The sequence below is a fragment of the Artemia sp. Qi Xiang Cuo genome, chromosome 19 (assembly GCF_049724085.1).
Source record: "Artemia sp. Qi Xiang Cuo chromosome 19, ASM4972408v1, whole genome shotgun sequence".
Taxonomy (NCBI): Eukaryota; Metazoa; Arthropoda; class Branchiopoda; order Anostraca; family Artemiidae; genus Artemia; species Artemia sp. Qi Xiang Cuo.
In genome coordinates, this window is record NC_142812.1 from 32,044,597 (window position 1) to 32,116,685 (window position 72,089).

A 72,089-nucleotide genomic window follows, 5' to 3' on the forward strand; every position below is an offset into this window, starting at 1 on the left:
AAATAGCCTGACCGCAAAAAGCAAGGGTGATACAAGAAAAAAATCTTCAGCTTCAATGCTCAGCTTAAACCCGCCTTACTTCCCAGGTAGTTTCCCCTCGTGGTTTCTTTGGATTCCAAAATTGACTAGAATTACATATGTCTCTAGGCAGAATAATGATTTTGAAATTTGTAAAACCCATGTCCCTTTGAGAAGAATACTCTCAATGTTTCAGATGTCAGTAGATACTGTATTTTTTATTTGTGAGAGTGTGTTTTTCTCTTTTTCTTTAATATACTCCTCTCGTGAGCGTTTTTTTTTCTTTTTTTTGCATGTACAGAGGAAATAAATAAATTATCATAATAATTATTATTATTTTCTGTCTCTTACAAAACTTTTTCAAGGGAAAAGTTTAATTCTTAAAAGCAAGTTAGTAAGACTGTCAATAATCTTCAAGTTCCAAACCAACCTTTGCAAGAAAAAAAACTTTGTGGGCCTGCAACCTAGATTAGCAACCTGAACGAAGAGAGAGGATATGATATTTGTAAATGCATAATTGTTTAACATAACTTTATTGTAAACGAGGGTAAAATAACTGTCCAATAAAAATGGATATTACTCAGGACTTGACCTTACACCTCAAACACAATGAATCTTAGAAAGTAGAAAAACTAACTTAAAATTTCACCAAAACAAGATTACTAAAACCACATGTTTATTTTGTCAGTTCTCTCTTCTTTTTGTTTCAAGAAGTAAATCAAACTAGCAAGGTACTAAGGCTTTATTCGTGAGCTAACTAGCAAAGCCATCTTAGCTTTCCATATGATTTTTGGCACTAGCGGAAAGAGGCCAGACAAATATTAGTGAGAATAAAAGAATTGGCTAGACTAGGAAAGGTCTAGCCTTTCTGAAGAGACCCGTTTATTTATAGAAAATCAATAACTTCTTTAAAATTTTAGTATTTGACAAGCCTTGCAAAATCTACTGAGACCCAATTACTAATTCTAGTTTATAGAGATAAGTTGATTAAAACATTAGAACCGTGGTCAATTTTCCAATAGCTTTCTTTTCCAGCTGGTATTGGCGATAATTTTCACTAGTAGGTTTTATAGGTCCGCTTTACATCCCATTGGATTATGGCGACTAGCACCTTTTTGCCGACACGACTTGACGTGAATTATAGGCCAGTGCTCGGTTATCCAACATTCCAGTATGATAACCAGGAATATACTATTTTGAAATTAACTACACCAAAATCAGGCCATTTTGAGCACCAAACCAGATATTTTGACCGAAAAAAAAATTAGGAATAAGTATTCTTAGCATGGTTTTAACCCAGGTCTATGATCCGAGAGGAAGAAGCGAAACCCTTCTTTATGGCAGGGTTCAAGCCTTTTGGATAAAGACAGGGAGAAAGGCAACAGCAGAAAAAGTGTTTTAAGTCTTGTTTTGCTATTACAAGAGCATGTTTTATGAAGATGTTACAAGTTGGGGGGGGGGGGGGGCTGAGCCTCCTTCCCACGTAAATCCTTGAATCTCATCTAGCAGATACGTGATTTTCACATCTAAGGTCTGATCTTCAATGTATACAAAGCTGTTTTTAAGCACAAAATTACCCACAGGCTTAAGATGACGCGAACGATCAGATCTGCCCATTTCTCGGTTTATAGAATGGCTCCTTTTATTGGGTCATTATTCATTTACTTTTTCAACAGAAAGATATCCATTTAGATGTTGAAAGTGTGTACTTACTTATGTGTAATTGGTTTCATCGAACTCGACATATCTTTTTTTTCAGACTTGAGTTCATGCTGATGATTCAACAGAAGAAAAAGGCGAAGGGATTAAGATAGTTCATATCAAATTTCAAGTAATTGCATAAACATAAAAACTTCGTTTCTGGTTGAAAAGGATGGCGACGAATGTCGATTTCGATAGTTTGGTCTTAACTTTTTTGCTTACGGAGTTAGTGATAGTAATATTTAAATTTGTATTTGATTGTAAGGAGTCGCACGTTTTGTGATATAAATATGGAAGGTTGTCACGGAGTTCATTTTATCGAAACCTTTTCGTTGACGCGTCATATTCATTACTTCTTCTCTTTGATGTTCTACGTAGCCAATTTAAATAATCCAAAAATACATTTACATCTGAAGCATTTGAAGCTTTAGATTTTTCAGTCCCACTCTCGATGACTATATTCCTCCGCGGTACAGCGGACTGTCTTAACAGTTGAATTGTAGAGTAAGGTATTTTAGTTCACTGAAGCCACTTAGAAGCCGAATTTATCAACTCTTAGTTTCCTATATTTACAAAGAAATTCCTTAAAACAAGAATAAACATTCCAAAATGACAAGCAACATATTGGTAATTAGCAATTTAGTGCATTTTTTGAAGCCAATTTCACTAATTCTACACTACATAGCAGCTTATAATTTATGCTCCCTTGAAACATACGATTTTACGACAAGTATGCAGCTGTAACCGGCACTAAAAGTACAAGATAAATAAGTTATTTAATACATTAACTTCAGATCTATCTATAAATGGAGTAAGAATTATGATATTGGCGAGACTTTTTCCTAGAGTTTTCCTAAACTCGCCAGCAAGAAAACTTTCCTTTTTGCATGTTTCTGACGTACTTACAACGTGCTTTTTAATTAAAAAAAACAAAAAACAATACAAACTTGAAAAACATGCCAACTCGATAGATGCACATAGCTGTATTTCAACTATTGAATACTAGCAAAATCATCATTTTGCGTTACAACATTAAAACCGTAAAGCTACAGACAAATAATGTACCAAAACCTTGCACAGGGAAGGTAATCCTTAAATCGTTTCTTACATTCCGATACATAAAATATACAAACAAGATTCTGAACATCTTTCGATTAGAAGATTGATCAATAGAACACAGGCTTCCTCACTCTTCTTCGGTATTTCTTTTTATGTCGATTTGGCTACTAGGTCACTCGTTTATGACATACACCTTTAATTTTGCATAATTAAGACTGAAAAGGTGAATTAATCTACGACGAAATCAAATAGAAGAAAAACTTCAAATATATTTTAATTTGGAAAGAACGCCTTTTCTTCTTCAATTGTATTTAAAGCACTTAATTTTGTATTAAGAAACTCTGAAAAGTTTATTTACGCCACTCACAAAGTTACCGGCAATTCTGTGCCAATAAGTTGATTAATTGCAACCGGCTTGTGTTTATCAAGTTTCGTCCATTTTTGAAGTGTAAATGAATTGAATAAAATAAGGTAAGCAAAGACAATCTTTACAGTGTTTAGTTATTCATCTAAGACAAGATTCCCAACTTTCCCCAATCCCGTATCCCCTTTGAATATTGTCGTATGATCTTACGCTTCTTCTACAATGATCACGCACCTCTGTCTGCAATATTTTGTTAATGTATTACATTACGTACGACTACTCAAACGTACCATATATTGAATGTGCCTTTGTACAGAAATCATTTACAAGATCACCCTACTGAATCCTTCCGAGCATCCTCGAGGCGTGCGCCCCTTCTGGTTACAAATCCTTCATCTAAGGAGCAGTATCCAGCAAAGATAGTTTCCTCAACTTTCCCTTTTTGGTCTGATTTTGAATTAATGCTTACGTAATATGTCTATCCGCCACTTATAGGCCATATAAATGTTAGAGGCCTTAATGTTTTGTGTTTCATTTTCTTATTTGCGAATAAAAAAAATAGTCTCATCATCAAAACAGCAGATAAGCAAAAACGTTATGAGCTGACGCTGAAAAGCATTCTCGTATACATTTTTAGATTGTATTTCAATAAATTTTAGATTGCTGTAAGTGCAAATGTGATCCTAAACCAAAAAAGGGTGTTTTTTTCAATGACTTTGTAGTTTTTGGGAATAACCATACTCCCTTACAACTGAAATCACCCGTGTTATTCATAATTGTAAATAAATCTTAAAGAAGGCATAGCTTTCAAGACGAAAATAATACCAAAGGACTCCCTGGCACTTACGAAAGGGAGAGAAACATACTTGTTTCTACCTTACAGAATATGTAAAAAATGTTGACTTTTATTGTACAATGTCAAATTTAGATTAAAGCATCACTTTTTTATTGTAACAAACAAAAATTAAGGAGCCTGAGCCAAATAGCCACTTTTTGGGTATTGTCCAATACCAGGAAATCAGGGACTTCCTAATGACTTAATAACAGTGTAATTGAAAAGTAATTTACTTTAGAAAAATTAGAGATGCATAATACTAAAAGATACGTTCAGTATTAATCCAAGGGTAGTTTGAGCTTCATGTTTTACTCAGTAAATCTATGGCAGCAGTTGACATTAGTGCACACGTAGTAAAGCCTCATTTCGTCTTCAGCTCTCCTTGAAATTGCCTAAAAGAAATATAATAAGACAGAAATATTGATAATAAAATTTTATAAGCGACCCTTGAAAAGTTGTTGGAGAAGTATATTCGTGTTCTACGCCCAAGGATGAATTGCACAGATCAAATCATTCGTCTTTGTTATCTTTTAAAGCTGTGGACTCTTAAAGCCTATTTTCATGTGTGTTTGGACATCCATTTCCTCGGATCATCGTTTCGGACCAATCAGTGCAGCTTATAAACATTCCCTCTTCAATTCTGATTATTAGATAATTATTATACCTAGACATTGATGTCTAGCTAAGCATGCACATGAATTAAACCTTACGCACCTAAACAATTAATTATAAATCTAGTTTTACCAGAGAATGATTTCTCTTTCTTTCTTTTATATTTTTCATTGGTTTTAGATGGAACTGGTAATCATTTTAAAACTGTGTTGCTAAATTATTACTAAATGGTTCACATTTACTAAAACAGAGTAATTTATAATAACTGTGTTACAAATTTCGTTGTTGCAAAGTAGATTCCCAACAGTAAAACTGGGAGAGAAAGAGGGGCCTTCTTTTTATAGAACAAATGAATATATGTCTTGAATTGTATACTGTTTAAAACATATTGGCTTCAAAAGATAAATATTTGAATAACCCATTACCGGTCAAGTATTTATTACCAACAGAATAGCAAATATACATGCACTTTAATTCTACTCAATTACGAATATACGAACTTCTGTCTTTATTAAGAAATATGTTTTGTCAAGTAATCAATCCCATATGTCTCCTCCTGAGGGTAGTCAGCTTGTCCCCTTGACAAACTGTGACACACAAATAGAAAACTCCTCAGGAGGAAGTGATTGGATGTACTTTATGGAAACTAGTCCGTGGTGCCTGGCCAAACTTATAGATTTTACCAGAGATATAAGGACAGGCCCTACCGTTATAGAAGATTAAATGAAATCATCAGGACTTGTAAGTTAAGCTCGTTTCACAACGTCGTCAACTTTCACTTTCACTTGGTTATGATGCTGCCCCTGACCAATACACTAGTTTAATAGCCTCGTGTTCAATATAGCTTACTGCAATCGATTGTTAACTAATTTTCGTCAACATATACTGAAGGATGTAACTGATACTGACAGCCAACGGAAACAATTCCCTTTGGAAGAGAATGGTTTGATTGGCTGTCAGTGACGAAGGTCAGTAGAAATCGGTCGCAATGAGCTATAGGCTGCTGAAAACGGAACAAGTCAAGATATGTTAAAAACTTTGATGGTAAGGTTACAAACAAAAGGAAGAAAAGTCTCACCTCCCACAAATTATTCAATCAATTACCTTTTACATACCTTTAACCCAAAATATTATCTAATTCCAAAACTTACAAAATGTTGGATTCTCGGTTATTGGCAATAAAAATTTCATAGATCATGATGACTTTATTTCTGGCGTTGTTTATAATTTTTGCATTTAGAAATATCTTTGTTGAATAAAAATTATTAATTTTCTATCTTCATACTAATGGCAATCATTGAGCTTAGTAAACCTTTATCCTTAAGTATGCAGCTTTCTTGAAGTAGCATCTTTACTTCAGTACTCTCATGTATAAACCCAGGCTAATCTTGTTGGCTAAGAAACGGGGAAGGTAAGTTTAATTCACCGCTATATTGTTTGTGCCTCTTCCGCTCTTGAATCATCCAACTACAGTTGAATACACATTTTTCAGGGTTTCCCCAGCTGCCGGTGCCGAATTCGTTAAAAAAAACGACCAAAGTTCAATTTTTTAAATTTTACGTTAAGCAGTAACTCTTGGATCAGGATTGAGTAGCGTCTGAAAGGTGCCTTTGAGACTTGAAATTATTTTGCTATTTATTAATTGCTCGAAAGCGATTTTTACTATACAATTGACTTTTGTTAACTTTTCAGATTTGAAAAATGACCTCAGATTATGGGATCGAAATTTCTATTCAAGTTTCAGCTGTATTTTTTTTTTTTTTTTTAGCAAAAAGGAGCCTCATTACGCCAATCAAAACGCAGGCAAATTTTAGACAACCTAACTTTCGATAAAAAATATTACTTAGCTGATTATTGCCTTACTAGGGTATATAACAGTGCCTCAATATATCGCCGCTGTTACACCTAAAGGTCGTATCTGACATTTTATCACGTCTGAGGCAATTACCATAAACCATTTGCCAAGCTGTTCTCACAGAGGGGATCAGCATGATAATGCAAAAGAGGAGGATCGAAGTGTTATTGAATTTGCGTCGCCCTACCGATTCTCAATTTAAATGCACCTGAGCAAGCGAATCTTGGCTATTATTTCAGAAGTTAGAGAAAGAAAGATATGACCTTTAGGCATAACAGCGACGATATCATCCACGCGAACCAATTGACTCAGAATTCCAACCCCAACCAACGAGATCAGCATTACTTGCGACAGGTTTTGAACCCCCCCCCCCCCACTTCATCGTTCTACATAAATCAGAGCCATCTCTACGTGTATCTGTTTCAAACCCAGAAGAGTTTAGGTTTTGTCTAATTGACAATTTTCACAACATCCAAAAAAAGCTCCCAATTCAACAAGAAATACGACAAACTAAACTGCGTATTAAGTAAACTCTGAAACGAGGGGCTAATAACTGACCGTCGCAGGTGTCCCTTCGTGCCTCCGGCACACCTGAAACAGCGTGTTAATGGAAGCGAAGGAACACAGTTTTATCTTTGGCTTATCGATAGCGTAGAGCACGTTTTTTACGACGGCAAACTTTCGCCTCTTGAGAGGTTATCTTTACTTGGTCGTGTTGTTTACTGCGTTCGACATTGGAGATCCTGGGTCCTAAAAAGTGGACATTATACTTTGAACGAAAATTTTAGTACCACAAACCTTTACCATTGCCTAGAGATAAATATGCATTCCCTAGTGCTTCTCATTCGTCGATTCAAACGGCTTGGGCTCGAACGTCTTTTCAAACTCTCCGACATGAATAGCCAACCGTGTGAAGATTTTTTTAGGAAGATGCGGTCTCAAACCAGCACTTATAGTACTGTAATAAACTTTTCGTTCCTCCAACTTCTACATCGAATTCGTCGATATGAAAGTATAACGGATTTTGAAGCTCAATATTCTAATGAAGAGTTGGCCTTGCCCAAGGCCAAGCGAGTTAGATCCATTGGTGTTGTGTCCGTCAGTTCCGAGTTTTTTGGCCGGGGACGACGAAATCAACCTCGAGCTAGGGTGAGCTCGTATTGAAAGCCAGCGACTAATGAAAGCCTTGATACCCGACAACGTACTTTCTGCTTTCGGTCATCAAGTACCGAATTTCGTCTTTCTGTACTTCACGACAGTGACTCAGACGATGACACAGAGGAAAATACTCTGTCCGATAAGCAGGAAAAGGCTTCCGCGACTGACACTGAATCGGGCTCGGAAAGTGACGGCATCTTCGAAGATTTGCCAGTGATTGCTCACTGTGTGAAACACCAAGTTGAGAAAAATTGGGTTAGTGAGCCAGTGACGAACATGAAGAATTCTAGGTTTTGTCCTGTCAAGACTTCTGACGGCTCCATAACACCAATAAAAAATCCACGCTGTTGTGGCTTCTGAAGGAAATCTCTGAGAAGCTGAGTAGTGACCGATTGAAACGGGTGATGTTCCAGGACTGACGAGTAGGACTACGTGAGTCGCCATAAACCAATGCAGAGGTCAGTGTGAAATCGGAATGGCGTATCGGTGAATGTTACGTTTACAGAGCGGTTGGCAAGGGAAAGAGAGTATTAGTTGGGTGGGTCATACAGTTTGGCTACTTGTATGAGCTATGAGCTACTCTGTTGACACGCAGAATATGGCGATGCCGTTCCCTGACGACATAGGAATTCTGTGCCAGGGGTTCCGGTTGAATGCTGATCTCACATTAACTGCCACATTGGTAGACCGGGGTTACTGTGACTCCAGCCTGCATATCATGCATTCAGCAGAACCCGTTTCTATGGAAATCGGCACCAACATTGTCTTTGGCTTTGACTCAGACGTCTTCACAAAGCTGAATTCATTTATCCAGAAGAAAGGGTTCCACCTTTTTTTATCTCTCGTTAGTATCGCAATCATCATGTTAAAAATGGCACCTAAACCCAAAACTGACCTCAAAACCATAACCACCACCATCGCCATGTTCTGTGTGTCAACAGAAGGAGTTTTGTTTAACATTTTTCACAGGTAGTTATTTATTTTCCCTCCCCTCCTCCTCTCCACTCGGTGATATTTTAATACAAAAACATGTAAATCTTACAACTTTATACATTATCATATCACCTAAACTTCAAAAAAAAAAAAATTATTATTATATACCAGTCAATGTATTAGTGGATATGAAGGCACACTACCATTTAACTTTTTTCTTGCCAAATATCTATCGCTCCCCCCGTTCCAGGGTGTCCTTCCCCCTCTAGGAGACGCTTTTCCGGTGGCATTTTTACTTCAATTTCTTAAAATTCATATCCTTCAATTTTCACTAGTACGAATTCGAATTTTAAAGGTGGTCTTCCAAAAGGCTTACTCTTATAACTTTAAAATTCTTTAACACAAAAAAAAACTATTTGCTCTCCCGTAGTCTGGGCGTCCACCTTACAAAAGAATCGCATGCTTGCGTTGGCACTTTTTTCCTTCTTTTTTTTCAGCTCTTTTTATTGATAACCTTAATCAACAAAAAAAAAACAAAATACAACAGACCCATCAACAAAACCAAACATGACCTTAATACCGACGTGCATGAGGGCACAGAACTGAACAGAATCTTGAACCAGGTCTCCTACGGAGGAGGAGGCCACCCACGGCGGGGATGATCCTTCCAGCTCAAGTGCGTGTGCCCCTCGTCCCCCATTCGCTTGAGTTCTTGATATAATTTTATGAGTCTCGAATGCATTCCGAGATCTAGAGCAGCGGAAGCGATGAATACCATCGGAAAACTTATTATGCTCAGTAGAAGACTTAGTGTTTATACTTGTGCTAACTGAGCTTAGTTTGATTTACTGAAGCTCATTTGTCCAGTTTCTTAGGGTTGTCATTTGAGCTGTGATTATCGAGATGATTACTGAAACGTACCAAAAAATATCTGAGAAACTAGTTATTTTTTTTAGTTGGTTGCTTTACTTAGTGCCTTTTACTAATAACTCGGTAGTAACAGTTTTTCTGACTGTTGCTTTACAGTTTTCTCTTCAAATACCCAAAGGCCTGGGTTTAATACCAAGAAAGTTGGATTCTAAGAACATTCGGGAAAAAGGGATCTGTGTTTCTTCCGGATTCTTTCGTGTCAAAGTAGCAGATTCCTTTTTTTTTTTAGTACAATTAAGAATCCGAGATCCAAGCGTGCGTCTTGGCACAGCCACTAAACAGAAAAGCAGATATGATAAAAGGGAAAGGGACGTGTGAAGACGGGATAAAAGGCAACTTTTATCGCTGGCCAAGCCATATTGAATAGGGCTGCGAAGCGTGACGTCAATTCTTGGCCGGGAAATTCAAATAACGATGAAACGTGGATGCGTAGACACGTTTTTTCGGAACTTTGGCGAATTGTTTTGGCCTAAAATATTTGTCGTAGATCCTACTAATCCACCAGAACGTTTTCACGTCGAAATAATACTAGGAATATTGACAATCAGTTGTTAGTTACAACTAGAAACCACGTTTCACGGTACTTTGAATTTCGCACCTTGCTTTTTATGTCATCACCACGCAGCCCTACGTTGTATAACTTAAAAACCGTGTTCCGGGATTTTTTTTTTGAAATTTCGGGATTTTTTTTTAAAGAAAAATCGGAATTTTATTTTTGAGCTGGTGGCAACGCTGTGAAATAGAAGAAGAAGAAGAAGGCAACGCTGCATGTGTAATAGGAAAAAGTGACACCATCAGTGCCATCGTAGGGTTACTTAGTTTTTGCATGGATATCAACAACTTGCAGTCCTCCGTTCTTCTTCTTTAGGTACATATCAGTTGTTTTCAGTCTTGGGGGTTCTTTTCCTTGCCAAATAAACCCTTAAATGATTTTTTTCAAGTTTTAAAAGATCGCTTTTGAAGGTGCTGAAATATTCGACAGATACCGAATAACAGGCAAGCTGTATATATTTACATATTGCGCCCTTTGGAATATGCCTCCGGAGGCATGCCTCCGGCGTGCCTCATGCCTCCAGGTGTCCCTCAAAATGCCCAGTATTAACCCCTCGCTCTGAAACTGAAAAAAATATGAACTAAACTCCATTAGATCCTTCAATTACAATAACCAGAGCAGATAAGAACAATTCATTAGTTGCCATGGATAAGACAGATTATTAAAACAAATTCAATCACTGAGGTGGTCAATGATTGAGGTGGAAAAAATGTAAAAGTTCACTTCTCAGGTTGGTCAGAAACAATTTACGATTCTACCCAATACCCGGTAAGGTGATGGTGTTTCAACCTAGGGTAAAACATGGGGAATCCAGCCTTCGAAGGACCCACTAATTGCATATGATATGCATTTATAATCATCGCCTTCTACTCACAAATGGCAATACAAACAGAATTCGAGAAACAAGCTATTTAAAAAAATAGTTCTACAAGGAACAATACAATTTCATTTGTACAATTCAAAATTTGCCCTTTGACACTTTCATTTAAAGATCCACAGTCTCATTTCCGTTTCCCTGCTTTCCACCATCCGGAATAGAAGTGACATGTTTTCATTTACTGTACTTATTAATCACATTAGCCATAAGAGGCACTCAAGTCAGCTCAGTTTAGCATTACATTTTCGGAAAAAAAATTGTCTTCCCTTTAATTAGAACTTTGACCAAAAAAGACGTTTTTATTTATTCGTTTATTAATCGAATCACCTCGCTTTTTTGTTTTAGTTCTGTCATAATTCTGTAATAAAGAATGAAAAATCTGTTGGAAGTTGCTTTTTGATAAGGCCGACAAGAACATTTGAATTTTTTTTTTTGCGCTCAGTCTTTGGAAAAGCTTGGCACAGGAATTTGCACTTTGAAACTTTCATTTAAAGATCCACAGTCTCATTTGATATACCAGCTTAAAAATGATAAGTCTAGGCTTAAAATTATCGAATTTTATATATAAGATGAATATAAGTCAAGAATTAGGGTAATGTAACCAAAGCTCGACATGTACTTTTGTATTTCATTTTACTAACTATTTAAAAGATATTCTCCAGATTATTACGTCAATTTAAAGATTACATAAAATTTAAATAATTTATTATTTGGCCTTTTTAATCTTTCGAGAATAATTCACTTGTAGGCTATAAAAAAATTGGATAAAGGAGAGAAATGAATTCCAAACATGAACCAAAACTTACTACAAGTGAAAATAATATCTGAACTCACAAATGTATGTAGTGTGGCAATTTATGCTCATATTTAAATCACTGACGGATATATACCTAACATTATGTTTCTATTGGCATTACTTTATTTGTATCCTACTTATGTTATACCAGGTAAATACATTGAAGTGATTAGTTCTATGTACAAGAACAGCATTGCTGCGGTTAGGATAGCAAAAGAGGTTGGTAGCTGGTTTTGTATTGAATCAGGAGTTAAGCAGGGTTGCGTTCTATCCCTGTTTATTTGTATCATTTTGATGGAATTTCTTCTAAGGAACAGGTCAAATGTTATGGGAGGGCATGGAATCAAATAGGAAGATAAAATTATCTTAACTTAGATTATGCAAATGATTTGAGTGTCCTCTAGATGAGAGTCAGCAAAATGAATGATATTTCAGAGGTTTTACGAGTTCGGGGGTGCAATAATAGATTTGAAAGTTAATGCTAAGAAGAAAAGTTGTTTAGACTAGGAATAACTGTAACTGAAGAGATGACATTAAGTAAACAGAAGATCGATCAAGTGAATAGCTTTACTTACCTAGGCAGTATTATTAGCAAAGATGGTGGGTGCAGCTAACAAGTTAAAAGTAGAATAGCTAAGGCACAGGGTGTTTTTTTTTTTTGCAGTTGAAAAAAGCTCGGAAAAATAGAAAGATAATGCCAGGAACCAAGATTAGAATACCGGAGTCTACAGTGATGACAGTGGTCAAGTATGATTCTAAGCGGTGGGCGCTTCGGAAGACAGAGCAGGAGTTGTTCGATGATTTCCAGATGAATTGTCTATGGATAGTCATGATTACCCATTTGACTGACAGAATTTCAAACCGTAAGCAGTACGGAAAATTTCATTCTATCCTGCTTTCTTGGGCTATAATTAGACAAAAGTTGAGATGGCTAGGACACGTTTCTCGTATGGAGGATGACATATTACCAGAGACTGACTATTTCGCCCATCCATCTAGGGCCAGACAAAAAATAGGTCGTCCCCGATTGGGATGGGAAAAGGTCGTAAGAAAGGATTTTAAAGAAATTGAAAATTTTTAGGATGGTGCAAAGAGGGAAGTTTCCAATAGATTGGGACGGAAAAGGAGCATAGGCAGCTGTGTTGGCCTCAGGTGGTTTGGTGCTGCAGTCAGAAGCTAGTAGTAGTACAAATAGTATAAGCATCCTTTATTGAGAGTCTAGATTTTTCTCTTGTCGAAATTCCTTTTAAGTTTCTTCAATCATCCTCGTTTTCCTTGAAACACTAGATGGCAACGGAGCTTTTAAAGCAGGAATCGTTGCAGCTCTGAGTATTGTTGTTTATATACACCTTGCTGTAAATTTACATGAGCATGCAAAGAAGGTAAAAGGCTTCAAGGACAAAGAAGTACTAAAAATATTAGAATATAACAATATTTGTTCGATCAGTGGCATTTCTTAATATGAGTATACTAGTTGACACCTTAAAATTATCTTGTAAGATCACTTACTTGAAAAAAAACTGTTTCTCTGTGACCACACTTCGGGCAGGAATGCTCGGAAGACCGTGGCAATGTTGGGTCTGCTATTACGTCAGTCACAATTTGAGTAAGTTCACTGAGAAGAAATGAATACAATGAATGAGCGGGAGAAGAATAAGTTGATATAGGCTACACGTTCACTTCTAGAGCTTAGAATGGATCCGAAATCGCACTACTTTCACTCTTATTTACTGTAAACTGTGAATCTAAGGCTAGTGTAGTTTGGAATATTTGTGATCTAAGATGTCTGGTATCTGTAAAGCCTTTCACTACAAATTTATCACCGAATACCAGACACCAGCAAAATTAGTAGGCTTGAGGTTTACGGTTTCAGGCAATCAGACACGTCACCAGTCTTAGTAAATACGCCCAAGGTAATTCGAAGAATCTTAATCACGCAACCGTGATTTTTCTCTACCTCAAAGCCCCTGATCTTTCTACCTACCTTATCATGTTCTTACACATACCCTGGGGAAAGGTCTTTAAGTTACAAAATTTAACAACTGTTTACGTATAGTATTTGTCATTAGGACATCTTTAGGGGGGGGGCTCATATTTTTGTTAATCTTCGTAAGAAACGCAACCGTAAACATGCAACCGTGATCTGTCTCTACCTTAAAACTACCCCCCCCCCCTCCTTGACGAAAATAAAAAATAATTAATCTTTTTTTTTAATAAATATTTTTATTTAAAAAAAATAATAATAATCAACTAGTCACTAGTAAAAAAATAATTTGGCGTGTGAAATCAATTGCAATTTTTCCGTTAGGCTATATTAGTAAAAAGTTTTGTAAGATTCAGCAATGAAACGTTCCATAATGGAGCCAGAAACTTGTTACTCTTTTCAAATATCATCGAATAAAGCCGCCCCCGGTAGTTGGACCACTTACTACGGCAAGCAAGCGGAGAGCAATGTCGAAGTAATACCTGAACTGGCTCCCATTGCTTTCATGGAGGTAGCGAGTCGGTGATTAAATAAAAACCTAGATATTTACCATAGACTCCGACTTGGAGACGCTTAGCGGTTTCAGAATATATGATCCCTGGATCTCCAACATCACGATGAGCAAAGGGCTTACTACGTGAAACTGATACAAGTAGGCAAAAAAATATTAGATAATTTACCACAATTGTCCTGACCTTCCAAAGTCATAATCTAGGCCGGGCAGAACTTGTTGCTCCCCTAATATTCAGCTGGTAGTGTCTCTACCTCTGCTCTGAGTATCATGAAAACCGGATACGATGCTGAAAATGGATTAGGCCAATCGATCCAGAACGCTCGATCAATCCTAACGCATTGCAGCGTACTAAGAGGAGACGTGAATATGTGTCTGACAAAAGATGTCGCATAAATCTAGTGAGGTTAGTTAGGTTATGTTTAAGAATAATCATTTAAGATGGAAAAACCTACAACAGAAACTGTTTGTAAAAAATCGGATCTATCTCAAAGCGTCATTATCCTTTCCAATTCATATTAATAGGGGGGCATGTTTGCATTTTCTGCATGTAAAACTGCTTTATAGTATGTTTTTTATTCCTCTCGCTTGCATAGAATCCCCAAATAAAAGCATCAGACAAGAAATGTCGTATCTCTATAATTCGGGCACGACAAGCTAATTTACACATATGATAAATCATCCAAGTTATATTAGAATAAAATAACTCTTAATCGATTAAGAGTCTCATTGCACAACTGAAATATTATTGTTTTTAAATTGAAATGGCGAAGACCTATGAACCTGAATACAAAAATTTACCTCCTTGAGACATTTTTTCTGTAGCACCTTTTTTCAGAACTTTTTTTTTATCATACCAAACAAAAAAAATTTCTAAATCAGTTCAGAAATAATCTGGGGAGCAGCATTGGTTTGGAGGAAATAAGAAACAAACAAATAAAATTTTTCCAAAATTATTCATCCCCTCTGCTTAAATGTTTTGCTTAATACTATTACTCAACATAATGATGAGCTAAACCAACAAAATTTCAACACAGATACAAAGTTTGCTGGGGTAACTCAAAACTGAGAAATCGAAAATTTCTCAATAACCAATCCTTCAAAATCAAGGGCCAATTCAGGGTGTAAGAAAGCCATTGGGCTTCAATAGGTACTTACTTGTTATCAGTAACTTATTCTCATTCAATTTTAATCATTCCTTGTGAGTGTGAACATCTGTGGATAAAACATAATTACTTATGTTTAATACTGTCTAATTAATTTCATACTTTAGAAACAAGCTCAGAATCGGTGACAACAAAATATTATAAAAAATTTGCTACAAAACTAGTGAACACACTTGCTTGAGAATCACGCCCGGGTATACTATTTAAGAAAGGGAATTCAAAAAGTTGACAAATACTCATTATGGCTTTTAATTATCAATGTTTAACTTTCAGAAATAAGGATTATGAGATGAAAACGTAAAAACAGGTAAAACCTTTAGTAAAGACAGAGGACTTTGATAAAGACAAAACATTTTTTGTTTCCAAATCATAGGCAGCGCGCTAGCGCTGCCTAAGTAAAGAACGTTGTGGGCACAATGTGTTTTTTCTCCACCCGGGCACTTCGTATCGAAGGAGTTGTCGTAGAAAGTTTGAAAGGGGTTCATTCAATTGGGAATGGGAGTGGCTTGTGCCCTTGTTAATAGCCGAAAGGGATTGGAGGGCAACTAGCTCTCCCCCACGCCCCCCATTCCGCAATAACATCCCAAAAAAATTTTGAGATATCCATTTTGTTCAGCGTGGTTAATTTTCAGATAGAAAATATTTTTTAAGAGGACACTCCCCCACAACCCTCAAGGCAAGGGTTTTAAGTTATGCCCTGGGGGCATAAAGGTTTTTATAGAAGGCATTGTCGTAGAAACTTCAAAACAGGCTCATTCGATTGGAATTCAAAGAGCTAGTGCCCTTTTTAATAGTTGAAAGTGATTGGAGGGTAAGTAGCCCTCCCCCACGCTCAGGAGCCCCCCAAACAAATCCAATCAAAATATTGACAAAGCCATTTGTTAAGCCCAATTGATTTCGAAATAGAAATTATATGTTTTAGAAGGACACTCTCCCAAAACCCTCGTGGCAAGGGTTTTAAGTTTTACCCTGGGGGCATTTAAGGTTTTTATAGAATGCGTTGTCGTAGAAACTTCAAAACAGGCTCATTCGATTGGAAATTCAAAGGGCTAGTACCCTTTTTAATATTCAAAAGTGATTGGGGGGCAACTAGCCCCCCCCCCACGCCCCTCATTTCCCTCAAAACATCCCATAAAAACTCTGATATAGCCAATTTATTAAGCAGAGTTGATTTTCAGAGATAAAAAATGTTTTTAATGAGGACACTCCCCCACATCCCACTGTGCAAAGGTTTTGAGTTACGCCCTGGGGCATTTAAAGTTTTTATAGGAGTCTGTGTACTAGAAACTTCAAACTCTTTCGATTGGAAATTCGAAGGGCTAGTACCCTTTTTAATAGTCAAAAGTAATTGGAGGACAACTCGCCCCCCCCCCCACGCCCAACATTTCCCCAAACACATCCAATAAAAATTTTGAGATAACCATTTTGTTCAGCGTAGTTGATTTCCGGAGAGAAAATATGTTTTTGAGGAGGACACTCCCCCACAACCCTCAGGGCAAGGGTTTTAAGTTATGCCCTGGGGGCATATAAGGTTTTTGTAGAAGGCGTTAGAAACTTCAAAACAGGCTCATTCGATTGGAAATTCAAAGGGCTAGTGCCCTTTGTAATAGTCGAAAGGGATTGGAGGGCAACAAGCCCCACTCCCCACCCCCATCATTCCCCCAAATACATCCAAACAAAATTTTGATGATAGCCATTTTGTTCAGCGTAGTTGATTTCCACTTAGAAAATATGTTTTTGAGGAGGACACTCCCCAAACAACCGTCAGGGCAAGGGTTTTAAGTTATGCCCAGGGGACATATACGTTTTTATAGCAGGCATTGTCATAGAAACTTCAAAACAGGCTCATTCGATTGGAAATTCAAAGGGCTAGTACCCTTTTTAATAGTCAAAAGTGATTAGAGGGCAACTAGCCCTCCCCCACGCCAATCATTCCCCCTAACACATCCCATCACAATTTTGAGATAGCCATTTTGTTCAGCGTAGTTGATTTCCAAAAAGAAAATATGTTTTTGAGGAGGACACTCCCCCACAACCCTCAGGGCAAGGGTTTTAAGCTATGGCCTGAAGGCATATAAAGTTTTTATAGAACGCGTTGTCGTAGAGACTTCAAAAAGGGCTCATTTGATTGAAAATTGAAATGGCTAGTACCCTTTTTAATAGTCGAAAGTAATTGGAAGGCAACTAACACCCCTTCCACGCCCACTATTTCCCCAAACACATCCAATCAAAATTTTGAGATAGCCATTCTGTTCCAAGCAGTTAAAAGTTCAGGAAATTATACCTTTGAGCAGGACACTGCCCCCACAGTCTTCGGGGTAAGGGTTATAATTTATGCCCTGGAGGTATATAAGTTTTTATTGAAATCTTTGTCGTAGAAACTTGAAAAAGGAGTTCATTCGATTGGAAATTCAAAGGTCTAGTGCCCTTTTCAATAGTCGAAAGTGATTTGAGGGCAACTAGCCCCCCTCTCCCACCCACCTTTTCCCCAAACACATCCAATCAAAATTTTTAGATAGCCGTTTTATTCAATGTTTTGGATTTCCAGATAGAAATTATATTTTTGAGGAGGACACTCCCTCACAGCCCTCCGGGCAAGGGTTGTAAGTTAAAGCCTGGGGGCATATAAGGCTTTTACTGAACGCGTCGTCGCAGAAACTTCAAAATGACTCATTAGATTGGAAATTGAAATGGCTAGTGCCCTTTTTAATAGTCGAAAGTGATTAGAAGGCAACAAACACCCCTTCCACGTCCACCATTTCCCCAAACATATCCGATCAAAATTTCTTGATAGCAATTTTTGTTCCACGAAGTTTAAAGTTCAGGAAATTATACCTTTGAGCAGGACACTCTCCCCACAGTCTTCAGGGCAAGGGTTAAAAGTTATGTCCTGAGGTCATATAATGTTTTTATAGAAATGGGTAATTCATCCCCTTTTCATGGCTACCATATTCCCAAATACATCGGCTAAAAATTTTAAGATATCTGTTATGTTCAAAACTGTCGACCCTTCTTGAAATTAGGTCTTTTAGGATAAAAAATCCATCAGAGCTTTCAGTGCAAGGGTTGTAATTTGTGCCCTGGGGGCATGTAAGGTTTATATAGAAAGTTGCTGTAGTAATTTCAAAAGGGGCTCATTTGACTGGAAATTGAAATTGCCCTTTTTAATAGTCGAAAGTGAGTGGAGAATAATTAACCCCCCTCTCAAGCCCTCCATGTCCCCAAACACATTCAATCAAAGCTTAGAGATAGCCATTTTGTTCAACGTAGTTGAAAGTTTTGGAAATTATGTAGTTAAGAATGACCAGCCCCCGAGAGTCCCCAGGGCAAAGGTTGTAAGTTATGCCCAGGGGGCATATAAGGTTTTTAATCATAGATTTGTCATAAAAATCTAAAAAAGGGCTCATTCAGTTGGAAATTGAAAGGGTGAGCACCTTTAATAATGGTTGAAAGTTATTGAAGGGTACCTAAACCCCCTCTGACACCAACCATTTAGTCATACATATTTAATGACCAAGCCCAAAGGGCTTTTGTGTTCAACTTAGTAGAAAGATTTATAAATTAGGTCTTTGAGGATGACAAACCCCCCACCCAGCCCTCAGGGCGAGGGTGGTAAGTTATCCCCTGGGGGCATATAAGGTTTTTATTGAAAACGTTGTCGTAGAAACTTCAAAAGGGCTCATTTGATTGGAAATTGAAAGGGCTAGTGCCTTTTTTAATAGTTGAAAGTCATCGGAGAAAGACTAACGCCCCTCTTACGCCCACCATTTTCCCAGACACATCCAATCAAAATTTTGAGATAGCCATTTTGTGTAACGTAGTTCAAAGTTCTGGAAATTAGGTCTTATAGGATGACAACCACCCTCACAGCCCTTAGGGTAAGAGTTGTCATTTATGCCCTGGGGCCATATAAGGTGTTTAGTGTTGTCGTAGAAACTCGAAAAAGGCTCATTCGATTGGAATTCGAAAGGCCTAGTGCCTTTTTTAATAGTCGAAAGTAATTGAAAGGTTTGACATTTTTATAGTAAAGATCGATGTGGATATAATGAATTATTTTTTTGTTATTGTTGTTGTTTAGACCAGGGCACTTTGTATCAAAGGAGTTGTCGTAGGAACTTCGAAAAGGGCTCATTCGAATGAAAATAGAAAGGTCTGATGCCCTTTTAAATAGTCGAAAGTGATCGGAGGGCAACTAACCCCCCTCTAAAGCCCACTCTCCCGTTTGCCTTTATTTTTAAAAAGTAAATGTTGTCTTTAAATTAAATCAAAACGCACTGTGTTAATGCTAATTCCCAATAAGGTATCTCAGTAGTATCCCAAGAACGACTGAGGGTATTATGTTCAAACTTTTGGGGCTGCTTCTGCTCTTAAAATTTAACCAAATCAAAATAGCCTAAGTGTAAATAGCGTAAATGTATTTGCACTTTACTGAAAAAAATACAAATGAATGTGCATTGTCAGTTTAATATACATTTACTGATATTTAGTAATCAAAATCTTAATATTATTTGATTTATTAAAGTTATAAAAGAAAAAACATTTATATTTTTTCAGTAAAGTGCAAATTATGTTCTGGCCTTGGGAAGGCATAGGGGTTTTGATCCCAACTTATGTTAATTTCTGCTCGTTTTTAGTTTGACTCGGTTTTTTATTGTAATTTCAGCTCGTTTTGGGTTTCATTTATTTATCGATGCTGATTTGTGGTAGTTTCACGCTTGGTAGATTATTTGATTTTATTTTTGCTCATTTTTTTTTTAATGGAGTTCTTTACTTTTCTTTAAAAAACTTATTTTGTGGAAAAAGTTTTTTTTTAATTAATACTGATAAAAGTCAAAATATTTCGGCTTCGCATACAGAAGCTACAAAAAATAGGGGGAAAAATTATTTTAAAAAGTGTCAAATTCTTGAACAAAATATAAAAAGATGAAAACAAACAGACAAATGAACGGTCTAAAAAAAAAAAAAAAGGGAATTCACATATGGAAAATACAGTTGTTGCTTCTAAAACAAATTTGGCATGACGTTTTAGTTTGATCGTCATATCGGATTTGTCTTAAAAACAGCAGCTGTAGTTCAGCTTAACAATTGTGAGTCTTTCGTTTTTCTTCAGCACTTGTGTGTTTTCTCATCTTTTATATGTTGTGTACTAGTATGGATCAATTTGTTTAGTCATATTTGTTTTTGTTTTCCCAATGATAAAGGCTTCAGGATATGAAGCCAAAATATTCAGACTTTTGTTAGTTTGGCATAAGAAAAAGTTTCTTATCTTAATTCAGTTTTACTCAGAATTATATTTTTGTTTCATGTAACAGATTACATCAAAAACTAAAGCTCCGGGCAAAACAACAAGGGCTTTGTACTTAAAAAAAAAAGAAAAAAAAATCTACTATTGATTCATCTTAGCTGTTTGACCCGTTGAAAAGCCAAAAGTAAGCACATAAACGGAGAAACTTGAACTATGCAAATTCTGATATGTATGTACCATTTACACGATGGAAAAAAACATCATCAGTTCTTTAGTACGTAACTAAGTGCTTTAGACATAGGACGGGCTTTAGCCAATTTTAACTTTATCACATTTAAAAACATAAATCCAATCAGAGATGGCCCAACTAGCTCTTAAAATAAGAATCGAGTACTTCAAGGCTACAATCTAAAAAAGGATGTAATCTTTGGACTTATGAATGGCCCATTCTATAATTAGTCTTATACTTTAAAAAGAGTCACTTACTCAACCTCGTGCATAATTTTGTTGACGTAAATGCAGTTGTTGTCAGCTAACTGTCTGAAGTCACAATTACGGCACTATAATTAAATAAGAAAAAATGAGGTACCACTACTAATAGCCCAATTCTCCAATAAGTGTAAGCACATTACAGAGGAGCATTTGGGCTCCATAAAGTAGAGGGAGATTCCACTTTTAGTAAAACACAAACTGCCAACTCATGGCCGAAAGATTCTTTTTAAGGAGAAGTAGAAAAAGAAAGGAAATACATTTGGGAGGGGGTATATTAACTCTTCATGGCAAACTTAATGGATATAAATAAACTTTGAACACGAAACACTTTATATCAGTACCCCAAGTTGGATTTTCCACCAGCAATAATTTTTTAGTGAACATAGTTTCAGAGGCAACGCTATAGCGTTGCCTATAGTAAAGGCCAGACGGCTCCAGTGTTTTATATTTATTTATTTATCATTTTTTTCCCCAGAGGCACTTCATATGGAAGGGGTCGTCGTAGAAACTTCAAAGGCGGCTCATTCGATTGGAAATCAAGAGTTCTAGTGCTCTTTTTAAGTGTGAAAAGTGATTGAAACGCAACCAACACCCCTTCCACGCCCACCAGTTCCCCAAACACATCCAATCAAAATTTTGAGATAGCCATTTTGTTCAGCGTAGTTGATTTCCACATAGAAATTTTGTTTTTGAGGAGGACACTCCCCTACAGCCCTCAGGGCAAGGGTTATAAGTTGTGCCGTGGAGGTATATAATGTTTTTATAGAAAGCTTTGTCGTAGAAACTTAAAAAAGGACTCATTCGATTGGAAATTCAAAGGGCTAGTGCCCTTTTTAATAGTCGAAAGTGATTGGAGGGCAACGAATCCCCCTCACACGCCCACCTTTCCCTCAAAGACATCCAGTCAAAAGACTGGATGTGTTTGCCCCACCTTTCGCCCCCAGAGCCCTCAGGGCAAGGGTTGTAAGTTATGTCCTGGGGAAATATAAGTTATTTTTTTTATAGAAAGCAATGTCGTAGAAACTTCAAAAAGGGCTCATTCGATTGAAAATTTATATGGCTAGTGCGTTTTTTAATGTTCAAAGGTGATTGGAAGGCAACTAACACCCCTTCCATGTCCACCATTTACCCAAACACATCCAATCAAAATTTGAGAGAGCTACTTTGTTCAATGCAGATGAAAATTCCGGAAATTATATCTATGAGCAGGACATTCCCCCCGCAGCCTTCAGGGCAAGGGTTATAAGTTATACCCTGGGGACATATATCGTTTTTAAGGAGGGAATACTCTTTTAAACTTCAGAGGGCTCATTTGATTGGAAATTGAAAGTTCTAGTTCACTTTTTAACGTCAAAAGATATCGGAGGGTAACCACCCCCCCCCCCCTGCTCTTTTTTCCCAAATGCATCCAATAAAAAATTTGACATAGCTATTTTGTTGAAAATAGTTCAAAGATCATAAAACAAAAACGTCGGTGTCGTACACAAACCCCAGCGCCCGGGGGCAGGCGTTGTAAGTTATGCCCTGAGGGAATATATGGTGTATATGGAAGGGATGCTCGTAAAAACTTCAGAAGGACTCATTTGACTGGAAATTGAAAGTTCTAGTTCAGTTTTTGAGAGTCAAAAGAGATTGGTGGGCAACTAGCCCCCCCCAAGCCCCTTTTTCCCGAATGCATCCAATACAAAATATTAGTTAACCATTAAGTTAAAAATTGTTCAGAAGTCAGATAACAAAAACTCAGGTTTCGACACAACGCCCCGCGGCCCGAGGGCAGGCGTTGTATGTTATGCCCTGGGGCATATATGGTTCGTATGAGAGGGATGCTCGTATAAACTTCAGATGGGGCTCATTTGACTGGAATTAAAAGTTCGAGTTCGCTTTTTATCATTCGAAAGAGATACGTGGGCAACTAGCCCCCCCCCCCCCCACACCATCTTTTTCCAAACTCATCTGAGGGAAATCCTGAGATAGAAATTTTGTTACAAAAAATAGATCAAAGGTCTGATAAAAAAAAATCTGGTGTCAACACAACCCCCCAGGGCCCGGGGGAAGGCGTTCTTAGTTATTCCCTAAGTGCATGTATGGTTCTTATGAAAGGGATGCTCGTGTAAACTTCATAGAGGGCTTATTTGATTGAAAATTGAAAGTTCTAGTCCACTTTTTAAGAGTCAAGAGATTTAAGGGCAACTAGCCCCCCCCCACGCCCCTTTTCCCTCAAACCTATCCGCTACAAATTTTGGGAAAGCCAGTTTTTTTAAAAATTGTTCAAAAATTAGATAACAAAACTTACGGTGTCAACACAACCCTCCAGGGCCCGAGGAATAGGCATTGTAAGTGTTGTCCTGGGGGCATATATGGTTCTTATGAAAGGGATGCTCATATAAACTTCAGAGAGGGCTCATTTGATTCAAAATTGAAAGTTCTAGTTCACTCTTTAAGAGTGAAAAACTACCCGAGGGCAACTAGCCCCCTCCCTCAACACACCCTTTTTCCCCCAAGCCTATCCGACAAAAATTTTTAAATAACCATTTCATTATAAATTGTTCAAAGGTCAGATAAGAAAAACTCCTGTGTCAATGCAACCCCCAATGGCCCGGGGACCGGCGTTGTAACTATTGCTCTGGGGGCATATATCGTTTTTATGGAAGGGATGCTTGTATAAACTTCGGAGAGGGTTCATTTGATTGCAATTCAAAAGTCCTCGTTCACTTTTTAAGAGTCAAAAGAGATTGGAGGGCAACTAGCCCCGTCCCCTCCACGCCCTAAATGCTTCAGATAAAAATTTTGAGATAGACATTTTGTTAAAAATAGTTCAAAGTTCAGATATCAAAAACTCCGGTGTTGACACATCCCTCCAGGGCCCGAGGGAAGGCGTTGTAAGTTATGTCCTGGGGGTATATATGGTTGTTATGGTATGAATGCTCACATAAACTTCATAGAGGGCTCATTTATTTTATTTATGACCGTTTTTCCAATCATGACAGGGTATACCCCTCCCATGTAAAATCTCCCCTGGAAAGTTTTCTCTCCACAGGAAATTATCCACCCTGGGAAATCCCCCCCCCTAAATTACCCTCCAAAAAATTCGTATATTTTCCAATAAGAAACACTGTATGTAAACAATGGGCAAATTACGTAACTTACAGCCCTTTCCCCTTATCGAACCTTTCAACTATGCTGAATCAGGTAGATGGCTCAAAATTTTGATCAGATGTTATTGAGAGAAAAGAAGCTTGGGAGGGGGGCTAGAAGCCCTCCAACATTTTTGGTCACTTGAAAAGGGCACTAGAACTTTCATTTCCGTTCGAACGAGCCATCTCTCGATATTCTAGGACTATTGGTTCGGTACGATCAAACCATAGAAAAAAAAAATCAGACTAGCGAACACACATCCGTGATCTTTCTTCTGATAAAAAATACCAAATTCCAAAACTTTGTACATAGGAGCTTGAAACCTCCACAGCAGGGTTCTCTGATACGGTAAATCTGTGTCTCATGGTTTTCAAAAGATTGTTTGACTTTCAGGGGGTGTTTCCCCTTTTTTAGAAAATCAGGCAAATCTTTTCAGGCTCGTAGCTTTTGACGGGTAACATTAAACTTAATGAATTTTAAATATCTGGAATCAAAAAAAAAAAAAATCTTTTAATGCATCAATTAGTTATACAAATTTTAAGTTTCGGCTACTGTTGGGCCGAGTCACTCCTTACTTACCGTTCGTTACCATGAACCATTTGACAGAGTTGATTGCAGATTAAAAACGTTGAAAAATGAGAAGAAATATCCAACAAAGGCCAATTCCCGCAGTTTTAATTGTTACTGACAGTTTTTTAGGTTATGAAAACAAAACAGAACTGTTAACTCGCAAAAATTTATCATGAACTAATCTTTGAAACATATTAAATTGGCGGGATGGGAAATTGCAAAAACTGGATCAAACAAAAGTCGTTAGTAACGTTCTCTATTGGCTCGCGGAAACACAATTGTTAATAAATTGTTACTTATAATATTTACAAGAAGGCGAAAAACAGGCCTAAATTGTATATACTGAGATGTTACGTGAACCCATTTCATAGTTTTTTCAGATGGTAGAATTCAGAAAACAAATTAGGGGTTTCGTAAAGAAAATAATCATAATTAACGTGTCTATATTCGTCACGAATCACGAACTTTTACAGTCAGTCATAAATATCGAAATACTTATGAAAGCTTTGGTATATTTCTTGGCTTAAAGCTCATATTCATAACCACTGTAAAGAACGCCAAATTTATTTTCTGTCTTGTCATGAGAAGTTGAAAGGTTTTCAGCCAACAAGGTGTGTGAACAACAGTACAGCCGGCTGGACATATTTTAGCAATAAGAATGGAATATGGCAGACGGATTACACAATGGGAACAAAAAAAAATGTGTAAAACATCATGCATTTCAGGCACAATCATGTTCAGTACTGTTCAAGACAAAAAAGTGAAAATATTTTAAATTTATTTTGTCTTCAGTAAAGTGCAAATTATGTTCTGGTCTTGAGAAGGCATGGGGGTTGTCATCCCTACTCATGTGTCCGCCATGTGTCCTACTCATATTCAGTCTTAAAGAGACTTACATCACCAGGAAGTGTGAATTTTGTTTTTTTCCATTAATTGGAGCAGAATTTTCTAATTTAAGTTCTGGAACTTTCAAATTTAAGCAATGCATTTGTTCAGATGAATCTGCTTTAACACATTCATTTGCATATGTCAGTTTTTATTACTAGTCAAACCACAAATTCTTGATTGATCTTGATAATCTAGTCCCCTGGAGAGTTTGCTACTTGACGATTTGTCATTAACCCATGTCGTTGGCAAGATAGAAAGGATGGGAATTGAAAAATAAGTTTTAAGTGCTGCACAGCCTTAATTTTTATGCTTTTTGTTCTGAGTCAATCAGCAAAGAGGTCCTCTATGTACCTTTCCTCAATCAAATTAATCAGATTTCATTTTTCTTGGGAGCACACACTTTTTTTTCCTTTCAAGACATTTTTTTAACACTGAAAAAAATTCTTGTGATACACTGCATAGAAAAGTCATAAAACACTTACAGCATAAAGCAGAACTCGATTTTCACGGTCTTCTCTTGGATAAAGCATGTTATTGCTAAAAAACAAAAATAATTATAATAGTATTGATCAATACCATTCTCGAAATATTTTATTTCATAAACTGAAAAGCAAACTAGCAGGAATAGCAAAAGATCATGTGAAAAAAGAGCACTTTCAAATATGACATTCTAATTAAGATAGCCTATTGTGCTCCAAAAACTATTTTCTACCCACTACTTAGACATTATAACCTAAAATAATGTAATAATATTAACTCTAATTAGAAATACAGTCAACCTTAGGAGAAATTCTTCTCATCTTCATATGTGTAAACCCAACTTCAGTCATGACTCATTGCTCAACCAGTTAGGACCATAGAACTTGCTAATGCCTACTCTATGACTGATCTAATGAAATGAATGAAGTTTGGTTATTGCTAAGTTATCTGTATAAGCTGTTATACAATGAAAACTTTATACAATCTGGTAAAAGACAACTGAAAATATAAGCCTTTTTCTAAACAAAACTCAAGAATGGAGATCATTAGCTATTATTCCTCCAAAGTGATTTAAAGCTAAAACTTTTCATGATATGGGATTAAAGCAATAGTACAGCGGAAAAAAGGACTGATGGAGGACTTGTGCTTTCTTTTTTTTTCAGTAAGTCAGTTTTAGCTATTAATAAGTTTTGATGGGCAAGGAAAAATAAAATAAAAGGAGTCATCCACATATTGATTCTAGCGAGCATATGGCTTCAAGTGCAGCATCTTACTATGTTTGAGCTTCTGTACCATGCTTGTGCCTTGCCTATGTGTTGCTTTATTTTGTAGGTAGCCTAGGTCATTAAATTGTATTAATACAAACATTGCATGGTATCAGAAGTGAGATTCTCCAAATTACCATGGATGTGCAACAGCCTCCTATAAATTGGGGCTCTAGTTCTCTTGCAGAGGAATCAATTTGAGCAATGTGCACAACTCATGTTTACTGCACCTCTGTCAGGGAAAACTAAAACATCTTTGTGCGGTTACCTCCTAATTTGGATAGGCGGAAAGGGCAGATAAATTTCCAATACTTTTGGATTTGAGAATGGTTATGCCCAAAAGATAAAGCCTCTCCTTGCACAGTTTCGGAAATATGCTAGCCCAAAGGAAAATACTCTCTTTACTAGGTTTCTTTTTCAAAAGCAGGACCAGTTAGAAGGCGAAAGTGTGGAAAAATACATTACTGACTTAAAGACATTAGCAAAACCTTGCCTTTACAAGAAACCTGATGAGATGATTCGTGATCAAATTGTCTGTGGAATGAGAAACCAGGCAGTCAGGGAAAGACTCCTGGCTGAAGGGGATTCATTGACTTAAGAAAATGCGGAAACAAGATGCAGAACCCACGAAACGACCCAGGCTCAAAGTCCTTCAGCGGGAACAAATCTGTATCTATCAAACAAGAAATAGATACTGTTACTCGTAACTCACCCTGAAGTAACTTCTGCAGTCAGAGAGAATTCACAAGCAATGCCCCAAAAAGTAAAGAATGCTACTTTTATGGTAGAGCATATTAGCTAAACATGTTTGCCCAGCAAAAGGAAAAATTTGCTCCCACTACAAAAAGTCAAATCATTTTGCAAAAGTCTGTAGGAGCAAGATTGTGAGTGTAATAGATGAAGGAATCCAGCAAACAGGCACAGTCCCAGAAGAAGATGATACAGTATTCTTGTATGGTATTAATCCGAAGAGTGAGAAGCAATTGTAACCCTGGTAATAAACGACCAGCTACCTGCTTGCTTCAAGCTAGATACAGGTGCCCAAGCTAATATCATTCCTAAATCAATCTTTGATCAGCTAAATCCTAAACCAAAGCTTCATCCGACTAGTCAAAGATTCAACAGCTATTGTGATTCCAAGATACCTGTTGTTGGAGCTTGTGATTTACCGTGTAGCCATAAGTCCAACAAAGCTGTGACCCAAAAATTCTATATTGTTGACTCACCATCCACTCCCATTATTGGCTACAAGTCAAGCACCAACCTGGAATTTATTAAACTGATCCTAAATGTTATTTCAAGCAAATCCAATACCTGTATACAAGATCAGGACAAAATTGTCTTTGATGGTATTGGTTTTCTGTAGGGTGAATGCAGCACCATCAGAAAGGAATGTTCTGTACCAACTGCATGTCCTGCTTGAAGAGTTCCTGAAGCATTGAAGAGTAAACTGCTGCAGGAGCTGACACGCATAGAAAGAGATGGTACAATCAAGAAGGTTACTGAACCCACAGACTGGGTCAATTTAATGGTCATGGTAGAGAAAAAAGATGACAGTGTTTGATTATGAATAGATCCATTAGACTTAAACAAATGCATAAAGCGGCCTATTACCCAATACCAACACTAGAAGATGTAACATCAAAAGTTCATTGAGCTACTGTCTTTAGCAAACTGGATGCACGATCTGGGTATTGGTCACTTGCACTGTCTGAAAGTGCATCTTACATGATGACATTCAGCACCATATATAGAAGATGTCGATTTCTGAGAATGCCATTGGTCATAATTTCAACCCAAGATGAGTTTCAGGGGGGTATGGAAGAAACGTTTAAAAAGCTAAATGGATTCACAGTTATAATTGATGACGTCCTGGTATTTGGGGGAACCAAAGAGGAGCATGATGAGTAACTGAAAGCCCTCCTAGATTGAGCACTGAAGAAGAGAGTGAGGTTTAATAAGGAAAAATGCCAGATTGGTGTTGCCAATGTCTGTTACTTTGGACATATCATTGGAGCAGAAGGCACAAAGCTTGATCCAGAGAAAATAAAAGCTATCAATTAAATGCCCAGTCCTCAGACCCAAAAAGAGCTCATCGCCCTCTTAGGGATGCTGAATTATCTGGGAAAGTACATACCTAACTTGTCCACTCAAAACAAGACTCTACATAAAATTGCCGTCATATCAGTCTTTGACTATACCAGTAAAAACGTAGAATTGAAAGTTGATGCCTCAGGCCATGGCTTGGGAGCTCATCTTTGCTGTAATGGGAAAGTTGTGGCCTATGTATCTCTGGCACTGAGCAAGACTGAATAAAAATAATCATGACTTGAAAAGGAGCTTTATGCAATTGTCTATGGCTGGGCAAGCATTTTCACCATTACTAGTATGGAAAACGTGGAAGTGTCATTACTGATCATTGTCCACTGGAGACTATTGTTGCCAATCCAATCCACAAGGCCCCCCCTTGAGTACAGAGACTCATGTTGCAGCTTCAGCCTTGTGATGTCCACCTGCAATTTCATCCCAGACCAGATTATCATAGCCATTATTTTTAAGTTGACAAGCTGAGCAGCTTAACTACAAACACAGTAATTACTAAATTGAAAACTCATTTTGCTAGATATGGAACTTTGACATTCATATCAGATAATGGCCCATAGTGCTCCTCAGTAGAACTCCAAAGGTTTACAGAAGCCTGGGAATTCATGCACATCAAATCCAGCCCAATCTACCCACAGTCAAATGGCATAATTGAGAAATCAGTCCAGACTGTTAAGAACCTGATAACAAAGGCATCTGAAAATGGTGATGACCCCTACCCGGGATTACTAGAGTATAGAAATGCACCTGTTAGATGGCCTTGCTTCTCCAGCACAACTCCTTATGAATCAACAGTTGCAATCAACACTACCATGCATGGTCAATCATCTACAAAAGAAAGTAGTACCAGTCAAAGTATTTCTTAAATGTCAAGAGAGAATGCATGACAGCAAAAGCATTATTATGATAAATCAACTTTAGCTTTTAGGGGCTAAAGCAAAAGCTTTAGCCCCTTTTGAAGTAGGTGATAGTATCTATGTTCAAACTTCCCCACAAGGTGTTTGGAATCCAGCAATGGTGGTTGCTCATTCAGAGCAGCCAAGATCATATACAGTTAAAATAAAAGAGGGGTCAGTGATTAGAAGGAACAGAAAACACATTTGTGGTTGTTCACAATATAGTCCTGATGATCACCAATGTGCATCCAGGTCAGCTTTGCCACAAAAAAAATCTCCCACTAAGCTTGCTGGAACAGATTCCATGTCTCCAGCAGAATCACATCACGAATGGTGTAGCTCCCCCTTGTCCCAAACGTCACTAGCACCAATAGCAACAAATGTAGCACCTAGTGTCAGGACCTGTGCTATGACAGCGGTTTTCCTGAACCAACCAAAACATGAATTGAAAGAGCTATCAGCCCACCTAAAAGGCTCAACCTATAAGCAGAGTTGGTGTAAAGGCGCTTTGTATGCATGCCTTATGTGGGTACTTAAGTTATTAAAAGATATATAGAGAAGTAGTTATATAAGTAGTAGTGCATAAAGAAAGTAGTAGAGCATAAAAGAAGCAACGTTTGTGCCTACTTATATCTACCTTTTTGAAGGTAGTCAATAATGTTGTGTAAGCCAGCTGAGCTCAGTTCTAGTGACTGCTTAGTGTTTGCCTCAAAGAAGTGTCAGTCGTTTATAAGGATAAAAGAAAGAAAATGCAGCATCCTGCTATGCTTGTGCTTCTGTACCATGCTTATGCTTATATAATGCTTGTGCATACTCTGTGCTTACGTTTGTACCATGCTTGTGCCTTGCCTGTGTGTTGCTTTATTTTGTTGGTAGCCTGGGTCATTAAATTGTATTAACACAAACATTGCAAAAAACACCACAAATATGTCAGGCAGTCTGGATATTTCGAAGCCAGCAATAACTCAGGTTTCATTACTGACATTATCAGAAGACTTTGCAAACATGATGGACATCATGCACAAAACTTGTAGAGCAGTCCAGTTTAGTTGATTGAGTTCTGTGAGAGAGGCAAGAAAAATATTGTATGAAAAAAATTGTGTCTTAAATTGATGGGCATCATTTCATTGGTACCAGTCACAGTTCTACCATGCCTACAGTTTGAACATCTGGGTGGTAGGAAAGAGAAGTTTACTTGTGATGAATGGATTGGGGAACTAGCAAGTGAGCCCCCCTCTTCCAGAACTTCCAGAAATGTTAAGAAATGAGTGATTTATTGAATGTGTTTAGTTTATTTATTGATTAATAATCTTTTTTTCGCTTGGTTTAGTCAAATAGATAACAAGAAGTTGATAAAGATGAATTTGAAATGTGTTGGTTATTGCTGCTTTTTATTTGTGTGTAAATAATTTCATATTTTTGCTAATGCTTTGAGTGGGTGGTAGCAGGCTGATGTCTTGTTGAATGGTCTTGTTTTTGTCATGAAGCATTCATTAATTTTTTTTTTAATTCTATATCCACTTCGATAGAACATCCAGTGTTTGTGCTTTAGTACATTTTCCTGTTTTCTCATCCTTTATTTTCTTTTTGTTTGTTTTTATCAGGATTTTCTCTGCTCTTTGTTGGTTAGCCTGCTGCATAGTAAGGTTATTTTTGTAAATTTCCACTCTCCTGGTTTATCAAACAGTTTGTGGTAATGAACTGTAAGTAAGGAGCAACCCCTCAATAGTAACTGAAACTCAAAAAACGAAAATTTTGATACCAATAGATACATCAAAAGAATCAGATTTTAATACTGATCTCAAATATATAAGTTTCATCAAGTTTAATTTTAAGCTATGCGCCTGAGAAAATTTGCCTGATTTTCGCAAAAAGGGGGAACAGCCCCTAAAAGTCATAGAACCCTAATGAAAACCACACCCTCAAATTCAGCATATCAGAGAACCCTACTTTAGAGGTTTCAAGATCATATCTGCAAAAATGTGGAATTTTGTATTTTTTGCCAGAAGAAAGATCACAGATATGTGTTTATTTGATTTGTTTTTTTTTTCCAGGGGTGATTGTATCAACCCAGTGGTCCTAGAATATCGTGGAAGGGCTCATTCGAACGGAAATTAAAAGTTCTAGTGCCCTTTTTAAGTGACCAAAAAACATGGAGGACAACAAGGCCCCCTCCCATGCTCATTTTTTCCCAAATTCACCCAATCAAAATTTTTAGATAGCCATTTTGACATGATTGACATGAGATGTTCAGCATGGTCAAAAATATAATAAATATGTCTTTTAGGATGACTTAATCCCCCAAAATCCCAAGGGGGAGGGCTGAAAGTTATGAACTTTTGCCCAATGTTTACATATAGTATTGGTTATTGGGAGGTATACAGACGTTTTCAGGAGGGATTTTTTCTGGTAGTGGGGGGGCCGGGGTTATGTGGGAGGTTCTTTCTAAGGAGACAATTTCCATGGGGGAAGGAACATTGATATGAAAGGGGCGCCAGATTTCCCAGCATTTCTGACACATGTCAGAAAATATGGCAGGCAGCTGCCACCCCCACCACCATCCCATTTCAAGGCCTGCCACTGGAACTTCCCCTCCTATTTAACAAATGCATAGCCCGATTGTGTATACTCAATGAAATTTCCTTAGGTCAGCTCTTTTCTTCCTGCTGATGTAGGGTAAAAGTACAAATGATCCAACAGTTTTGTAAAAAAACACTTTTTCTACTCCAGAAGGCTTAATTTCAAGACTTTTGGGTTGAAAAGGGTTTCAGTATGTAGAAAGAATATCTACAGTACAAATCTAACTGTTTAATTAGAAGTTTGAAGTTTTATCAGAATAGTGTACAAAACTCCAATTTTCTTAAATTGGAGCGTTTTCACCTACAAATTTGACAGAACAAAAAAGTTACATGTTTTTGACATAAGTCAGAACCCAATTCAACATATGTCAAAATACTTGGGGAGCATTTGTGGGCGGATACTGGTGGATTCGACATGCCTATTTTTTACTTTATTTCTTTGTTTCTCTTCAACTTTTTTTGGATGTGTAAATGTATAAAATACTATTCAGATAGTGGAAGCAAAAAACTGAAAAAATTGCCTCAAGTATAGGGACAAAATTGGATAATCATATGGAGTGTAATTGTGTGACTTAGGTCTCTATAATATAATGTGTGATATAATAGTGTGACACAGGTCTCTTTATAAAAACTATCTGGAATGGCCCACTTTCTCTCAGCTTTGATGGTCCAGCAAAGATTTCTTTGCTGTTCACAGTCAAAGTTCTGTCAAAACATTTCAAAACTAATCTACCAGTTTAATCCACTTTAGAAATTTTTGCTTTGACTATCCTTTGTCTGAAAAGTCCAGAATTCTTGAAATATGCATGTTCTACTTAAGATTATTAGAAGTTTGTGACACCAAGGAATTTAACAGGTTTCATTAGCATTTTGGGTGGGATAGAAATTCCATGCTAATTAGGGGGGTTCAGAGAGAATATTTTGTATTTCACAGCTTTGGATCTATTTGAAAGATGTATAAAATTTACTAAGAGAGGGTGTACTTCAAATTTATTCTATGATAAATGAATTATGCTGTTCTGATCAAATAAAGCAAATGCTTTGAAACATAAACATAGCTTACGACCAAGCGCCAGTTACCCTGATTATAAAACAATCCAGCATCAAATCAGTAAAATTACAATTGAAAAAAAAAACTTTTTTAATGAGAAATATTATTATAAATAATAATCATCAAAATCTCTTGTTGTTAAGAAAGTACCTGTTAATTTTATAACAATGTTTTTGTCAGAGGACCCTTGAATTTCGACACCAATTGTTTCTCATATAAATTATATGTTCAGTGAAGTTTTGACTGAGTCACCTATACTTTGACAGGGCCTGTTGCTGTCTATAAATTTCAACTAGGTTACTACAAGATATTCTCAAAAGAAATGAATCTCATAATGAAAGCCAATATTTACATTTGAATTTGGCTCAAGGAACATTTTTAGTCAGTCTGGTATTGCATTACATTAGACAAAAATTTTCAATACCTGGAACATAGTTTTGTCAATATAATATTAGCTGCCATTTTAACTTAATTTTATCAAGAAAACCAATATGGCTACATTTTAGAGAAGATCAGATGTATCTTGATGCATTGGTGCTTATCCCAACTTCTAGTTTGCCAAAAATAACCAAGTAATGACAGTTTGGACACTACATAGCTAAAACATTGTTGGTGGCTCATTTTGTGTTGAAAACAGGAAACTGATTGAATTGACTATTCATTTCTTGTCTGGGTGTATTGGATATAGTGTCCACGTTTTGCAATGTCAAAATATAACAATGGCTTCAAGAGATAGTGTTCAAGTCACAACTAAGCAGAATTATCCTGTTTTGAAGGAAAATTTCAACAGTGGGCCCAAAATTGCACTGTTGAATCATTGGTGCCTTTACCCTATTCTTGCTTGTTTGTTCTTAACCTACATTAATATGAAGAAAAAAGTTGGACTGTGTAATATCATCAAGTATACATAATTCAGCACTAGGCTATTTATATGGGTAAATGTTTTGCTGTTCATATTATTGACTTACAAATAAAGTGAACATACCACTTGATGCCTTTTTTTATGCTCTTTCCTACCATAATAATCACTTTTGCCACAAATGAATTTAATCCCCACCCCTATACAGGGTATATATTTGCACATAAGGCAGACAGAGTAAAGTTTAAACTTACCATGGTAAATTTTTAGTGGGCCTTATAATTTAGCAAAGATGAAAGCAAGAACCTCATTTCATGCCTTTTTTATGCTCTTTCACAATTCAATTATTACTTCTGGGGCTACTTGCATCTTGAGCCCTTAAAGCATTTGAGCCCAAAGGCATTTTATATGAATAACAAAAAAGCATCAAATGATGTTTTTGCTTTCATCCTAGCTAAATTATATGGCCCAGTGCAAATTTACCATGAAATTTACCCACCCCTACCCCCCTAATGGGCAAATATATACCTAGATTTGGAATGAACCCTGAATTGTTGACAGCAAAGTTTCAAAATGCAACATTCAGCACTATTTTTGTCAACAGCATTCAAAAAACTTGAGACAGTACTATTTAAAGTCCTTAATAAATGAGGTTTAAATTCTTATAATTTAAAGGTAAATTTCTAGTGGGCCACATAATTTACCTAAGATGAAAGTGAAATTATTTTTTAATGCCTTTTTCATGCTCTTTTATAATTCAAGAATTGCTTCTGTGGCCAGTTGCATCTTGAGCCCTTAAAGGGGCCCCAAAGGTATTTCATTTTTGTAACCACACAAACAAGTTATCAATACTAGTTAAGTTATTGAAAACTGGTTGAAAACATATCACTAGTTTATAAATAAGTTGTTCAAAAGTAACATATTCCAAAGATATTTATTTATAACAATAGAAACCTCATTTATTAGGCACCTCAAATATAAACCGTTTTCCAACTGTTTCAAGTTTTTCAAATGCCATGACCAAAAATAGCACTGAATTTTGCAATTCAACCCTTTGCCATCAACAATTCATATTATATTCCAATTCAGGATATATATTTGCACATTACAGGGATGGCTTTGGGTAAATTTCATGGTAAATTTGCAGTTGGCCATATAAATTAGCTAGGATGAATGAGGAAACATCATTTGATGCTTTTTTATGCTCTTTCATTATTCATATAAATACCTTTGGGGCCCCTTTAGGGGCTCAAGATACAACTAGCCCCAGAAGCAATTCTTGAATTATGAAAGAGCATAAAAAAACCACTAAATGACATTTTCACTTCCATTTTAGCTGAATTGTGTGGCCCAGTAGAAATTTACCCTAAGTATTTTTGGAATACATTACTCTTGAACAACCTATTTATAAACTAGCAATATGTTTTTAAACACTTTTCAATTACTTAACTAGTGTTGATAATTTCTTTGTGTGGTTACAAAAATGAAAGGTAAAATTCTACTTTAGCTACTTTTGGCTATCTTGCAAAAGGGGTTGGGTTAGGAAAACAAAGCTATCAGGGATGGGTCTACAGGCTAAAGTATGTCACAGGAAGGTATTTTGAAGTACCTACCTCCACTCCCTCTCCCTCTAGAGGGTCCTGACCTATGATGACCTTTAAAAATCTGTGTGTTATAAAATTGAAACTTTGCAAAATAGATCCTCTGCTTAAATGAAGTACAACAAAATTATTTTCAGGTTTAAAACTTTGCTCAACACCAATCTATAAGGTTTTGAAAATATACAAATAAATTTCCTAAATGTTGAAGAAAAAAATAACACTGATTTGGCTATGAGTTCTACTCAAATAACAGGAATTGCATTTTCAGAACTAAAGTCAGAAAAAAAGAAACTGATAACTGAAAATTAAGGCAAAATGTTTTTTTTTTAAATTTCAATAGGCGACCTATCATGTAGGCAAATTTCAGGACCCTCTAGAGCAGGGGTTCCCAAACTTTTTTTTACTCTAGAGCACATTCTAATATATTGGTAGGGTGGCGGGCACCACCTATTTTAAATCAACAAACTCCTTCCATAACTTGTTGTTTTCCCATAATTTATTTTTTTATTTTCTTATAGTCATAATGTATTAATAAATAATAAACAAAATTGTTTCAAAATAATGAAATTATTTGGCATTTTTTCAAATTGCATATATATAGAGAAATGTATTTACAAAACGTAAAGAAAGTAAACAAAACACACAAATGAAAAGAAAATATTTAATTAAAAAATATAATAAAGTCAATGTGATCTTTGGCATTGCATTTCATTGGCCAGAGCTTCATAATTAGGAGCATATGACAATAATCCTGTTAGCAGACAATCATAAAGATGCTTATCTGTGAGTCAAGATCTATATCTTGATTTTATTAAGTTCATGTTTGAAAACAATGATTTGCATAAATATGTTGAACCAAAAAATTATTCAATTTTATATGCCAATTTTTTCAACAACGGGAACTTTTCTCTATCCACTGCATTCCAAAAGTTCTCTGACATTAAGGATTTTAGCAAAATATCATTCGTAAAGTCCAAAATTCCTAACTCTAGTTCTTTTGTCTTTCCTTGAACAAAATCTGCAATACATGCGGCTATTTCCGTAATATTTATTTGGCAAGTAAAAGGATTGATACAGAAGGAAAATATTGGCTCAATATGTTTAAACTGCAAAAATCTCTCTTCAAACTGTTTTTTTAACTCTTGAAGATGCTTCATGAATAATGTCCCATTTAATTCACTGTCACTTAGCATTTTCTTCATATGTAAGGAATGCAAAAGAGAATTAATATGTAGATGTGATATAAATGGTGTGCATGTAACTGGACCACCATGTAACTGAACCACTGTGCAACTGAACCCCTGTATAACCAAACCCCCATGCAACTGAAACCTTGTATAACTGAACCACAGGGCAACTGAAACCCATTTAACTAGACCCTCATGTAACTAAACCCCATGCAACTCAAACCCATTTAACTGAACCCCCATGTAACTAAACCCCTGTGTAACTGAACCCCTGTACAACTGAACCCCTGTACAACTGTGCAACTGAACCACTGTGTAACTGTGGTTCATTTGAGCCACAGTTAATTCTACATTAATGACTGACTGATTTGGGATTTCTCACAGACATCATGGAAAATTTGAATTCTTTAAAATTGGAGTTACAGGGTAAAGACTAAAGCATATTGGAGATGATAAGCTCTGTAAAGTCATTTAAAGCTAAATTGGATTTGTTGATATTGGTTTAGGTTCCACTGTAACTGAACCACGGTGTAACTGAACCCCTGTAACTGAATTAACTATACAGTTAGTTCCACAAGCCAATTCTATTCAAGCAGCTCCTTAGCAACACCAACTTTTCAAGGGCCTGTTAGAAGACACTGAAGATAAAGAACATGATCTTACTCTGCATACTGAAGTACGTTGGCTCAGTAAAGGAAAGGTGCTTACAAGATTTGAGTTTAATTGAAGAAATAAAAACATTTATAAACAATAGAAAGGAAAATTATGATGAACTAGCTGAATCTGGCTGACTGATTTGGGATTTCTACCCCCCCCTCCACAAAAAGCATCCCTTAAGGAAAATACCCCACGGAAAATAACACCTCACAGAAAACGCCCCCCTCCCAGAAAATACCTACCTATGAAACCCCCCCCCCAAAAAAAAACCTCTTGCAGTTGGTTAGTCTCCAATCACTTTTGGCTTATAAAAAAGACTAGATTATCAAACAATTTCTTCCTCCCTCTTCCTGTTGTCTCTCTCTTGGAGCTAATTCTGTATTTATTTGAAGGCTCAATGAGAGCAGAGATGTATTGGCATCAAAATTCGCCCTTTGAGATATCTTCTAACTATTTTCATGATGTGTTCAAATGGCAAAATTTTAATACACAGAGCTTCCTGGTGGATAATACAATGGTAGGACATGAAGTTTGAAAATGAATCATCCTTCATGCAGAGGGCAATAAATCCTTTGTGTTTACCCATCATTGCTGGAGACCCATCAGTGATTATTGCAGACAGCTTGTGCAAAGGCATATTTATTGACTTGGCGCATGTTTTGAATGTATTATAAATATCCTCACCCCTTGTCTGTCCTTTCATAGGTAATATTTGTAACATTTCCTCTTTTACTGTGAAGTTACTAAACACCATTCTCACCATAACTGCTAACTGGGTGGTGTCTGATATATCTGTTGACTTGTCAAATTGTAGCAAAAACCAGTTACATATTTCCAAGTCAGTTTTTAACTGAGTTTGTATGTATGTTGAAATTCCATGTATTCTTCTTGTGACTGTGTTATTTGACAACTATAAGTCTCAAATATTGTTGAGACAATCTCACATTTGTTAGAAAATCCATCAAACAAACAATCAGTACAAGTCAAAAATAGCTCCTTAAACAACTCACCATCAATGAAAGGTTTCTTCTTTTTTGCAAGCATGTGAGATATTTTGAAAGAAGCAATAGTGGACTTTTTAGAATTTTCCGCATGTCTAGTGAAAACAGTCTGTTGTGCTGTTAGACTTAATTTTAGATTACAATTTTTTTTTTTTACTTCAGATTTAAGAGGATAATTCACATTAATAGTGCCATGATTTGTCTGAAAGTGTTGTTCAACATTAAGTTTTTTGGCACTGCAATGCTACTACCACACAACAAACAAACACATTTATTTTTCAAATTAACAAACAATATGATTCCTCACAGTCAGTGTTAAAATTATAGGTTTGCTGTCTTTTACTTGGTCCACTCATTTTTGGGCTAAAATAAATAAAACAAAAATTATAATTGAACTACAATATAATATCAATGTTATAGAGCAAGTCTGTTCTGTGTTATATGCATAAATATATTATAACAAGAACTATAACTATCTCCTCAACAAAATAGTTTATTCAAGATCATTGCTTATGAATACAATAAATAACACACCTTACTTTTAGCCTGTTAATTTTTTTTATAGAAAAATCCTAATTTGTGTTTCATCTGACAAGCATATCTCTTATGTAACTGTCACAACCCAAACAGGGCAGCATCAATCACAATGACAACAATGCAGTTCCAGGCAGGGAATGCTTTTTGTGCATCACACCATGCACACGTGGTAAACCCAAAGTGAGCTGATGATTGCTGAAGCAATCAGAGTTAATGTGCCTTGTGATTTGGCACCTTTGGCATTTATCAGATCAGTTTGTGGTGTTTGTTCCATTTGGGTTTTCTGTGTTTACAAGGTGTGATGTGCAAATGGCACTAGCCATTCCAGATTAGCACAAATAGTGCAGTCTGGCTTGCCCCTAGACGAGTTGGGACAAGTATTGAACATAGGCTATTTAATAAACCTAGCCAGTCAAAAAAAAAAAAAAAATGAAATTCTAACAAATTAATCAAAATAAATCATATTTTAAAATAATTTTTATGAAAAAAATTCTGTCTCTGTTGAATAGTGAGAGGTGGGCAAATACAAATTGTTCTGCGGGTGGTGGGAGTAATTTTATTTCTGATGTAAATGAGAGGTATGTTTAAACTTTCCCCCCACCCCCTAATGTGCAAATATATACCCCTGAATTGGTATGTATATGAGTGGGGGCTAAAATTTATTTCTGACAAAAATGATTATTATACTTGTAAAGAGCATGAAAAAAGGCATCAAGTGGTATAGCCTATTCACTTTAGTTGTAACTCAATAATATGATTTGGTAAATATTTACCTCTGTTTGCACATTTGGGGGGTGGGGGTGAAGCTTAAATTTACCTCTCATTTGCATAATAAATAAATTTTACCCCCCCCCCCCCCCTTCTCCTCCTCTCCCATGTGCAAAAATAGACCCTGAATTGGTGTATATAGGGGTGGAGGGAAAATTAATTTCTGACAAAAATGGATGTTATATTGGGAAAGATCATAAAAAAAGGCATTGAGTAGTATGTTTACATTATTTGTAAGTCAATAATATGAATTGCCAAAAATTTACCCAGCAGATTATCTACCTTTAGCCTAGATGTCCATTAGCAGAGCAGGGTGGGGGGATAAAGTTTTGGTGTGCCTTAAGGACTGATAAATCCTAGGGTAGGCAAGTATTTTATAATTTTTTATTTAGTTTTTAAATGTTAACTTACAGAAAGTGGAAATGCTCTATACTAAAACCAAAATACATTCTATGATTCTGAACATTCATCCACCTAGGAATATATCTCAAAGGCATTCTACATTTACAAAACATTCCAAGGTAAAATTCTACTTTAGCTACTTTTGGCGGTTGGCTATCTTGGGAAGGGGTTAGGTTAGGAAAATGAAACTCAGGGATGGGTCTACAGGCTAAAGTATGTCCTGGGAAGGTATTTTGAAGTACCTACCTCTGCTCCTTCTCCCTCTGGAGGGTCCTGAAATTTGCCTACATGACAAGTCTATACCCATTGAAATTTTGACAAAAGAACATTTTACCTTAATTTTCAGTTATCAGTTTCTTTTTCTCTGGCTGTAGCTCTGAAAATGCAATTTCAGTTATTTGAGCAGAATTTTAAGACATATAAATAGTTTATTTCCAAAATTTAGGAAATGTATTTGCATATCTTTAAAACCTTATAAATTGGGATTGAGCAAAGGTCTGAAGCTGAAAACAATTTTGTTGTACTTCATTTAAGCAGAAGATCTAGATTTATAAGGTTTCACTTCTATAACTCACATACTTTTAAAGGTCATCAAAGGTCAGGGCCCTCTAGAGGGAGAAGGAGTGGAGGTGGATACTTCAAAATATTTTCCCAGGACATACTTTAGCCTGTAGACCCATTGCTGAAAGTTTCATTTTCTTAACCTAACCCCTTTCCAAGATAGTCAAAAGTAGCTAAAGTAGAATTTTACCCATTCCAATGCTGCTATTTTTATCCATTTTTTTTTTACCATTCCTGGCAAAAGCGAATTCCAACAAATCCTGGTCCTCGACTCATTTTAGAGCGTGTTCTGGATTTTCAAAAAAAGTATTTCGTCACTACAGCATTGCCGCCACGCCGGATTGCTACCTAATTTGGTAATTGACGAGACCATAGAGAAAGAAAAAGGCTCCAACACTGAGTATGGCTATAGGAATTAGGATGTATAGTGCATCTCTGCTATCAACTGCGCCCATGGAAGGTCTGTAACCTATTGATCTGAAAGAAGATGAGAAGTCTGAGGAGCTTTTGCTATTAAAAAAGAGCAAAGGTGTCGTGATTCCTCTTAAAATTAATTATTTAATATTTAAATATTATTACTGAAAGTTTGCATTGAATTTAGATAAAATTTGTAAATGATAGTCTAAGAATAAAACTTTGTAAAGTGTTTTAATTTATTGCAAAAGCACTTGCATAGCTGAAACTGACGTGTAGTATGTGCTGAGAAAAAAGAACTTCAATTTAAATCTCCACTGAAATAGCGAAACAACTTAAGTATTTCTTCTCTAGATGGCATATAAGATAAGAGTTTCATTTATGATTCCGCCCATCTGAAGATGGGAGGAATACTTAGATAGATACATAGATAGATAAACTTTTATTTTCACCAAAATCTTTATGGCACTGCCAAATTTCTTTGGTATAGTCATATTAAAAAGCATCAGTTATATTATACAAACATAGTCACATTAAAAATTGAATACTTAACATAAGAAAAACTAATCAATCCCACTGATGTTCGTTGTACGTATTTACAAAACTAGGTATAAAACTTTTCGCTAACCACTGATGGGCACAGCGTACCGGCTGAAGTTTCTCAACAGGCACTGCAACCCTGCGCGGGAGTCGTGTTCTTTTGGATCAAGGGGGAAAAAGGGTTTTGTGAATTGGGTGGCTCAGAGATTTTCTTCCGAAATCCATGAAGGGTTTTCTTCTTCTTTTTTTCAGAGTTTGCATTTCAAACTTTGTCAGCAGCTCTTTATACGACATTTCTGCCTGCTTTGAAACTATTATTAGAGCTCTTTTCTGAGCTATTTCGATCCTGGCGCTTTGCTCAGTAGTCAGTCCAAAAGCCATACAGGAGCTGCATATTCAAGAATTGGGTGAATAAAAGATGTAAATATTCGGAGGAGGTGATCTGGAGGGGCGCCATGTTTCGACATAAGCTTGAGCATCTGCAGCCTAGCATTCCGCTTTTTTACTAGACTAGATGTGTGCTTCCCATTTTAAATCACTGGTAATAATGACTCCCAAGAGTTTAATTTTCCTTACTGTAAGAGAATCAGAGATAGTTGGTAGAAAATTTGGTTCAAAAGAATTTAAAAATGAAGTAGATAAAATTGAAGATTTACTGTCATTTACTTTCATATTTAAACTGGAAGCTTTAGTCTTCACATTATTAATTAAAATTTGAGCTATGCTACATTCATTTGCTTCACAAATTTCTCCAAGGGTAAGGTCGTTAACATATTTCCAGCGGTCTCCACAATCATTAGCGATATCATTGATCATAACTAGAAAAAGAATAGGACTTAGAATGGTACCTTGAGGTACACCACAAAAAACTGGCTCGGGTTCAGAGAAAGACTTCTTATATTTTAAAATTTGGAACCTATTTATTAAAAAACTCTGAATCACTTTCACGACAGCAACATTCGCTCTAAAATCAATTAATATCTTGAAAATTAAAATGTTATGATCAGTCAAATGCAACCCTTTTTAAAATCAATGGTTATTAAGTTTAGCTATTTACCAGGCTCATCAACATGCTTAAAAATAAAATGTAAAAGACTGACTAGATAATGGGATGTTGATGTATTCTTTCTGTTACCGTACTGATTAGGATCAAGGGGGGGGGGGTTCAACTTCAGCTTTTAGCCAATTTGCTACAAAACTTTTATATATTTTGCTGAATAAGGCGGTCAAAGTAATTTGCCTCACACCATCGAAATTAAGTTCAGTATCTTTTTTAGTGATTGGAGTAACATACCCCGTTTTCCATGTTTATGGGTAAACGGAAGAAGTTGAAATGTAATTGAAAATTTGTGTTAGTGGCTTAGTCAATTTGTCAGGAAATGCTTTTAGAGGTTCAGTCGGAATATCTATGGGAGTTATACTAATTCGTTTAAGTTTGTTTATTTTACTAAAAACTTGATCCTCAGAAATAGTAGGTAAAGGTATGCCATCGTGTGGAATTTTCTGATACTCTTGATTTGTTACGTTTACATCAAGACACGGTAAAGACTGGATTATTCTGGCCAAATGACCATTTAACTGGTTAGCACCTGTTTCATCATTAGAATCTGAACAAAAATCAACACCACTAGAGCATTTTTCATAAACCTGCTTTATTTCCTTATACCGCGCGCTAGGCTTTGATTAAAAAATGTGATCAATTTTGTTATGATAATACTCAGCCGCAGCTTTTCTTGTCATCTTATGTACTTGGTTGTGGAGCTCATTAGCGTTTTCTACTTTTCCTTGTTTTCGTAGTTGAATTTTATACTGAATCAAATCTTTAATTTCTTGGGTTATGTATGGACGATCTATGTTGCACCACCTGAAAGTTTTCTCAGGAAAGCACTCTTCATATTTATTTCTTAATTTATCTTGAAAAAAATTAGCTTTTAAATCAGAGGACTCTAAATTTGCTACCTCATCCCAGGACTCAGATGTAATCCAATTTCCAAATTCTAAGAGGCCCCTGTCCGAAAGAGGTCAGTAGGAAACTTTCTCAATGACATACTTTACTTTATGCGAAGGCAGCAGAGCCCATTTTATCATGTAGTGGCAGCTTCCACCAAGGGGAGGTGGGTTTTGAGATTCATTATAATATTCTGACAAATCTGTGTAAATTATGTCGAGTTCAGTATTACCTTTAGCAGTCCGAAACTTTACTATTTGCTTGTGTCCATGAAATCAGAGGAAACTTTCAATTCTTAGATTATTCTTATCATCAGTAACGCAAACTCCAACATTTGGGTTATTAGAAGCTATAGAATCAATGAACAAATCTAACTTTTCAGCCAAGACTTTTTTTGGAAAGATGCCATACTAGGTTAGCAAGGAAGCTTTTTTGGTCGAATCATAATCCAAATCATTTAATCATCGTCATCAATATGGGGAATCTGCAGAAGTCACGGTGCCAACTGCTCACGTACAAGACACGCTACGCCGCCACCTTTCTTACCTAACGGATGATTCTGTCTTAGTTTAATAAATTGTTTGTAACCTTGTATACTTATAACAAAATAAGTTTTTATAAGCTGCTTGACTTTGAATCAATAATAAACGAACTCGTATATAATAAATCCGTCGAAAAGGTAGCCATGCCATCAGTAGCCTACATTATAAATCAATGCTATTACTGCCAAAAGAATAATCTCGAAGGTCTCATTCCTTGCATGTTTTCTTCCTAGTTCAAATTGGGAGAGAACAAGACACTGAAATTGATCTTGCTTGGTTTGGTTGGAAAAACGAGGAGGAACCGTCAGTCAATTTATGAAGAATTTTCAACATTTCTTACTTCCCTTCTAACGGTATTTATGTGCTGCGTCATAGCAGAGTTTGACTTTTTGTGAAGAATCAGTTCTTTAAAAGCTTTTTGCAAAAAAGAAATGTTTTTAATAAAATCTAAGAGTCATATTAAAACCTAATATGAGCATAAATAGACATTTAATAATTAAAATTTAATAAAGACAGAACTATGATAAATGAAAAATGTTTAAAAAAGCTTGGAACTGTTACAATATTGTTGGATGGTTCGGAGACTCAACTATGTCGCAATCTCCTATATTCGTCCCTATTCCTAGAAGAAAACCCTACCGTGTGGTATCTGGACGGCCCTTTCACGATCTGCCTAACCATAACCGTGACTGCAAATGGTGCTACGGGGTGACCTTGAGGAGTAGCATCCATCGAGGAAATGCTAGCCTGATAGTTGCCACATTATTGTACCGGATCCTGCTTGCTGGATAACTCTTGTGTTGTTTTTTTGTGGGGTTTTCTGGGCTGAATAACCTCATCCTGGCCGTGTTTTTATAATGGGCTACCTCCGAACCGACATTGCTTGTGCAGGAGGTCGACTCTTGAGGATTGCCTAATGTAGGAAACAATGTAGTGTTCAAGATGGACCTAGGATTGCACAAAATCTTCCATTTAGTTGTAGGTCTTAAGGGCTACTTTTTGTCTCGTTCTCTGCCACTTTAAGTGTTTTTTTGTAGACTTAAAAAGATGTTATTAGTCCCTAACCTTCGCTGGCTAGATTATTGTGATGCTTGAGGCTATTACAATTTCAATTTTCTAAATAGACTCCAGGATGAGAATTTGAGAGGAACTTCTCAAGAACCGGCAGGTGTAAAACTGGGGAGTTTACAGTTTACCAATGTAAAGGACGAATAAAATAGTTTTAGACATTAGTGTGTGAAATAGCAGAAAACGATTCAGGGAGACAAAATTAAAAACGTGGCTAGGAATATTAAGAGAAACGCTTTAAGCGTTGTAGGAGCGGGAAAGGCTTTGTAAAAGAAGTTTCTGAGTGATAAATTACACGAAAATAAGAGTAAAGTAAGGGAAGAGGAAAAGATATTATAATATGAATTAAGAAAATGCAAAATGAAGGCTATGGACAAAATTGCGAGGATCTAGAATTGGCAGCCAGATGGTAAAACACCAAGATTTTGTGTTGCCATGCAATAGAATTGTGAGGAGAAGTTTGAGACAGAGTTTAGCTGACTTGACTTTATTGAATAAAAACAAACATATATGAACACAAATCCAGGGACTGATAAACTGATTCCTAGGGTCTAAGTGTTAGCCTCTGGGGAACGTCGATTATTCAAATTAAGAAATCATCGATGATTAAAAGAGCTACAAAGTATTAAACCAAAGGCACTGTGTCATGTGTATTAGCAGAAAAAAATGTTTTTCTTTCGTAATTGTACCGAAATGATGGAACTGGAATCTCTTATCTCGAGCCGAATACTGTTCTACAATTTCATTCCAACATATCTTATGGCGGAAGCTGCTCTTTACATGTGAAAAATATCCTAAATAAGAAAAAATAACCAGATGACGACGTTATTTAAGCATGATAATGAAAAATGGGAGAAATTGAAATCGACAAATGAAATGGGAGAAATTGTGCTAGTCCTGAGAGTGCTCTGTTTTGTATGGCTTGAATCTTCTTCAAATGAAATTTTCCAAATCCTGAAATGAATTTTCTTCAGCTGAAAGAATGCACCCATGCGTAACAACTATACAGATAATAAGAGTAAACGAAACAAAAATAAATTTTGAAAGTTCTTAAGTATTTAAATTTTAATTTTGTATCTAAATTTTGAAACCCATTTATTAAAAAGTCTATCAACTGTTAAAATTAGTTTTGAGTTCACCTTTTTAAAAGTAGAGAAAATCATGTCATTTGTTTTTTTTTTAATATTAATGAATAAACGGTTACTCCTCGTATAGGGATTCAAATAATAATGATTCATCAGATGCAGACTGTGTGGTAAATGCGGTTTGAAATTGTGGTGGTTGCACACTATCAAATATATTAATGAAAATTATCAATTTTATTTTTGAAAAAGGAAAGTCCCTCGTGATTTTAGAGGAGCTTTAATGAAACCACTCTAAAAGACAGGTGATAAGAGTGAATGTGGTAATCAAAGAGGCAACAGCTTTTTATTACTATCCCTAATCATGTATAAGATATTGTGAACAGCCTTTTTTGTTAACCTGGGTATTTACAGTCTTTCAATTACATCGCAGCTTCACCGTTAATAGGTTCTTGTCCCACATGAGCCGAAAGTGCTAAAAAATTTTAGGCAGATATGAGACCAAATATGGTTAGCCTTTATCCACCCCTTCCCAAAGTTATATACGAGGTCCAGGTGCCTGATCCCTCCGGGTGTTCCCTTGACGCTGGAGATAGAATTACATGTGTTGCGGAAAGATATTGAAATATTTATATTTAAATAAGTTGAGGCGCTTGACCCAACACTTCCTGGAGTCATGACAATTTTAGAAGCGAGCAATTGAATCCATACTGAAAACTAGCAAGTCTTTGGCCTCTTCATCTTTCGTGCAGCTCTATGACTGAAAACTGCCAATATAAATCAAGGAAATAAACAAACTAACTTCTGTGTGCGTGCAAAACCCCATGTAGCCACCAAAGAGTGTCAAATCCTCTCATCCTAGGTGGACAAAATCAATTTTTTTTTAATGTAAATATATTCATAACTTTTACTAAAGAGTAATTATTTTATAAACAAATAATGTATTGTTAATATGATTTTGTCGCCCGGATTTAATAAACTATTACTACTACTACTACTAACAACTCACCGCAGCACCAAGCTGCCTGAGGCCAACACAGCTACGCAGGCTCCTCCTCCATCCCAATCTATTCAAAGCCTCCATTTTTACACCCTTCCACGAAGTTTCCATTTCCTTTAAATATTTCTTCATGACGTCCTCCCACCTCAAAAGAAGACGACCTGCTTTCCGTTTAGCCCTAGACGGTTGGCCGAAAAGAAAAATCTTCGGCAATCTGTCATCCTTCATCCGCACAATATGCCCTAGTGACCTCAACCTTTTTTTTCATTATAGCCCTAGAGAGCGATATTGAACCACAATTTTCGTATAGCCTATTGTTTCAAATACGGTCAGTCAGCCGGGTATCCAGAACGATCCTTCAGCAATTTCTCTTGAAAACATCTAGCAAATCTTCATCCGCTTTTCTGAGCGTCCATGCTTCAGAGCCATATTTGCCCACTGTCATCACTCTAGCTTCTAATATTCTAATCTTGGTTTGCAGACTTATCTTCCTATCCCTCCAAACCTTTTTTAACTGTGAAAAAACATCCTGAGCCATGGCTATTCTACTTTTAAGACCTTCACAGCTCCCACCATCTTTACTAATAATACTATCAAGTTAAGTGAAGCTGCCCACCTGATCAATCTTTTCATTACCCAACGTTCCTTTTCATCTTCACTTATTCCTAACCTTAGTGACTTAGTCTTCTTAACATTAATTTTCAAACCTATTCTAGCACCCTGAACTCACAAAACCTCTGACACTTCATTCATTTTGCCATCACTTTCATCTAGGATGCTTAAATCATTAGCATAATCTAAATCCAGGAGACTTTTTCCTCCCCATTTGACCCCGTGGTCTCCCATTGACCCCTACAGAGACCAGAATAATGCCTCGATAATTACCACACTCACTTTTATCACCTTTCTTACAAAGTGGCTTAATTAAGGTTTTCCTAAAATCGTTAGGTACTTCCCCTTTTTCAAAAAATTATATTCATAATCTTCTGTAACTTATTTCAAACCTCCGAGCCACCATATTTAAGAAACTCATTTACCACCCTATCAGCACCTGGAGCCTTATAATTTTTTAATCCTTTTAGCACTGACGGTAATGCCTCCTCACAAAACAAATCATCCTTCCCATCTAAGATATCACAAACTTTTGCATTTTCCTCAATATCTTTTCCTGCAACTCTATCTCAGTTAAGCAGATTCTCAAAATGTTCGGCCAATCTCTCTTTAGTTTTTTCCTTATCACTAATTGCGGCCCCATTCCTATCTTTAACTGGGACAAGTCCAGATAGACTACTCCCTCTCAATTTGTTAACCTGCCAGTACAATATTTTACTATTATGCCGTCTAGCTGCATCTTCCAGATCCTCGGCAATTTTATCGTTGGCCTCCACTTCACACCTCCTTAGTTCATATTTTAAAGCTTCTCCACTTTCTTTACATTGCTTTTGTTTTCACACGATCCATCATTCAGATTATTCTTGTACAAGTCCTTTCTCCTTTCAATTCAACATAAAGCTTGGCAAAAGAGGGATTTGTTCTTGCCTGGAGCAAGAACCCCTTTATGGGTATAGAAATTAATGTGATTGCTTGTCTTTTGCAACAGCAATCAGGCAAACAACACTTCCTAAGCTTATAGGATGAATTATTTATTTTGCTCATTTTCTGCTGTTAATCAACACACGTTTTCAATCTAAAAAATTTGCTACGAATTTACTCACAAACTACAGTTTCAAAATGAAAATCTTTCTTCTTAAAAATTGAGTTTCCAGTTTTTCACACTTTTTTAAGACCTATATGGTTGTTTAGGTTTCCACTTGACCAATTTAAAGAAATAGTTTCCATTTTTGGTATCCTTGGTACTTTGAATTATAATTTGTAGATGAAATAAAAAAAAATTCTATGGCTATCACCGAGTGACTGCTACATAAATTCTTTACAAAGAATTGCAAAATTATGCCCTCACATTGCATTATCATTTACATTCGTTGGGTTGTCACTTGCGGGAAAGAAAATTAACCCACCCTAAAACGTATCAAAAACGGATAAAATGTATTCCAACTCCTTCGAAGACGTGACCCCTCGTCCCTCTAGACAAAGAAGCTCTTATGGATCTTGCTTAAGTCAATCATTGGGATTGACAAAAAATCTTCCAACAAGGAAAATTTAAAGGCTACTCACACCTGGACGGTAAACTTCCCTTTTTAATGTCCCCTTTGCTGTTAGATACCATCGAACCACATTTTCTGTCAATTTAGGTACTTTAAAGTGGATAAGATGTTGGGCTCAAAAGTGGTTGAAGTCTATGAAAATACGTATGCTCTGTTCCCATTGTTGGAAACTACTTGTCCTTTAGGTTTCAATCGAATTGGAAGTAAAAAAAAGATAAAACACCTCTGAAAATTGACATTTTTGTGTCACATTAGTCCAGGGTACCCACCCCATTGATTTTAGTCCGTCAAGATTCGCAACAAAAGGTGGCCTAGGAGAGGCCAAGAACCAGTTTACTCCAAATTATACAGGTCGGAATTCCATTTCAAGCAGGGTAAAACTTGGCAAACTTTCTGAAAAAATTTGGATCTGAGAGGGATATGCACTGTTGGAGCCTTGTATGAATGGGTTCATTATGCTTACTTAGTGCTACAAAGCTGGTGAGGCTTAAGGCCAACTTTGTTTCTCTAACCGTAGCATTTGATTCCAAATCAAACAAATTGCAACATTTCTATGCTATTGCTAGAAAGGTTATGGTGGGGAGGGCGGTTCATTATCAGTTTGCTTACTTATTTTTCAGATTGATTTCTCTTCTTTGTAAGTTTGACTTGTTGTGTCGTATCATTTATTTGTATTCCATATTTTATATTACTCTTTAGCCTAATTTGAAAAGTTTTATTTTGGGTAGCGTTTAATAAAACAAAGAACAGTAACTAATATTAATTAAAAGATACTGTAAAAAATGACTTATAAGGGTGTTCACGAATTCCCAATACCACATTAATGTTTTACTGATATAACGGTGATGTTTACTGCTTACAGAAAAGTAAATACATTCTGAGACCACACTGGCTTTACACTACGTATTAAACAAAAAAAAAGAAAGGCTATAACAAATGAAAAATAAAATCAAATACATGAGAAAAAAACAAGGATTTTGTCAGCCAGTAGCAAACTATGAAAACGAAAAAAAGCAAATATTTCAACAAGGACCTCCACAAAGTCGTCCTCAGTGCTCAGAAAAAAACAGAGACAAAATCTAACCTTTAAAAGTGAACTCTACAAGAAGAGAAAAGACACTGAATAAAAAAACAGCCACAATAAATGAAAGACAATTCATCAATTGGATTGGACAAATACTCTTTGCTCGCAATACATTTTGCCTGCCTGCAACCTTGATTTTGGTTAGATATGCGGAGAAGTTGTCTTAAATTAGAATGGGGTAAAATATTGAATGTATCTTTTAATATTAAATTATTATAAATGGGGGTTAAGGAAAAATCTCTTGTATCTCTATTTATAGCAAAATTTGTATTTATATATTTTTTTTTATCTTAACTTCCTCTCTAAAATATTGCGGTAGGCATTTTACAGTGGATAGTAAAGTTACCCCTTCAGTCAGAACTAAATGATCAAGGTTTTGAAAAATATGGAGGGTCAAAGCAGAATCAAATTTGTCATTTTTATTTTCAAACCTCAGGGACTTATCTATTGAAGTTTTGTGTTCATGCAGTCGTTCCCCCAGTTGTTGATGAGTCCTACCAATGTTAAATTTCCTACATGAAGATGGGACTCTTTAGATATCACTACCCAGTATAGGGTTGGTTTTATCCCTTCCCGAATTGAAAAGCTGTTTAACTTTTTGTTCAGTTTTGAAAGAAAAAGAGAGATTAAGTTTTTTTTTTTCAAGCTTGTTGCTGAGTTTTGAGTTGCATGGTATTGTGGCGAAAGTTTTGTTTTCAATTGCGGGAGTAACTGAATCAAGGGGATTTGGTTCCTTCTTTCTTGTTTTACTTTTTTTTAAATCGTCTATCTATGTCTATTTCAGTACTGTTGATTTGGTAGGCACTGCAAAATAGAATATCTTTGAAATAATTTAATTCAAATTATTACGTGAACAGGTTTGTAAAACTCTGTCAACTAACAACATTATTACTGTCTTTTTACAAAAGTAGGATGATTTGACAAGAAATGCAGATAATGATCATTATGGGTCAGCTTTCTATATATAAAAAATTCAAGGCTAGGAGTATTTATAATTAAAACAGCCAAGAAAGGGAGCTTTCCTGAATCTTCCAGTTCTATTGTGAATTGAAGATTCACAATAGAATCAAAAGTATTCAAATGTGCCAAAAAGTCTTTTAGAGAGTCTTGTCCATGTTCACAAACAGACAAAATACCTTGAACGAAACGAAACTAGAAAAAGTGTTTCAAGCGAAAACTATTCAAAGCAGATTGTTCTAGGAAACCCGTGTAATCATTTGCTAAATAGGGATACAAAACAGTGCCCATCGTTTGACCCATAATCTGAAGAAAAGATTTTTCTCGGAACTTAAAATACAAAGAGAACTTGTTGCAAAGACGAACAAGCGTCATTAATGTGTCAATTTCCAAGGTTCTATAATCTGACAAAACAGAATTTTCTTTGTAAGGCTTGTCCGCATTTTTGGACATCACGTGAAGTGTACATGGAAACTGCATCAAAACTAGATAAGATAGTTTTTCTGCTACACTTTGACTTTTTTATCTTGTCCAAAAAATATACGGAACTTTTTGTATTTCTGTGTGCTCTAAAGAGGCTTGAAAATAGTGGCTAAGAACTTTAGGGAACCATACCATGCTACGATAGGATGTAACAGATTTTAGGTCTTATGGATTTTAGGTAGACCATAAAGTTTAGGGGCTGAACAACCTTTGGGGTAGAATTTACTGTACAGTTAATGGGTAATTAGTCTATTGTCTTTTAAAATTCCTAATTCTTTTCTCAATTGCTGTGTGTATTTATCTGTGGGATCGTTTTGATTTCTTTGTAATTATTTTTATTGGCAGCGCAATAGCGCTGCCTAAGTATATAACGATGTTGGTACAATGTATTATTTATTTATTTATTTTTTATTTTTGGTTTAGACCAGGGCACTTCGTATCGAAGGAGCTGTCATAGAAACTTCGAAATGGGCTCATTTGATTGGAAATTGGAGTGCCCTTTTTAATAGTAGAAAGTGATTGTAAGGCAACTAACCCCCCTCTCAGGCCCACCTTTTCTCCAAACACATCCAATAAAAATAGTGAGAAAGCCATTTTGTTCAATGTAGCTTAAAGGTCTGAAAATTATGTCTTCGAGGAGGACAATCCCCCAAAACAATCAGGGTAAGGGTTGTAAGTTATGCCCTGGGGGCATATAAGGTTTTTAAAGAAAGGGTTGTCGTGGTAACTTCAGAAAGGGCTCATTCGATTAAAAAATCAAAGGGGTAGTGCCCTTTTGAATAGTCGAAAGTGATTGGAGAGCAGCTATCCCCCCTCTCATGCCCACCATTTCCCCAAACACGTCCAATCAAAATTTTGAGATAGCCATTTTTTAACGTAGGTGAAAGTTCTGGAAATTAGGTCTTTGAAGATGAAAACCCCCTCTCCCCCAGCCCTCAGGGCAAGTTATGCCCTGGGGGCATATAAGGTTTTTTATAGAAAGTGTCTTTGAAAAAAAACTTCAAAAGAGGCTCATTTGATTGGAATTGAATTGGAATTGAAAGAGCTCGTGCCCTTTTTCATAGTAGAAAGTGATTGGAGAACAACTAACCAGCCTCTCACACCCACCATTTCCCCAAACACATCCAATCAAAATTTTAAGATAGCCATTTTTTCATTGGAGGTCAAAGTTCTGGAAATTAGGTCTTTGAAGATTACACCCCCCCCCCACAACCCACAGGGCAAGGGTTGTAAGTTATGTGCTGGGGCCATATAAGGTTTTTATAGATAGCATTGTTGTAGAAACTTCAAAAAGAACTCACTCAATGGGTAATTGTAAGGGCTAGCGCCTGTTTTAAAAGTCAAAAGTGATTGGAGGGCAATTAACCCCCTCTAACACCCACCATTTCCCCAAACACACATAATCAAAATTTTGAGATGGCCTTTTTGTTCATTATTTGAAAAAATTACGTTTTCTAAAGAGTTAAAGAGGCTGAGTCACAAGTTCGAACCTTAAAACGTACAGGGATTAGGAGGTACAGTTGGGGGGGTGCTGCCCCCCAAACTCCCCACTTTTGCAGCCTCTTTTGTTAAGATTTTTTAAGTCCTGTAGCCTGCAATCAGTTGGTCACACGAACACGAATGAAACTGTTTCAATGGCATTTTTTTAAATCTTCAGAGAATTTGGCAATGACAACTCAGTTTGTTACAATTATAACTACAAACTTGTCTCTGTGCCAGGTATAGTTATGTATTCAGTGTGATTATGTATGATGGAAAATAGATGAACCTGAACCTACCTGAACCTAAACTGCTTGTTTATGCTGAGCCATTCTTCTGTTCCCTGTTTTTCCTGTCCAAAATCGTTAAGTTCATCACATTATAGCTTGTTATCGGTTAGGGAAAAATCCCCTGTAAAAAATCCAGCAAACAGGCTCAGTACTGTTTCTAATCAAAGAGATGCAATAGGATGTTCTTACGGTAAAAAATTCAAGCAGACTTCGTTCGTGTTGCAAAGCATTTTTTCGCAAGGGAAAAAGCGGGGGTTGAGGGGGCGGACCGCAAAATAAAAATCTTAACAAAAGAGGCTGCAAAAGCGGGGGTCTGGGGGGGGGGAAGCGACAGCCCCCAACTGTACTTACGAATGCCTGTACGTTTTAAGGTTCGAACTTGTGACTCAGCCTCTTTAACTCTTTAGAAAACGTAGTTTTTTTCAAATAATTTCTGCACGTTTTGGTACAGTTTATTACTTATTATTGCTTGACTAACTGTTAGCTGATCGTGTCAGGAGTTAAAGTTGGAGGGCTGCCACCCCCCAAACCCCCCCCATTTTAATATTATTTTGTTAATGCTTTTAATTCCTGAATACTCAAATCAAATGCACAGTAATATATTCTTTTTTAAACTTTTCTTCGAGCATGCGGGTATACGGCATGTTGTCAAAGCAGTGGAGACTTACCTGTAAGCTGAAGGCCGACTGTGATATTCTTCTGGAGACGCCTGATGAGCCTAAGGATTTAATAGATTGGATTTAAAAAAGAAATTGAGTTTCTTTTTTAAACATTAAATTTAAGAGATATTACTTTAAATTCAATATATAAAAAATTTACTCTGACGGGGAATCAAACCCGGGGTCTTCCACATGACAGACAGCAATAGTGACCACTGTACCATCAGAGACTCTTGTTAAATTATTTTTAGTCTCTGCAATCTATTTTCGACGCAAGCTAATACAAAGTAAGATTTTCTTTTTTCGACAAAAAAAGACGTCTGGGAAAGAGCTGGAATTTTTGAAACCTTGCAGTCGGTCTTGTCAAGTTAAGAGGACTATTTTGATCTAATTTAATAATGAAATACTATGCTTTTAGGAATTTCAAAAATTAGCATGGGCTCTTATAGGAAAACGAGGTTTTTCGTAAATGTAAATTCGGGGGATAATTTTTTCGGTCTGAAAATATCAAAAGGCCCTAAAAGGTCGAATTCCGCTTCGAATGAGTCCTCATTCACCCGGATCCGTTGCCAACTGTGGCCTGTAGGCGTGGATAAAAAAAATAACTTGACATTTGGTTTTTGGAAAACAGGGAAGGAGTGATCGGATTGAGCTGAAATTTTGAAGATAAGCTCCCAGGCCCTAGGAAAATTTATCCTCTAAATTTCAGCCCGATCAGACAACGTTAAAGAGGGGCTATGGGGGAAACATTAACATGGGCTCTTATAGGAAAACGAGGTTTTTCGTAAATGTAAATTAGGGGGATAATTTTTTCGGTCTGAAAATATCAAAAAGCCCTAACAAGTCGAATTCCGCTTCGAATGAGTTCTCATTCACCCGGATCCGTTGCCAACTGTGGCCTCTAGGCGTGGCTGATAAAAAAAATAACTTGATGAACATTAAGTGGATATATTTGGTTTTTGGAAAATAGGGAAGGAGAGATCGGATTGAGCTGAAATTTTGAGGATAAGCTCCCAGGCCCAAGGAAAGCTTATCCTCTAAATTTCTAAATCGGACAACGATAAAGGGGGGCTGTGGTGGGAGGTTCGAAAATTCCGGCCCACTTTCCCCCATGAAGATAAAGTAGGAGGGGGGGTGAAATTTTTCATGTTTCTTAGTTTGAGCTTAGGCTACAAAACGCGATCACCGCCGTCTCTCTGCGGCCGCTAGGACCGGAAATCGCTTAACATTGTGGTGCGTCACCTCTTTAAAGAGGCACAAGTGTGCCTCCTTGATTATAGTTGAAAATTATGGAAATTACGTCTTTGAGGATGACAAACCTCCCAAACCCCTCAAGGCAAGGATTTTAAGTTACGCCCTTCGGGCATATAAGGTTTTTATAGATAGTGTTGTCGTAGAAACTTCAAAAGAACTCATTCAATTGGAAATTGAAAGGGCTATTGCCCTTATAAATAGTAGAAAATAACTGGAGGGCAACTAACCCCCGTCTCACGCCCATCATTTCCCCAACACACATCCAATCCAAATTTTAAAATAGTCATTTTGTTCAACCTAGTTTAAAGTTCTAGAAATTATGTCTTTGAGGATGACAATCCCCTCCCTATATGCCAGAATGTAATTTATACTTTACTGAAAAAATTATATTTTATGTTTTCATTTTAATAACTTTAAAAAATCAAAAATTAATTAAGATTTTAAGGAATAAATATCACAATATATATATTAAACTGATAGTGCACATTTTTTTCAGTAAAGTACAAATTATATTCTGGCTTTCAGAAAGCACAGGGCTTTACAGCTCTACTCATATTCATTTCTGCTCGTTTTGAGTCTGACTCTCCTATTTATTTTAATTTCTGCTTGTTTTGGGTTTCATTTACTCATTGATACTGATCTGTGGTAGTTGAATGCTTGGTAGATGATCTGATTCTATTATTATTCATTTTTGGTGTAATGGAGTTCTTTACCTTTTTTTTGAAAAACTTATTTTGTGGAAAAAGTTTTTTTTTAAATTCATATCTATTAAAAGGTCATTTACTTTATTATAATAATCTGTAGAATCCATAATCACAACTGTGTTCCCTTTGTCCGTTTTTGTAATTACTGTATTTTTGTCTTTTTTCAAGTTTCGGAGGATTTTAATTTATTCCTATGATTGAGTTAAAAGTGACAAAGACGGCTTATAATTGAGAATTCTCCTTACGATTTCTCCTCTAAGTAGGTCTGGATTTTCAACGTTACCGTTAGAGCTAAAAATATCGGACTCCACGTTATTAATAATTTCTGATACATTTACGTGTGTCTGAGTCATTGCAAATTTAGGTCCCTTTGACAGAATACTTAGTTCCTTGGATGTGAAAACCTTGGAGGATAGATTTCAAAGGAGGGCCAGGAAAAAATCTTGCAAATGTTCAAATTCCAATTTTGAAAATTTTTGCTATAAGTGAGTTTTCGGTAATTGGAAAACGTGTCGGAAAGATCATTTTGTAATACGTAAGATTTGGGGAAAATCTGGAACGGATGGTCTTTTAAAATATATGTTAAAGTTCTGAAACCCATTCTTTGAATAAACGGGCCTTCAGATTGTGTGTCTAAGTGTATATTTAAACGTAAAGAAGGAGGAAGAATTCGATTTCTTTTGCAAGTTTTAAAAGATTGAACTGACAGATAAGATTTGTACCGTATGTTTTTTTAACACAATTTAAAAAGTCTAAAACAATATTGGTCAAACGCTCCCCGTAAGCTTGACGTAAATACATTCTAAGAACACAATGGCTATACATGACCTATTATAAAAAAGAAATGAAAGAATATAATGAATGAAAAATAAATCAAATAGGTGAGAAAAAACGATGATTTTGTCAGCCAAGTAGCTTTTTAGCTTTGACACAAAAGGTTAACTGAATTGGAAGCATACATTTTTAGGAGGGGGGGGGGTACTAACATTCGCGTTAATCTTCGTAAAAAGCGCAACCGTAAACACGTAACCGTGATCTTTCTCTACCTTTAATCTACTTTAAAATATCTATCTTAAAAAAAGGCAGTATCATACAGCCATGAGGGGGCTGGTGCCCCTTCTTGCCCCCCTTATGGACGCCCATGCCAGGCGAGTAGCTTTGACACAAAAGGTTAACTGAATTGAAAGCATACGTTTTTATGGGGGGGGGGTGCTGTGCTCACATTCGTGTTAATCTTCGTAAGAAACGCAACCAAAAACGCAACCGTGATCTTTCTCTCCCTTCAACTCGCTACCAAAATATGAAAACGAAATAAAACCGACCCTATTCTGGATAGTGGTGTCTACGAAGTCCCGTGTTCATGTGGGAAGTTTTGCATTGGTAGGACCCATTTATATATGGGGGAAGGATTGCATGGACAGAAAACTTCAATAGATAAGCCCCTGAGGTTTGAAAATAAAAATGAAAACTTTGCTTCTGCTATGGCCCTCCGTGTTTTCGAAAACCCTGATCATCTATTTCTTGTTGAAGACGCAACTTTGATATCTACTGTAAATGGCATGCAGCAATCTTTTAGAGAGGCGATTGGGATTAAAAAAATATATAAATAAAAATTTTGCTATAAATAGGGATAGATAAAATATTTCCTAAAGCCCCACTTTAATATCGACTGTAAATGGCCTATCAAAATCTTTTAGAGAGGCAATTGAGATAAAAAAAAATATGTATAAATAGAAATTTTGCTATAAAAACAGAGATACAGGAGATATTTCCTTAAGCCCCATTTATAATAAGTTAATATTAAAAGATGCAATCAATATTTTCCCCCAGTCTAATTTAAGACAACTTGTCTGCATATCTAATGAAAATCAAGGTTGTAGGCAGGCAAAATCTATTGCAAAGCAAAGAATATCTATCCAATCCAATTGGTGAATTGTCTGTTATTTATTCTTGCTGGTTTTTTGATTCAGTGTCTTTTCTCTTCTTGTAGAGTTTACTTTAAAAGGTTTTAATTTGTCTTTGTTTTGTGTTTTTTTTTATGAGTACTGTGGACGACTTGGTGGAGATCCTTGTCGAAATATTTGCTTGTTTTCGTTTTCACAGTTCGCTACTAGCTGACAAAATCTTCGTTTTTTCTCACCTATTTGATTTTATTTTTCATTTAATATATCCTTTCTTTTCTTTGTTTCATACGTTACAGCAATTTGTATATTTTATACTTTAAATTATTCACTAGACTATTGGTTGCAGTGAAAGTTGCAATGTAGTAAAGAGCAAATCCCGACCATAGTAACTGAAAGTTTAAAAAGGTAGTTTGAAAGAATAAGCTTTGTAACGATAAAAATGCCCATTTGAGGCTGATTGAGGAATGGTAACTATTGTTTTGACCAATCTTGATAATAAAAGATTATTACAAAACATTTTTAAGGGCTTTTGAAAAAGAGTTTGAACACCCGCCCCCTAAAAATATGGCATATTGAAATGAGTACTGTGTTATTAAAATAACCACTATATAAACCTCAACATAGAAAATTGTAGTCCTTCATCTTTAACAATAATAAAATCACTTTTTGTCTGGGTAGTATCGGTATGTCTCCTTTCTTCTCCAGGGGTGATCGTACCAAACCAGTGGTCTTGGAATACTAAAAAAAGGCAAATTTGAACGCAATTCGCAATATCTAAAGTCTACCATTATAATCTCGAGCATAAAACTATACCGTTGTAATCTTTAAGGTTGAAAACCTCTAACCGAAGGTTTGAGCTGGATATATTGAAAATCAACAAAAATGAGGGGGGACGGGACTCTTTGTGTTATTTTCAAAGTGGATAGGCTTGTAAATACAAGCAATGTACTACTGAAACCACCACAGCAAAGATTTTTTTTACCAGATGCTTAAAATACCCCTTTTGAATATTTTCTCTTCCAGTCCACTTGGAACGTGCAAATTATAAAATGAATTTTGAAAAAATGCCTAGTAAAAAAGTGTTTTCCTGCAAACTCAAAAATTTTCAGGGACAATCAAATGATATTATGTTTAGCCTAAGAGTAGCCTAAAAGTAATGGTGTGTTCTATCACCATTACTTTTTGTAATAATGGTTGATTACATCCTGTGGAACGCAGGGACAGAAGGCCTCAGATTAAGCCCTGAAGTCCAGGTCAATGATATTGCCTTCGCAGACGGCTTAACAGTGCTTGAGTCAAGCAATAAACAGCTTCAAGAATTACTTGACAAGGTAAAGGTAAAGGCAAACCATCTTGGCCTACGTGTGAATACTGAGAAAACCAAATGTATGGCGACTAGTGACTATCCTCTGCCTATTAAATGTTGCGACCAAAATTTTGAGCAAGTTGTCCAGTTCAAATATCTGGTTAGTATCATTGAGGACACCGGCTCGATAGTGAATGAAATACTCACCAGAATAGGACAGGCAAATGACGCCTTCAACAAACTACGTCAAGTATGGAGATCTCAGAGATTTTCTCTGCGCCTGAAGCTACACCTTTTCAACAGCAATGTTATCCCAATACTACTTCAAGCAGCAGAAACATGGCACCTGAATCAAGAACAAGAGAGAAGAGTCCTGGCTATTGAAAACTCGTGTCTTCGTAGAATATTGAACATCCACTGGTGACAGAAGGTGAAAAACCAGTCCATCCGTGAAATGACGCAACAACCTCTACTAACCGACATCATCAGAGTCAGAAGGTGAAGATATTTGGGCCACGTCCTACGTATGGATGACCATAGACTCTTAAAATCCGGTTTACACTGACGTCACCTGGAACTCGCAGCCGGGGAAGACCCAGAAACACAAAGCAGCCGGACCTACCAAAGAGATCTTCGAAACTTGCACACCTCTGTTCTACCAGAATGGGAGGACATCACTGCAGCAGCAAACATGAGGGAAGATTGGCGGCTCCTCTTTGATGCCCTGGGTGCCTTGGGAGGCACAGGTGGATCTAAAGTAAGATAACAGTACAAGTTAACTAAGAAAACACATTTCTAGTAATTTTGGAAAGAGCTTGAAACATTTTTTGTCTATTCTTTCTTCCCAGCGATGGACATCATAAGAGCATCAATATGTGTAACAAAGCGAAGTTTCAGCAATTACAGGTTTACTTTCCCCACCCCAACAAGGTGTGCTTGAATTAGTCATAGGTTTTGATATCACAAATAGGACCATTAACTAGGGGTGAATAAAAGGCTGAACTTCCCCTGAGCTTGGAGATTCTTTTGCTTTAACCTTTTATTCTTTTAAATTATTGTGATTTTAATGATAAGTTCTCCTAAGATGACTAAGTCCAAGAAGTAAAAATGACGGAAGTATACTTTCTTACGGGAAGCCCACAATTCTTTGCAGCATTATGACAGAAAACTCCCAATAATGATAACACGAGATTCCGTTAGTTATATTAATTATGTAAGTATATAAAATCTACTTGATAACCTTCAGTTTTCAAAATCTATGCACATTTCATATGGGTCAATGCCTTATAAGTAATTGAATCTTCTGAATTTAATGCTATATTATAACATAAATTCATTTCACTTCTTTAATTTTATCCCTTAATTTAGACAATGATATTTTTAAAGGTAAATTTTGCATGCTTAAAAAACTCTAAAAATAAACAAAATAATTGCCTCGTAGTTTATGCAACATATATCTGAAAAATTGATTTGAATAGAGTGGCTCCTAATATTTTCCTAAATTTATAGAATTCTGAAAAACAAGCGCTTCACTGAAAACTGAGCTTGTGTAGGTTTTTGGATAATTAAACCTATGTACTAAAATTTATTAATTTTATGGCCACTGAAAAACTATCAGGAGCCTTGTAAATTAAACTATTACAGCAGGGTGCTTAAGGACTTTTTGACCCAAATCCTGCTTTGTTACGTCTTTATTTTCTTTTTTGTTATAGCAAAGGGGGAGTTCTTGAGCATTCTGCAAATATATGAAAATATCAAACGTCAGTTCAATTAAACTAATCTTGAGGATACATGTTTCATTAACTGCTAAGCAATAGTTTTTGTTCGTTATAAGTTTCAACTTAGCTCTTTACTTCCATTTGATAATTTTTTTTTTTTAATTAATAAGTAAATAAGATCATTTTGTATTGTTTCAGCTTTTGGATTGGATTTATACAAATCTTGCCTTTAAAAGAATTCCATTGTAATTCCTCGCGTCTTAAAATTAAATAAAAAAAACAAGTTTTTTTTAGATGAAAGTAAGGAGCAACATTAAACCTTAAAACGAACAGAAATTATTTCGTATATAAAAGGGGCTGTCCCCTCCTCAATGCCTCGCTCTTTACGCTAAAGTTTTTTATTGTTAAAAAAAATAGAGTTGTGAGAGAGTCGAACTTTACCGTAAAGAGTAAGGCGTTGAGGAGGGGACAGCCCCTTTCATATACGGAATAATTTCTGTTCTTTTTAAGTTTAAACGTCCCTCCTTACTTTTAGTTAAAAAAACTTGTTTTTTATTTAATTTTTGAATGTTTTTGAACAAATGCAGGTTTTGATCTTGGCTCAGAGCACATGAATAATTAAAACAAAATTTTCATATTAATTTACTTGTATTTGTTTAAATGGTTTTCTCAAAACTTGTTTAATTTTATTTACGAACGTTTTTATTAGTAATAAATATACGTAACTTACGAATTAACTTACGTAACGAACTTTTATATTCATATATTTTTAATACATATATTAGGGGGTTCGCCCCCTAGTCAATACCTTGCTCTTTAAGCGAAAGTTCAAATTTGTTCAAATTCTTTAAAAATGACCGCTTAATCACAAAGGCCGTTAATTAGAATAAATAGCTCTTATGAAAGTACTAAAAAATCTCTGGTTTAAAGAGTGAGGTATTGACTAGGGGGTGAACCCAATCATATATGTAATATTTCTGTTCGTTTAAAGTTTTGATGTTGCTGCTGTTGTAGTTGAAAAACTTGTTTTTTTTATATTTAATTTCTGATCTTTTTTTAAATAATGATGGGAAGTCCAGCGTCCCCTTAAGAGCAATTTCCCTTCCCCCGTGAAAACTTCCCTCATGGAAAGATCCTACCACATAACCCCGGACCCCCCCCCTACTACCAGGAAAAATCTCCCCTGAAAACTTCTGTACTGTATACTTCCCAAAAACCAATACTATATGTTAAAATTGGGTAAAGTTCATAAATTTCAGCCCTGCACCCAGGAACTTCGGGGGATTAAGTCATCCTAAAAGACATACTTATAATATTTTCGAACGTGCTGAACAAAATCGCTATCTCAAAATTTTGATCAGGTGACTTTGGGAAAATATGAGCGTGGGAGGAGGCCTATTTGCCCTCCATTTTTTTGGTCACTTAAAAAGGGCACTAGAACTTTTAATTTCCATTCCAATGAGCCCTCCCAAGATATTTTAGGACAACTGGGTTAATATGATCGCCTCTGTGGAAAAAAAAACAAATAATCACGCATCCGTGATCTTTCTTCTGGCAAAAAATGCAAAATTCCAAATTTTTATAGATGGGAGCTTGAAACCTCTAAAGTAGGGGTTTCTTATACGCGGAATATCATGGTGTGATTTTCATTAAGGGTCTATAACTTTTAGGGGGTCTTTTCCCCTTTTTTCGAAAACAGACAAATTTTCTCAGGAGCGTAACTTTTGATGGGTAGGATTAAACTTGATGAAACTTATATATTTGAAATCAGCATTAAAATCCGATTCTTATGATGTATCTATTTGTATCAAAATACCGTTTTCTAGAGTTTCGGTTACCATTGAGCCGGGTCATAACTTTTAGTCCTCCCCCTGGGGGCTTCGAGGGGTTAAGTCATCCTAAAAGACATAGTTGTAATATTTTCAGCCATTCTGAACAAAATGGCTATCTCAAAATTTTGATCGGGTGACTTTGGGAAAATAATGAGCGTGGGAGGGGGCATAGTTGCCCTCCATTATCTTTGTCACTTAAAAAGGACACTAAAAGTTTTAGTTTTCGTTCCAATGAGTCCTCCCAAGATATTCTAGGGCTACGGGTTTGATACGATCACCCCTGGGAAAAAAAAAAAAAAAACACGCATCCCTGATATTTCTTCTGGCAAAAAATGTAAAATTCCACATTTTTGTAGATAGGAGCTTGAAACCTCTACAGTAGGGTTCTCTGATACGCTGAATATGATGGTGTGATTTTCATTAAGGTTCTATAACTTTTAGGGGGTCTTTCCCCTTTTTTCGAAAATCAGCCAAATTTTCTCAGGTGCGTAACTTTTGATAGGTAAGATTAAACTTGATGAAACTCTTATATTGGAAATTAGAATTAAAATCTGATTCTTTTGATGTATCTATTGGTATCAAAATTCCGTTTTTTAGAGTTTCGGTTACTATTGAGCCGGGTCGCTCCTTAGTTACAGTTTGTTTCTACGAACTGATTGATCATGTTTTTGTTAAACTAGAAAAATCTGAAGATGGCGATGCTTGGGACGAGATGCCGTGTCATCAACCAAATTTTAAAAATTGAAATTAGAGTTTATGTAAGTATTACAAAACTTGTAAATTAAATATCCTCTTACTAGTCGAATAATCAAGCTGTGCAATAGTCCTGTCTTTTGACAGGAAATCCAAGACCCGAAAATTATGTCTTTAACCTTTATTATAATGTCATAGCTTAGGCTATTAGTAGTCCAGACTAAGGCCTATAGCCTACTTGAGAAACAGAATATTTAAATGCAGAGAAATGGGAGCATATTTCTCATTAAGGGCTTTATACCACTTGATGCTTTTTTTAGGCTGTTTATGAATAGAATAACCATTTATCTCGCAAATGAATTTCAGCCCCCCCCCCCCTATATAGCCTATCACTAACCTAACCCGGACTTGGCCTTTATAGGGGGGGGGGGGCGGGAACTCATTTATAACAGAAATGATTATTATATTTGTAATCAGCATAAAAAAAGGCATCGAATGGTGTATTCACTTTAGTCCTAACTCAATAATATGATTTTGTAGAACTTTACCTTCATGGTTAGGTTAGGTTAGGTATATATATATAGGGGGGGGGGGGGCTGAAATTCATTTCCAATAGAAATGATTATTATATTTGTAATCAGCATAAAAAAGGCATCAAATGGTGTATTCACTTTATTCCTAACTCAATAATATGATTTGGTAGAACTTTACTGTAAATATACCACTCAATGCCTTTTTTATGCTCTTTCTAAATATGATAATCATTATTGTCATAAATGAATTTTACCCCACCCCGATAGCCTATATACCAATTCAGGGTAGCCTATATATTTGCACATTAGGGGAGGAGGGGTAAAATTTATTTCTGATGCAAATGACAGGTAAGTTTAAACTTTACCCCCACTCCCCCAATGTGCAAATATATACCCTGAATTGGTATTTATAGGGGTAAAATTCATTTCCAACAATAATAATTATTATATTTGGAAAGAGCATAAAAAAGGCATCATGTGGTATGTTTACTTTGTTTGTAACTCAATAATATGAACTGCAAAACATTTTAGATGTTACAAGCTACTGTCACTACCCTTACTTGTTTACAGGGCTTTGATTATTACATAGATGAAAGCCCCATACCTGTCTAAATTCTGACAAAAAAGATAGTATTTGAATACAGAAGTAACTGGAAAGAAGGAAACATGTTTAAAAACAATTCTTATTCCTAATATACTGAATTATGATACCATATTTAATGCATTTTGCATTCAGCCTTGCTTTACTTTACCCTCCCCCCTATAAAACTTCTGCTATTTATGTGCACATTAGGGGTTTAGGGGTAAAGTATAGTGAGGCTAATGTGTGCAAAATGTGTTAACTATGATTACTCTGCATATTATGAAGTAAAAAATTTCTTCTGAACATGTTTCCTTCCCTCAAGTTAGTTCTCTAGGCAAATACCAAAAAGATTTTACCTTAGGCCCATCTGAAAGTTTATTTCTTCAATTTGGAGAAAAAGTATTGACATAGCTTGAAATCTTTCTGAAGTAATATAAATTACATTACCAAAAACTAGAATCCATGAAAAAGAAACTGGAAACCAAAAATTAGCCTATTTCAAACTATATAATTCAGGCTAGAGCAAAGGTATGAAGCTTAAAACACTTTTGTTGTGCCTCATTTGAGCATTAGCCTATTGTCTATATATTTCTTCTGGTTTCATTTTATAACATAAAGATTATAAAGTCATCAAAGGTGTGTGCCCTTTAGTGAGGGAAGCATTAGAGCTTAGTACTTCAAAACAGATTCCAAAGGGATTAAGCCTCTGGATTTATTCCTGAGAGTTTCATTCATCCATCTTCCTCAACCATGATACTTTCCAAGATAGACAAAAGCTCCTCATCCAGAATCTTACCAAAATGAGTTTCAAAAAGGTATGTCAATACTAAGATGGGTAGAATTAAGGGTTCCAATTGCCTCTCCCCTTCTAGATTTTGAAAAATAGTGTTTTTGTGAATTTTCATTAAAAAACAAGAAATGCCCCTATCCCAGATTTTGAATTTTTTGTGTTTTTACAAACATCTTCAAAAAAAAAAATCTTTGTCCTGTTAAAATTCTAGATGGAGGGTGTTTTATTATTGTATCTTACAAAATACTTACATTAGGAGAATAATACTTTCAGGAATAAATTCAGAGCTTAAATTAAGCCCAAGTAAGGCATTTTCAAACTCCTATGTTGACCCCTTCCCTACATCTAAGGCTTAGAAAGGATAGAGCAAAGTTATGAGCTTCAAAAATACTTTTCTTAGGCCTTGTATATGTTGTAGATCTATTTGTGAAAGTTCCATTTTTATAGCATAAAGTCTGTGCAAGTTCATCAAATGTCAGTGCCCTTTAGAGGGAGAAAGGATAGAGGTAGATGCTTCTAAAGACCTCCCCAGCACATAGGATATAGTTCTAAGATCACAAAAAGCAATTCATCTTGAATGTTACCTTGCCTGTCTTCTTATATATTCATGAGTTGGCACTGCCTAAGTAGAACACAGAAACAAGGTGGCAAAAAAAAGAGTAACTTCATTGTATTCCATATTCAACACTCTTTCTAAATATAATAGGCAATTCTGTGACAGTTCAACCCCAGTCCCCCTTTTCTCTAATGTCTGGATATAGTCCTAGGCTACAACAAAGTTTTGCTCATTTTCTTGTGTTTTGAATTGGTATTATTTGGCATTATTAATCAAACTATTGATAAGAAATAAATATAAAAAATAGTACAAACCAACAAAATCAGCAAAGTTTTCTATATAGCATAGGGATAACCTACATATTACAAGAGAAAGCTGGTATAGAATTATGATGGTAGCAATTTATTATATATAAAAAAAACAACAGCCATTGAATAGAAGTTCAAATGGTAAGTTATACTTCCTTCCTTGCTATTGAATTTAGATGTAAAGCCTATACCAAAATGTTACCCTATTTTGAGCAATAGTTGGTTTTTGGTTCCATTGTAACTGAACCCCAAGCAACTGAACCCTCGATATAACCAAACCCCCATGCAACTGAACCCCTGTATAACCCATTTAACTAAACCCCCATGTAATGGAACCCCTATGTAACTGAACCCCCATGTAACTGACCCCCCATGCAACTGAACCCTTGTGCTACTGAACCTTCATGCAACTCAACCCTTGTGCAACTCAACCCCCATTTAACTAAACCCCCATGTAACTGTAACTGTGTGTAATCATGTAACCATGCAACTGTGTGTTAACAGAACACAACTGATGAGTGAAAAGTGATGAAAGAGAGGGGTAATACTGAACTCTCAGCTACCATTCTTGGGAGACATCTGACAGTTTATAAGTGACCATGGAATTCCTGTGCTATTTTAAAGTCACTTTTCTGTGAATAGGGAGCGTGGCAACAGAGTGCACCTGGCGAATTGACTTTCCCTTTAAGCACTCTCTGAAAGTTCCAACTTAATACACAAATCCCTTTTTGAGATATGCCATTTTGAAAATCTGCATGCACATAGTGTCTTTTGATTTAGTTCAAGTTCCACCTCAATTACCTCATTCTGTCAAATTTTCAACTTGATATGCATAGCCTTAATAGTGCTAATTTAATAGTAGCAGAGGTCGTAGTAGGAGCAGTAGAAGTAATAATAGTGTTGAATTAGTAGTAGTAGTAGTAGTAGCAGGTAGATGCCCCAGAAGTTTCATCTTGATATGCTAAGCTGTTCCAAAAAAAATTGCTGATACACCTGTATCAGCAATTGTATGTTATTGCAAGTTACCAATTGTTAAAATTTAAGGTTTATATAGAAGGGATGATCATAAAAACTTTGAAGGAGGCTCATTTGATTGGAAATTGAAAGTTCAATTTCAAAGAATCAAAGGTAATCACAGGACAATCAGTCTTTCCCTCTTAACTGACATCCCCCCCCCAAATACATCTGATCAAAATAAAAATAAACATTTCGTTCAAAACAGTCTGAAGATCAAATAACCATGCCTTTGGGGTTAACAACCCCACCAGCAGCATCTGGGGCAAGGGCTGTAAGTTAAGCTAGTTGCTCAGTTGCACATAAAGTTTTTGTAGAAAAAATTTGTATGAAATTTGGAAGGGGGCTCATTTGATTGGAAATCAAAATTTCCAGTGCACTTTTTCAGAGTTAAAAGTCATTGGAGGGCTTCCACACCACCCTATTTTTCCCCAAATACATCCAATCTAAATTTTGGGATGGCCATTTTTTTAAAACAGTGTAAAGGTTAAATAACTATACCATAGTTAAATAACTATGGTTCATAACCCTTTTCTGTTTTAGCCAATGTAGATATGGTGATTGAGTTGCACAAGGGTTCAGTAGCACAAGGGTTCAGTTGCATGGGGGTTGAGTTGCATGGTGGTTGAGTTGCACAAGTGTTCAGATAAAGAGGGTTCAGTTGCATGAGGGTTCAGTAGCACAAGGGTTCAGTTGCATGGGGGTTTGGTTATACAGGGGTTCAGTTGCATAGTGGTTTGGTTATACGGGGGTTCAGTTACACAAGGGTTCAGTTACACAGGGGTTCAGTTACTTGCACACCTTGGTTTTCATGTCTTGTTCTGAACTAAACATTATAAAGTTAAAATCCTTACTTCATTACATTCATAAAAGTTTCATTTATTAGATTCTCAGAGTTGCTTTCAGTTTAGCAGCCCTACACCACTACCAAAATTGTCTGTTTTTTTTTTCTTTTTTTGGATTTGCATTAGGCTGCTTGGTATTATGCAGCAACTGTTGGTGAGAAATGTTTGGTTTGAGTGTTTTTAGTAATTGCTATAGAATTGCTATAGAATTGCTTGTCCTTTCAAGAATGATTATCATTCCTGGTGGATTGAATGTGCATACTATTTTGTGAAAGGAACTATCATATTGCAATTGAAATGTCTAAATCACTCAATTTAAGAAGCTTGGTATCATGGATGTTCTTCTGAAAATGCACTGCCACCATATTGGTCTCAGGCACAACCCTAATAATATATTTCATTCTTGTGTTGAATCTAATGATAGTGCCACCCTTCTTTGTTAAAACAGGCGTTGATTTTCTCAAATCAATGTTAGTTTCACCTGGTTGAGAACAATAAAAATGTGTGTATAGCTATTATTGCCTATAGAACAGAGCCTTAAGGCTTCATTGTAGTTATTAAATAAAAAATAAGTTTTTTCAAGTTAAAGTAAGAAGCAACATTAAACCTTAAAACAAACATAAATTTTTACATATATGAGGGGAGCTACCCTTTCCCAAACCCCTGCTCTTTACACTATAGTCTTAAAGTTCTTCAAAAACTTTTCTCTCAGATTCAACAACTCTTGTATTTGAGCTGTCTTTTTTAACGAATTGTGAAAAAAGCCAAACTTTAGTGCAAAGAGCAAAGGTTTGGGAAGGGGTAGCCCCTCTCAAATACAGAGTAATTTCTATTTGTTTTAAGTTTTAATGTTGCTCCTTACTTTCAGCTGAAAATTTTTTTGTATTTATTTTTGTACTGTCTTTCAAATCATGGCAGCCCCCCATGTAAAATTGTATCCAGAAACTCCTTCCCATGGAAAATACTCCCCACAGAAAATTCTCCCTTCCCCAAAAATATTCAACACATTTCCCAATAACAGCTACAACATGTGAACAATGGAAAAATTGTGTAACTTACAGCCCTTTCCCCATGGGCTATGTGAGGTCCCCAAAGGCATAGTTATTGGACATTACAACTATGCTGAATGGAATGGTTATCTAAAAATTTTGATTGGATTTCTTTTTGGAAAAAGGGGTGATGGGGATAGTTACCCTCCAATCTTTTTGGTCACTTACAAAGGGTACTAGAACTTGCTTTCCATTTGAATGAGCTCTCTCCCGGTCTCCTATGATCATTAGTTTGATACAATCACCCCTGGGGAAAAAAAATAAACACAGTTCTGTGACCTTTCTTCTGGTAAAAGATGCAAAATTCCACATTTTTGTGGATAGGAGCTTGGGACCTTTACAGTAGGGTTCTCAGATATGCTTAATGTGATGCAGGGATTCTCATCAAGATTGTTTGATTTCTTGTGGTTATTTCCCCCCTTAAATTTTTCCAGGGTTATAGCTTTGGATGAGTAACATTAAACTTAATGAATTCCATATATAATCACCATATAAAGCTAATTGTTTTGATGTATCCGTTTTTATTCAAATTCTGTTTTTTTTTAAAGTTTAAGTTACTATTTAACAAATTTGTTCCTTACTTACAGTTTATGGTAATAATCTTCTTTGATTATCCCTTTTGCTGTTTTTCCCCAGAGCCACTTCATATGGAAACTTTACCCTAGACTGTATATCCTCCAGTGCTGCCAAAGGCGCCCAGGGCATCCACAAAGAGCCGTGCTGATTTGGAGGTTCAAAAAGGGGATTGCGGGGATACCTGGCAGATCCAAAGGGTGGGGGCTGTCCAGAATCTTCTCGAAATGCAAGGACTGTACAATGCAAATTTCTTATGGGTCTGAGACAATTTTACCATTTGCCATTTTTACAGGTCCATTTACATTTTGGCATTTTCCTACTATTTCGTTGGTAATCTTGTACATGGCCCTAGAGTCACCACATTTTGCCACTTCCTTGTCCATGGCAGCTTTTCTATCCAAAAGGTAGCGTTAAGCCGCCCCCCCTTGCGCTCCTGTTGACTTGTTTATCCAGGCCTTTGTCTCTTCAGAACTGTGTTGCTGTTTTCACCACCACTTAGGAGCTCCTGCTTTAAGTTACAATGCTCACCAATCAGGTTCCAGATTTTCTCTGATATCCATTGGTTGTTGGTTCTCTTGGCTTACCCAAACATAGTAGCACCCATCTAATTGCATACCTCTTTGATGGTGTTCAGCTTCAAATTTGTTAGACAGTGTAACAACAAACCCATTAAGCACTGCCGCATTGGAAAGCTTCAAGAAGTTGAAGATTGGGTTTACTTTGTACCTTGTCTTCTGTGTGCATGTAACTTCTTTGCTCTCTGCTATCATTAGGGTGTGACCAGACACAACGTGAGGACCTCTGAAAGCTCTCACATCTTGCAGACTGGACATCCATTTTCTGTTGATCAAAAGGTGATTGATTTGGTAATAAGTTCTCCCATCAGGGGAGTTCCAAGAATATTTATGGGTTGTTGTATATGCAAACATGGTGCCCCCAATTATTTGGTCATTTGTCAATGCAAAGTCCACTAGCAGCATTTTGTTTTCATTTATCTCCCTGAGTCCTTTGCTTCCAAGGACCTTGGGGCAGTAAGATATATCATTCCCCACTTTAGCGTTGAAGTCACAGGCAAAACGAATTAAGTAATGACTGGGAATGTCTTTTTTCACCTCTTGAGGGGTTTTGTAGAAGCTACCCTGTGTTGCGTCATTCGCTTTGTTTGTTGGTGCTTAGCATGCCACTGCAGTTAGCTTCGCATTGGTACTCACAAATTGGGCTCTGATTATCCTTTCATTGATGGGAGTTGATTTTATCAAAGCTTTTGAGGTTTTTTTGGAGAGCATTATGGCTACACCTGCTGCTGTCTTCTTCTTGAGGCCACTGTGCAGGATAGTATACCCTCTATCCGGGTTTGGTTTGCTTGCTCCAGTGCAACAGACCTCAGCCATAATTATGCGTGTCTTTCATAACCTGCTCTGTTTTTGATAGTTGGGCCATGGTTCAGATATTCCAGAAGCCAAGTTTGATGGGGCAATTTACTTTCAAAAATCGTGCCTGGTGTTATTCCAAGGTCATCAACGTTAGGTAATTCAGGGATGGTCCATGGTTGGTATTAGATTACCTTAATTACCTTAATTCGCAC

At 36.2% G+C, this 72,089-nt stretch overlaps 2 protein-coding genes across 4 annotated transcripts in view; one reads left to right on the forward strand and one right to left on the reverse strand.

Moving 5' to 3' along the window:
- Positions 1–4,191: 4,191 nt before the first annotated feature.
- LOC148940735 (DNA-directed RNA polymerase II subunit RPB9-like) lies at positions 4,192–41,450 on the reverse strand. Its single transcript, XM_089105652.1, has 5 exons — positions 41,358–41,450; positions 26,165–26,219; positions 21,084–21,157; positions 13,201–13,306; positions 4,192–4,369 (listed from the first exon to the last, which is right to left on the reverse strand). The coding sequence occupies exons 1-5, from the start codon at positions 41,402–41,404 to the stop codon at positions 4,286–4,288; spliced, it is 366 nt and encodes a 121-aa protein (XP_088961778.1). The 5' UTR covers positions 41,405–41,450; the 3' UTR covers positions 4,192–4,285.
- Positions 41,451–64,292: 22,842 nt separating this feature from the next.
- The window catches only part of LOC148940736 (glutaredoxin-like), a 23,593-nt gene continuing 15,796 nt past the window's right edge, over positions 64,293–72,089 (forward strand). The window contains exon 1 of one of the 3 annotated variants that reach the window (XM_089104842.1): positions 64,293–64,315. The gene's annotated coding sequence lies outside the window, so the exon portion shown is untranslated. Of the gene's footprint in view, positions 64,316–64,358; positions 64,412–72,089 lie in introns of those variants that run through there. The other 2 variants (XM_089104843.1, XM_089104841.1) reach the window with 2 other exon arrangements.

Excerpts from the sequence above, each read along its gene's own strand:
- LOC148940735 (XM_089105652.1), bottom strand. The coding sequence starts at position 41,404 with ATGAGTCGAGGACCAGGATTTGTTGGAATTCGCTTTTGCCAGGAATG. Across the intron at positions 21,158-26,164 it reads ATCGAGTTCTGCTTTATGCT|TGCCGTAATTGTGACTTCAG; the intron begins GTAAGTGTTTTA and ends ATTTAATTATAG. Across the intron at positions 13,307-21,083 it reads AAAATTATGCACGAGGTTGA|TGAACTTACTCAAATTGTGA; the intron begins GTAAGTGACTCT and ends ATTTCTTCTCAG.